At 33.1% G+C, this 72,089-nt stretch overlaps 4 protein-coding genes, 1 long non-coding RNA gene and 1 pseudogene across 8 annotated transcripts; 1 reads left to right on the top strand and 5 right to left on the bottom strand.

Annotated features, from left to right (window-relative positions):
* Nucleotides 1-18,614: 18,614 nt before the first annotated feature.
* Nucleotides 18,615-22,646, bottom strand: LOC120074451 (F-box protein SKIP19-like). Its single transcript, XM_039027578.2, has 3 exons — nt 22,126-22,646; nt 20,165-20,979; nt 18,615-19,448 (listed from the first exon to the last, which is right to left on the bottom strand). Exons 1-2 carry the CDS (start codon nt 22,452-22,454, stop codon nt 20,313-20,315), a joined length of 996 nt encoding a protein of 331 aa, XP_038883506.1. The 5' UTR covers nt 22,455-22,646; the 3' UTR covers nt 18,615-19,448; nt 20,165-20,312.
* A 1,564-nt stretch (nt 22,647-24,210) lies between these two features.
* Nucleotides 24,211-27,626, top strand: LOC120072578 (uncharacterized). 4 transcript variants are annotated; one of them, XR_005480540.2, is made up of 5 exons: nt 24,211-24,478; nt 25,213-25,690; nt 25,834-25,898; nt 26,682-26,836; nt 27,019-27,626. It is a non-coding gene; the product is annotated as an uncharacterized LOC120072578 (long non-coding RNA). The 4 variants fall into 4 exon arrangements; XR_005480539.2 differs by lacking the exon at nt 25,834-25,898; XR_005480542.2 differs by lacking the exon at nt 26,682-26,836 and having other exon boundaries at nt 24,241-24,478; nt 27,019-27,260.
* Nucleotides 27,627-28,702: 1,076 nt separating this feature from the next.
* Nucleotides 28,703-29,122, bottom strand: LOC120073051 (protein ASYMMETRIC LEAVES 2 pseudogene; annotated as a pseudogene).
* Nucleotides 29,123-31,273: 2,151 nt separating this feature from the next.
* LOC120074035 (nucleoporin protein Ndc1-Nup protein) lies at nt 31,274-37,198 on the bottom strand. The gene is made up of 4 exons (XM_039027014.2): nt 36,313-37,198; nt 34,937-35,161; nt 32,657-33,037; nt 31,274-31,951 (listed from the first exon to the last, which is right to left on the bottom strand). The coding sequence occupies exons 1-4, from the start codon at nt 36,913-36,915 to the stop codon at nt 31,487-31,489; spliced, it is 1,674 nt and encodes a 557-aa protein (XP_038882942.1). The 5' UTR covers nt 36,916-37,198; the 3' UTR covers nt 31,274-31,486.
* A 19,058-nt stretch (nt 37,199-56,256) lies between these two features.
* Nucleotides 56,257-60,264, bottom strand: ERD4 (Early-responsive to dehydration stress protein (ERD4)). Its single transcript, XM_039025935.2, has 6 exons — nt 59,561-60,264; nt 59,311-59,465; nt 58,839-59,114; nt 57,427-58,271; nt 57,035-57,290; nt 56,257-56,924 (listed from the first exon to the last, which is right to left on the bottom strand). Exons 1-6 carry the CDS (start codon nt 59,826-59,828, stop codon nt 56,547-56,549), a joined length of 2,178 nt encoding a protein of 725 aa, XP_038881863.1. The 5' UTR covers nt 59,829-60,264; the 3' UTR covers nt 56,257-56,546.
* An 11,212-nt stretch (nt 60,265-71,476) lies between these two features.
* LOC120073050 (uncharacterized) lies at nt 71,477-71,971 on the bottom strand. The gene is made up of 2 exons (XM_090311714.1): nt 71,728-71,971; nt 71,477-71,598 (listed from the first exon to the last, which is right to left on the bottom strand). The coding sequence occupies exons 1-2, from the start codon at nt 71,969-71,971 to the stop codon at nt 71,477-71,479; spliced, it is 366 nt and encodes a 121-aa protein (XP_090167840.1).
* Nucleotides 71,972-72,089: the final 118 nt, after the last annotated feature.

A 72,089-nucleotide genomic window follows, 5' to 3' on the forward strand; every position in this document is an offset into this window, starting at 1 on the left:
TTATGCATTTATAAAATATTTGATATTTTATTCATTGTCTATACAATATATGATATTTTAGTTGCATTAACCACGGACCAATAAACTAACATCCAGGGTTATCTTTGTAACTTAAACATGTATGTAGAGACATACTGGTGGATCATGTTTAAGTGATAACCTAAATGATCTGTAGTAGATGGATAAGGCTGAGTACCTTATCCTGGTGACACTACGAGTATGACCCGCTTTGTAGGTGTTACAATTGTTGTAAAGTGCTACAAATGATCTGATATTGATCATTCATGTATAGACATGCGAGCAGGGATATTCTATATAAAGAAGTTTATACAAGACTGGACCACGAAATCTTTAGTCTCACTATATAACACCGTTCATAATAGATACTGACATTTCACTAGGATGACCATGGGTAACATGACCTGAATCTTGAATGAGTTGTGAACTTCACTCCTACCATTTCACCGGTCCTTTGATCTGTATGGGTGAGAGTGACCAGATCATCGACTCAACAAGCCTATCATTTTAGGGATTTGTTTGATTGGGGAGCTGGGAACACAGCTACACAAGATAAAATTCACTCATTCCACGAGACAGGGGTAAGTAGATAAATTGGTCCCTTAAAAGCTGATTCCGAGTCTTGAATAATGTGGTGCCACACCCTCTCCTGGCCCGAGAGAGGTTTAGTCATAGTTGGACTATGATTTATTGTTCATTAGAGGGATCAGTGGTACTCAAAGAGTTACATATAACTATATGGGAAAACGGTAATTTGGCCCAGTTGTACTTACAAGCAATTTGTTACGAGTCATCATACTATCGATTGGTTATATCCAATTGATACAAAATATATTTGTAGTGCGAAGAGTGCAACTGTTGGTCTTTAGTGGAGTGTCCGACAGTTAACGAATGGTGAATAATGTAATTAAAGAGTTTAATTAATTATTCATGTACTATTGGAGCTTTAAACTACAAGTCCATGAGGTCCCCTTGGTAGCTAAATAGGATTTAGTTGAGAATCGGTTTTTGGATTATTTTGAATTGTTTAAATTAATAGAAGGATTTAATTGTATATGATATGATTAAGTTGTTTCAATTATATGTGATATAATTGTCGTAATGTATTTGATGCATTATAGCTTAATGGGAGGAAATAAATATTTATATGAGATTCAAATATAGTTTCTATGAATTGGATTCATAGTTATTAAATTTAATATAAATATGATTTATATTAAATGTCATAAAAAAAAGAAAATAAACTATAGTTTATATTGTATGTGATACAATATTAAAACTACAGATTATATGTTATATTTGATATAACATATTATTTCTCATATATATATATATATATATAATATGATCAATTAGTTATCATATTTATATTTATTTTATTATTTTAATAATAAGGAATGGAGTTATAACTCCCTTCCCATTCTTTTCTCTCAACCCATGTAAAAGGATGATAGTTATTTTTGGCAAGAAGAATAAAAGAAAAATGTTTTTTTCTTCTTTTGGTTGGTTGGTCAATCGAGATTGAGAAAGTGTATACAATAGAAGTGCTCTGTGTCTTTGATTTTTTTTTTTTAAAAAAAAATTCTCAATCCCTTATCTACATTAAGTTTTTCCTAAAAATCCAAAATAGCTAGAGCCCACCTTTCCTGAGTTCTCACCCTGAGAATACAATGGTGACATTCTTGATAGTGTTTCTTCTTGTTCGAGGCTAATTTTTAAGAAGGTCTTCAAGTTGTTCGTGATTTGTTTGAGGGAAAACGTGAGTAAAAGGTCTTCAAATGTGAGGTTTCTTAAAATCCTTTCTAAAACATGTTGTAATTTAGAATTAAATGCATATCTTGCTTATTGTTTACTGTAAACTTTATATTAAATGAAAATTGAATTTGGTCGATCCGCTTCCGCTCAAAGTTCTCTCCCATTAGAGTTCCTTCATTCCCAACATTTATCAATTATGTTATCAGTGAAAGAAACTATCACTGATAACCACGATATGAGTGATACTAGTGATATTAGTGATATCAATGATAGAAGTTAGGTGAAATCTAGATATCGAGTTTATATGAAAGTTTATAACTAGTTTTAGAAGTCTATCAGTGATAGACTTTCATCAATAGAAGATTATGATTCGCTCAACCACAATGGTGGTTATCAGTGATAGTGACGGTATCACTAATAGCAACTACTAGTCGCTATTACTGATAGACTTTTATCAATTAGAATCAACCTTAAAATATTAACACTTAAGGCTAGTAATGATAGACTTCTATAACTAACTATAAACTTTCAAAGAAACTCGATATATAGATTTCACCTAACTTCTATCACCGATATCACTAATATCACTCATATCTTGATTATTAGTGAAAACTTTTTTCCACTGATAATATAACTGATAAGTATTAGGAATGTCTTAAAACTCACAGTTCGTATTGTTTAAACATATTCTACATTGCAATAAAAGTATTGTTGAGATTTCATTCAATAAAAGTGTTATTGAAATTGCATACTGTTATAAAATCCAATAAATGAACTGATGGTAGTCTATCGCGGTTTATCGCAGATAACCGATGATATTTTGCTATATTTGTAAATATTTTCAGTTACTTTGTCATTTAAAATAAGTTCTCATTTTTTTAATACTATAATCTTTTAGAAAATTTAATATTTAATATTTTTATGTTAATGTCTTTTCCATAAGAGCTCTTTAAAATGGTGCAATGTAAATGATTGGTGCTATTAATTCAATTATCAAATATATAAGTTAATATTTTTGTAGCATAATAAATATAATGCAACAATTTTTATTTTAATGTTTTATATATTTTCTACATGAAATAATGTATGGCTTCATTGTATGATAACTTTCATTAGAATTTAATTATCTCAGCAAACACATAATTACCTGGAATAGTTGTCATTGTGGGAGAGAGAGAAACAAAATAGATTTAAAAAAAAAAAAACGCAAATTCTCATTAGGAAATTATCAAAAATAACACGTTCAAACTTTCATCTTATGAAATGAGTACTCTTTTTTTAAATCCATTATAATAGTTTTTCTTGATATATCTAAGATCAACCACCAAGATTTACTAAAAAATTTAATCTTTTCAATGTTATCGATTCTTTTGGCTTTTTTTAGTGAAATTTCAACCAGTATTAACACCAAGATTTTACCAATTTTTTAAACTTTATATAATCCTTACAAATTTTATACCAAATCTTTATTTTTTTCCTCCAAATTTGATCTATCAAATTTTATATCAAATGTTTACGTATTAGACGTTTGAAAATATTCTAACCAATATATGAAATATACTGGTAAATATGTTTGAAATGTAATCAAATACAACTAGTTTCACGACAACTTGTTGGTTTTTCTAGCAGATTCATGATTATTTTTAAATATTCCTTTTTTTGTGTGTGTTTTTACTCATTGTTAGCAGAAACATCCATTTGTTTATATTGAATGTAATATTTATCCCAGGTATTTTGATTTTGTATATTATATTCCATTGTTTATTTTACATATATTTATATTTCGCATTGGTATCACATATATATCAGTATATCTCATATAAACCTTTTAAACATACCTCTGTATATAGTATAATCCCCTCTTCTATATCCCATTATATTCATATAAACTTTCTACGTCCAATATGTTTCATACAAACCTTTTACATCAACGGGAAATCCAACACATTCATTAGACATATACATGATAAACCCTCAAACATATCATATGATAGAGTATGTAGCATAAAAACTAAAATCCCAAGTCTCATACCATATATCCACATCATATATCGTATACGAATAAATCCTTTTAAAAATAAACCATCTATTAAAGAGTATATATGCCAAAATCTCACCTTCACAATTATAAACCTAAATTTTATCATAAATATCGATACTTTAAAAAAATAGACTTGAGTGCATATCCAGTTCCGGATCGAGACGACACTCACCAAAAGAAAGAGGGAAAAACCTATTTGGTTTTGAGAGAGTGTGTAAAAAGAAGAATTAATTTGGTTCCATATTTTTCTTAAAAAAGTGTGTGCTCATTCAAACCCCATTTCATTTCTCTTTCCTATTTTAAAAAGTGTGTAATTAATTGATGGCTAGGGACTAAATGGTAATTGGACTTTTTTTAAAAAAAAAAAATTTTAAACAACTTAGACATTTTTTTGTTTTGTTAATGAAAAAGTTGAACAGTGTTTTATGTGTTGTTATCATTTGATATTCTGAATTGGTGGAGAATTTGGATGTTGAGAAATTGGGCTGAACATGCTATTCGTTGAAATATCTCATACATCAATATTTTGTGAGGGAATGCAAAAGGATATTTGGAATAGATAGTAAAATGAAGGAAAAAATCTAGAAATATATAACCTCTTTAAGATAATTTTAAATATAGAAGCATTGGCTGGTCAATTTTTTATTTTTTTTTCTAATTTCTAATTTTACCCTCCATTATCTTGTCTTATTGTACATCATCTTCTTCCCTTTCTTTATTTTATTTTATTTTTTTTCATTTATTCAGTTTTTGCTTTTTTTTTTTTTTTTTTTTAATTTTCTTTCATTTCTCCGATTTTTTATTCACTTTTTTTTAAAAAAAATTTATTTTTTCCTCCAGTTTTTGCTTCTTCCCTTTTGTTCTTTTTTATTTTATTTTCTTTCTCCGATTTTGGCTTCCTTTTCTTTTAATTTTCTTTCATTTTTCAAGTTTTTGCTTATTCTTTTTTTTAACAAAAAAAATCTTTTCTTATCCGACTTTTGCTTCTTCCCTTTTTTTCACAAGAATTATGAGGCTGAGTTTCATACCCAAGACTTGAAAGTACCCAATTTATAAGTGACTAACACTAACAAATCAATTATCAATTTTGATTATTATAACGAAACATTAAATATAAATAGCAAATGAAACGAATTTGAAAGAAACTATTTTTTTAGTCCCCAAATTTGTACCATTTTTAGAAAAATTTCTTAAAAATTTGAAATTAAGAAACGAGAATAGTTATTAAACAAGTTTATTTCTCAAAAAATGAAAAATGCGAACAATATCAGACAGATCAATAATTTTTTTTTAATATATATATAGGATTTTAAGAGTACGATGTCTATCAAAAATAAATTTGAAAAAATGGCATAGATGGCCCAAAATGAAGTGTACAAATTGAAATATTTGTGTCTTTATGTGTTGTAATATTTTTTACAAAATCAAAGGAAGAATAAGGGTTTGGTTTGGTTGTTCGTTGTTTTACGGGAGTGCCTTTGAGAGGTATCAAAAAGAAAAGGAACTGTACGAATGTTTGGAAAGGACAAGGAAAGAGACAATAAGGTGGTCAGTAGTTATCATTGATAGAAGCTACCACTTATAGCATGTTATCGGTGATAGTAGCTAACACTGATGACACGTTATTGATGATAAAAACTACCAATAATAGCACATGAACCATGGTAGAAGCTATCACTGATAGCATGTTATCGGTGATAGAGAGCTATCACAAATAGCATGATATCATTGAGATTATTGGTAGCATGATATCAGGAGATCATTGATAGCATCTTATTGTTAGAGTAAACATGCAATAAACAGAAACTAACATAATCATTATGTACTCTAGTTACATTTAATTTGAGTGATAAGCATACTATAAAAACAAAGTTTTACATAGAGGGTTTCAGAAATACAACCTTTGTAGATTTCCTCCAAATCCTTGCTAATCTCCCCGAATTTGACCTTCAAATCTTCAGTAGACCACCAAGATAATCTTCTCTACTATTCTCAATCTTGGATTTGAGTGGCGAAACTCAGAATTGAGAGGGATTTGGAATGGGAAGGAAAGGATTTTTTAGAGCAACTCAAGAATTGTATAATTTTCATAAAATTTGAAAATTATGAATGCATGAACTTCAATTTCAAAAAATTGAAGTTTTTATTCAGTTCATTCATACAAGCACTAAACCTCTCAGCAATTTGACACTTCAAATTGCACTTAGGTAATGAGGTAGGTGTTAAATCTGGCATGAATCTACTAAAAGAGCAAAAACTTGGATTAATCCACTATAACTCAATTTCAAATTTAATTAGGGACAATAAGGTGGTCAGTAGCTATCATTGATAGAAGCTACCACTGAGAGCATGTTATTGGTGATAGTAGCCAACACTGATAGCACATTATCGATAATAGACGCTATCAATAATAGCACGTGACCGGTGATAGAAGCTACCACTGATAGTATGTTATCAGTGATAGAGAGTTATTACTAATAGCATGACATCATTGAGATCATTGGTAGCATGATATCAAGAGATCATTGATAGCATCTTATTGTTAGAGTAAACATGCAATAAATGAAAGCTAACAGAATCATTAAGCACTCTAATTATATTTAATTTGTGTGATAAGCATGCTATAAAAACAAAGTTCTACATAGAGGGTTTCAGAAATACAACCTTTGTAGATTTCCTCCAAAACCTTGCTAATTTCTACGAATTTGACCTTCAAATCTTCATTAGACCACCAAGAGAATCTTCTCTACTATTCCCAGACTTGGATTTAAGTGGTGAAACTCAGAATTGAAAGGGATTTGGAGTGGGAAGGATAGGGTTTTTTAGAGTAACTCAAGAATTGCATGATTTTCATAAAATTTGAAAATTTTGAATGCATGAACTTCAATCATAGAAAATTGAAGTTTTTATTCAGTTCATTCATGCAAGCACTAAGCCTCTCAACAATTTGTCACTTCAAATTGCACTTAGGTAGTGACCTATGTGTTAAATTTGGGATGAATCCACTAAAAGAGCAAAAACTTGGATTAATCCACTATAATTCAATTTCAAATTTAATTTAATTTTCAACTTAATTAAATTAAACTAAAATTCAATTTATGAAAATGAATTTCTTAATTTGAAATTGATTTAATTTAACTAATTGATTAAATAAATTTAATTAACTAATTAATTAATAATTTAATATCAAATATTAAATTAATAAAACACCTAATTCAAATATGAATCCTATTCATGTAATCAATATTTAAAACACTATTTAAATATTTTGAACTTTTCAATTACATTTAATTTTAACAAATTTAAACGTTAATTATATCGAATATAATTATCCAAAACCTAAATTTAAAGTTGAACGATTCAAATTCACTCAATATTCTAATCCAAAGTTTAATCTTTTACAAGCTAGTAGAGGGACCTTATGGACCTACAGATCATGGGCTCCAACGATTTGAAATAATCGGCTAAACTTTTTAATCGAATTAATCAATATTCGTTAATTATCGAGACATCTCACTATACCTTAGTAGTTGCACTTTCCTCACTATAGATATATTTCTGTTCACTTGATTTAACCATAATTAATAGGTCGATCCTTCAAAGATCGTTCGTATTTACAACTAGATCAAAATTATCGTTTTTAAATTTGCCAACATAACCTTTAGGCCCAAACTAATTGTAGATATAACATTAACCAAAAAATATAACAATAATGGCCAAATTTGAGTCCAACCCATACAGAAAGATTAAAAAGCCCATCAAAATCTAATAAGCCCAAACCAAATTGATTCCACGATCAAATTGTACTTCCATCCATCGATGATTCCACGATCATAATCGATCAATGATTCAGATTCAACTTTCCAAAATCTAACGATGATTCGCCTTTCCATCCATCAACGATTCACATCCATCCTGCTTCCATTGTCGATTCGCCATTTCAATGCTAAACTATTGCTTCCATCATTGTTTAATTTCTTCCTTTTTTTTGTTGGAAAAAAATATAACCCATGGGATCTTTGTTTACAACATCTACCAATCGAAAAAACCCTATATTTCCATTTAACATCCATCATCAACGATGATATTCTTCAAGGATATTCTTCAAGTGCACTCGTTGTTGATCGTTTGTCAACCACTTTTGGCTTAGTGAGCTATGGTATATAATCCTGCTTATTATTTCTTCCCTCTGTTTTTGAATTTTAAAAGTGTAGTATAAGTTGGATGGGTACCAGCATGCAGCAAAAGCGATGAGGATCAATAAGCACTCTAATTGATTAATTTTGGCAGAAACGAAAAATGCTCAAACAGAATTTAATGGGTTTCAAGACATACCTTTGAAGAACCTTTGAAATCTCGATTTTCAGCTGCAAATTCCTCCAAATCTTGGTGTAGAGCACCAAAAGATCCTCCCTACTATTCTCTTGGCATTCTAGATTGAGTTGTGGGACTCAAAATAAGCTGGAATCAAAGGGAACTTGGAGAATGCTCACAACAACAACCCAATGAAGAACACCTTCTTTTACCCGGATTTTCAGCTAAAATTCTATCGGTTTCCATCACTCTAAAATCACTCAAATCTCTTCAATATATTATAGACTATCATGCAAAGAGATTTGCTGCATGGGATGCAACTCATGCTTAGAGTTATTGAAGCTTAATGATGGTGGGTTCTTTGTGAGCTAGTTGAAGATAAAGTTGGAAAAATCCAATTTTTCCTTTGGTGTAATTTCTATTTCCAAAATCCAATTTTGATTTTAAAACCATAATTGATTTCTAAAATCAAAATTTATTAATTTTACAAATTAATTTTCTAATAAAATTAATAAATAATTATTTAAACAATTTAAATAATTCTAATTAATTTAATATCCGATATTAAATTAATTTTGCACAAATCCATCTTCATATATTTCAATCATATTTAAATATATATTCTTCAATTCCGTTTTATTTAATTTGAACGTTCAAATTAACTTATCACACTACTCTAGAGCTAATCCATTTTCGAGTTAGTAGAGAGACCTCGTGAACCTACAGATCATGGGCTCCAACAATCCGAGATTAATCGACTAAACTCATTAGACCGATCTAACCCCCATTCGTTAACTAATGGATCACTCCACTAAAGCCCATAGTTGAACTCCTTTCCCTGTAGATACATTATGTCCACTCGATATACCCATGATTAGTAAGTTAACCCTTCACAGGTTGTTCGTAATAACAGTTGGGTCGAATCTCTATTTTACTCCCGAAATTACCTCTTGTTCTTTAAGTCCCCACTGATCCCCTAATGAACAATTTTTTTGTGATCCAATCAATAAAATCAAGTCCCTCTCAGACCAGTGAGAGGATGAGGCCCCTTGTTCAAGACCCAGAATCTGCAATTAAGGGAACAACCTCTCTACTATCCCTAAAAGTGGGTAGGAGTGAATTTCGTCTTGCACCCTATGTCCCCAGCTATCTATCTAGTCTTACCCCTAAAATGGGAGGTTTATTGAGTCGGTGCTGTTGAGCCAATCCTCACCTATGCAAATCTAAGGATAATTCTAAATAAATAGGAGTTCATAGTTAGCCCATAATTAAGGTTAAGTTACTTAAGTCATCGCTTTGAAATAGTCAGTCTTAAACAGTAAATAGCGTTATAAAGTAAGAGTGACTAATTTCGTGGTCCGATATTGTACAAACCCTTTTGTACAAGGGCACCCCCACTTCTCATGTCCCAACATGAACAAATTAGGATCATTTCGTTTGTAGCACGTTACAACTCTTTGTAACAACTATAAAGCAGGCCGCATCCAATAATGTTACCAGAATAAGGTATCCAACTTATTCATATACTATAGATCATTTTGACTATTTATTCGAACCTGATCCACTTTTATGTCTCCACATAAAGTTCAAGTACTCATCTAATAGTCAAGGGACTTTCAGGTTTATTAGATTTCTATCAAGCAAAACATCTATTCAATAACACCTTATTGAATTTTCAGAATAAGTTCCATTGTTTACAAACCACGAGTTTTAGGACATAAAACCCAAAAAACTCCCACTTGGACTAAAACTCTAGTGGTAACTTATATATCCGATATATAAGACTGAGTTTCTGAGTTTTATAGAGAAATAAAATAAACTAGGGCATTTCATACCCATCTTTTACCATTCAGCATCTCATACCCGATATTTCTCCCACTTGCCCTGGATTATTAATCTGATATTCCTAGTCCTACTAGGTGATTCTCAAACACTTTAGCCGAGAAAATCACTGTAAACATTGTTTAGTATACAATAGGCTTTTGAATAAAGTATATGGGGATTGCATCTTATTTTCAATAATGGCCATGAAGCATACTTTACTCCCACTACATTGAGGTACTCTCAACTTTTTGAGTAAGATGCATCTAACCTGTCTCAATAACTCGTTGTTAATAGTCAGATCTATAAATCTTTAAACTTTCTATACTTTGGTCTAGCCATTTAAATATCTAAATATTTGCAAATGGCTTTTAACAATTTGATTCTTTAACAGAAGTCGCTAGAACAAACATAATTTCTGAAAATGAACACTTCATTTATCACAAAAATATATACAATTTATTCTTTACAAGGTTTACAAAAGCAGTAAAATCAAGCAACAACTACTCCCACTGGATGAGCTGAGAAAACAATCCCAGGAACTAGTTAGCCTGTTTACCTTTCTCTACTTTCTTCTCAGCAAGATACTGAGGGCAGTTTCTCCTCCAGTGCCCTTCTTCATTGCAGTGGAAATATTTCCCTTTATTTGCAGTGTTATCCTTGCCTTTCATTCCAGCAGGTTTATTCTTTTCTTTCCCTTTACCTTTCTTCACAGGAATACTCTTACTCTTTGAAGAGAAGGTAACATCAGGCTTGGAGGACATTCCTCTCTTCTCGGCAATAGTAACATTTACTTATGACTCCAGACCTTTTGTTCTCAACATTGTCTGGTAAGTCTGCAACTCATTCAGTAGAGTAGTCAAGCTGTATTCAATTTTATTCATCAATGCATTCGTACAGAATTGCAGAAAACTCTTCGAAAGAGATTCTAGAATAAAACCAACTTGACTTCTCTCATTCATGACAACATCGTTTACTTCTGCCACGTTAAAGTGGATCATCATGTCCAAGACATGTTCATGAACATTGGTCCCCTCTTTCATGCGACTATTGTAAACGTACTTAATGGCATCATGCCTCAGGGTGAAGGACGGTTGTCCAAACATCCTCACAGAGATTCCATAATCTCTTTGACAGTACTCATATCCTCATGCTTCTTCGCCAAGACATCAGACAAGCTGGCGAGGATATAAGCACGGGCTTTATCATTTGCCCTGACCCGTCTATCATACCCATCTTGAACATTTTGGTTTATGTTAAAGCTAGGAATGGGAGGACAATCCTCAGATAAGACAAACCGCAAATCGTCCATCACAAGTATCGTGTTCAAATTTGATTTCCAATTCACATAATTATCCCCGATAAGTTTATCCGATGCCAACAATTGTATTATTAAACTCGTCATTCTGAAATTATAAACAAATTCTATAAGTGAATTGCTTTTAAATCCAATCAAGTTTTAGCAATTTTAATAATGTACCCAAGATTATTCTTTTGTAATGATACTACAACAAGATATTCTTTTCTAAATACTATCTCCAGAATAACTCATATTTTGATAGTCATTTAGATACCGCTTTTGGTTAGAAATTATTTACACTTAATAATTCTGTAAGTGTAACCCTCCGTTTTCAAATCTTATAGAACGGTATGAGTATGCCTCTGAAATAGAAGAAAAATACCTAAGACGAAACTATAAGACCTTATTCATTTGGGTTGTTCCGAATCCTATGTTACAACTCTCCATGGGGATCATCGCAGTTAATGACTAGCTAGTGCTGCCTAAAAACGACAATAGACGTAATATACGATCCAAACTAGCAGAAGAGACCGCAGGATATGTTGACACATTTTCTTTACCCACTTACTATGAACTATTTCCTCCGTTCACCTTGGTATTGACTCATACATCCACTTTCCGAATAGAGATCACTTCCAGGGTGACACGAAGCGCCATATGAATCTCACGGTGTGAACTATGTGGCGACGTGGCAGTTGAAATCGTGCACTTGATTTCTGTTCGAACAACTTCCTTTTATTCACCAAAATCTAAATTTAAGCTAAAAAATACTTTCCGAATGGAGGTCACTTCCAGGGTGACACGAAGTACCGCTTAAATTCAGATTGTGAACTCTTAGAGACGTGAGAGCTAAGAATAATGTATCGTATATGTTATTAATCTCTCATTGAAGTTTTCTAATAACTCTATCATATAGAAGTTATTGACTACCACTGAAGTGTTCTAATTTTTTGGGTAAATTTATACTTAGGTTCTTTTCCGGCTAATAAAAATAACCCCAAGTTTATGTGGTTTATCCAAGTATAACACTTATAAATGGATTTAAATCTACTGTCTAGGTGATAAACCCTTTTATAACCTCACATCGCTCATGAATACTCATAAAACTGGTTACCAACGCTCAATTATTCGACTATAATCCCTAGGTAGGAGGTGTTCCGTAGACCGTCAACTTAAATACTCCCAAGCTTTGACAGGATTATTTACCGGTTGAGTTTGTAACCCTAGTTTTACAAGTTTAACAACCTATTTTAACTATTAAAAAAAGTGGTTAACCTACGTGTGCATGCAACTATTCTTTGTTATGGATTTTAAATGTCTAACCCAATTTTATAACAACTTATAAAACTTTAGACATGCTAAACATCCATAACATACATAAAGGCATTCAATATCTAATATAACACTTATATTAAATATAAGAAAGACCAACATGCATACTATATATTATAACAACTTATAACATACTTTCAATGCATGTTGCATACTTCCTACGGTAGGATTTTAAATCTAAATAGCATACTATATGCACATACAAGATTTATTTAATTATAACATACATCCAATGCATAAATAATTAAACACGAACTGATAGGTTTTAGTTTTGGCAAAAAACAAGCAAACAAAAGCCTAACTATTACAAAAATAGCTTCAAAACCGCTCGAACCGCTCCAAACTCGCTTGAACCAGACCCGAACTATATGAACCGAACCAACAGAGTTTGAACCAGACTAGCCAAAAAACATTTGAAGCTGAACAGGACCAGACCTCAAGAGAACCGGTCGAACCGGCAACTCTTGCTCTTGCTCAAAATCTCGCTAAGGCTGATCATTTAGCATTGACGACCATCGTCATGAATTTGCCTCATCGTTTAGTGTTTGCGTGATCGATTAGCAACTATCGCATAGCTCCTGATCAAACTACAGATCGTGTAGTGTTTGCCTTCCATCGCATAGTGTCATCATCTAGTGCCGAAGGACGCTACACGATCACTTAGTGTCCAACACCATCGCACAGCTCCATCGTTTAGCACAGAAAATTTACTACACGATTGCTTAACACCATCGTTTAGCGCCTCGTCTTGATCATTTAGCACGCGCACAAGGTAAACGATCGCTTAGTGCTATCACATAGCTCTCAACGCATCGTTTAGCTGCCGTACATAGGTAAATGATCGCGTAGTGCTATCGCTTAGACCTTGACGCATCGCTTAGCTGCCGATCAAAGGTAAACGATCATTTAGTACTATCGCTTAGCATCTCAACGCATCGTTTAGCTATCACCCGGAGCTACACAATCGTGTAGTGCCATCGTATAGCAATACAACGCATCGCTTAGCTCCTGCAGGTATACGATCGTCTAGCGCACAACACTTGACCAATCAACGCTCGAAGCTACACGATCGTTTAGCTTTTCTTCACATCGTTTAAAGCCGTTTAGCTACTGAAGCCTAAACGATATGAACAGAGGCTGAACGTCTAGAATCTGCAACTCGGCCTCTTCGCTTGATTCTTCGAATTAAAGCTTAATTTCAACTCTAATGACTCCAAATAAATTACAGACTCTTGGGAAGACATATAAGCTCATCAAGCAAGAGTCGATTACAAATTTAAACGAGAAATTAAAGAGAGAAAAAAAAATCTCAGAAAACCATATCAGTACAGCAATTTCATATTTTTCATATAAAACATCCACCAAACCAAAATTAAACCGAATGAATGCTTATATGATGCTCTCATATCAATTGTTGGATGGGTACCAACATACAGCCGAAGCAACAAGGATCGATAAGCACTCTAATTGATTAAATTTGGCATAAATGAAAACATGCTCAAACAGAATTTAATGGGTTTCAAGACATACCTTTGAAGAACCTTTGAAATTTTGATTTTCAGCTGCAAATTCCTCCAGATCTTTGTGTAGACCACTACATGATCTTCCCTACTATTCTCTTGGTGCTCTAGATTGAGTTGTGGGACTCAAAATAAGTTGAAATCAAAGGGAACTTGGAGAATGCTTACAACAGCAACCCAATGAAGAACACCTTCTTCTTCCCGAATTTTCAACTAAAATTCTATCGGTTGCCATGACTCCAAAATCACTCCAATCTCTTCAATATATTGTAGACTATCATGTGGAGAGATTTATTGTATGGGATACAGCTCATGCTTAGAGTTATTGAAGCTTGATGATGGTGAGTTCTTTGTGAGCTAATTGAAGATGAAGTTGGAAAAATCCAATTTTTCCTTTTGTGTAATTTCTATTTCCAAAATCCAATTTTGATTTTAAAATCATAATTGATTTCTAAAATCAAAATTTATTAATTTTACAAATTAATTTTCTAATAAAATTAATAAATAATTATTTAAACAATTTAAATAATTCTAATTAATTTAATATCCAATATTAAATTAATTTTACACAAATTCATCTTCACATATTTAAATCATATTTAAATATATATTCTCCAATTCCGTTTGATTCTAATTTGAACGTTTCAAATTAACTTATCACACTACTCTAGAGCTAATCCATTTCCAAGCTAGTAGAGAGACCTCGTGGACCTACAGATCATGAGCTCCAATGATCTGAGATTAATCGGCTAAACTCATTAGACTGATCTAAACTCCATTTGTTAACTAATGGATCACTCCACTAAAGCCCATAGTTGAACTCTCCCACTGTAGATATATTATGTCCACTCGATATACCCATGATTAGTAAGTCAACCCTTCACAGATTGTTCGTAATAATAGTTGGGTCGAATCTCTGTTTTACTCCCGAAATTATCTCTTGTTCCTTAAATCCCCACTGATCCCCTAATGAACAATTGTTTTGTGATCCAATCAACAAAACCAAGTCCCTCTCGGGCCAGTGAGAGGGTGAGGCCCCTTGTTCAAGACCCAAAGTCAACACTTAAGGGAACAACCTCCCTACTGTCCCTAAAAGCGGGTAGGAGTGAATTTCGTCTTGCACCCTATATCCCCAACTATCTATCTGGTCTTACCCTGAAATGGGAGGTTTATTGAGTCGGTGCTGTTGACCAACCCTCACCTATGCAAATCTAAGGATAATTCCAAATAAACAAGAGTTCATAGTTAGCTCAGGATGAAAGTCAAGTTACCTAGGTCATCGCTTTGAAATAGTTAGTCTTAAACAGTAAACAACGTTATAAAATAAGAATGCTTAATTTCGTGGTTTGATCTTGTACAAACCCTTTTGCACAAGGACACCCCCACTCCTCATGTCCCAATATGAACAAATTAGGATCACTTCGTTTGTAGCACGTTACAACTCTTTGTAACAACTACAGAGCAGGTCGCATCCAATAGTGTTACCAGAATAAGGTACCCAACCTTATTCATATACTATAGATCATTTTGACTATTTACTCGAACCTGGTCCACCTTTATGTCTCCACATAAAGTTCGAGTACTCATCCAATAGTCAAGGGACTTTAAGATTTATTGGATTTCTATCAAGCAAAACATCTATTCAATAACACCTTATTGAATTTTCAGTATAAGTTCCATTGTTTACAAACCACGAGTTTTAGGACATAAAACCCAACATATTGAACTTATTTCTTTTCTTTGCTTATTATTTTAGTTTGATTATTTGTAGATTTTTATGTGTAGGTTGATTAAGGTTTATAAGTGATAGAAAACTACTTCAATATGCTTGGGTACCTTGAAATTAAGTAGGCTTGAAATCGGTGATAGAAATCTATTTGTCGTTTTTTATTGGGGTACTTTAAACTTCAATGGTCTTGAAGAATATTGACAAAAATCTATTTGTTGGTGTGCTTTACTTAAAATGTATTTTTTATTGGGGTCTATCATTGATATATTTCTATCACCAGTAGCCTTGAAGAATGTTGAGGTTGTTTTGTTTGTTTTGTTTTTCATGCAATATAAGTAAATGCATAGATACAATATTCTTTTTTTCTTCTTGATGACTTCAACAAAAAAATAGCAACAATAAGTAACTACTAAGTAACTACTTTAACAATATTTGCTTTTCTAGAACTCAAGGACACAGTTGTACAACCTATACAATCTTTAACAATATTTGTTCTCGAGTATGGAAATGGAACGAAAATATAATAGAACAAACAAGAACAAAACCAGATTTGAACTGGAAATTCAGCCAAAAAATAGAAGAGTTGAAATCATAATAACTAGAAACAAACTAAAAGGGTAATTGTATTAGGTAACAACTTTAGGGATAACAACAAAGTGTATAGCAACATTTAAAAAAATGTAAGTATAGCAAAACCTATCGGTGATAGACTTGTATCGTTGATATACTTTTTATGGTCTATCAATGATAAACCATAAGAGTCTATCAACATCAGAAGTCTATCACGGATAGACTTTGCTATATTTGCAATTTTTTAAAAAAAATATTGTTATATATGCTAATACTAATTTGAATCTGATTGTTAATATTTGCAACTGTCTCAAAATAAAATTTAAACGAGTTTAAGATGCAATGGTCAAAACATGTATTTGTCGGATGGATGACCCAAATCTTGAGGAAAATTTGAGATTTGTCCCACTTTTTGAAAATGAATATTTTTTTTGCCCATCAAATTTAGATGAAATTACCGAAAAGGAACTTCATGCATGTGGAATGAACTTTCACATTCTTTTGCTCTCTTTTCTCTTGCAGATCGCTCTCCTCTCTCCCTTTTTCTCAGTCTTACTTTGTTACTCTCATTTTTGCACTTTCACTCTTTTACTCTCGCTCTTGCACTTTTGCTCCCTTACTTCACTCTAACACTCTCACTCTACAACACAACTTGTATATAGAGAGAGAAGAAGAAGATGGTGCTCATGTAGATTTGTCAGAGCTAATGCGTGGTCTCCTCGAAATTGGAGAAGGAGAAGAAGAGTATCGTAAGAAGGGGACTAAGAAGAAATAAGGATAGTTTTGTAAAATTGCGGTCAAAATCGCTAGTACGTGGTAAAAAATGGTTCAAATATCATTTTAAGTCTTGAGAAGGGGTGTTTTAGGGTTTAGCATCACTTTGAGCAAATTTAGTCTTTTGAGGTTTTAAGAGATGAGCAAAAATCATTTTAATCAATTTTACAGAACATCAAACGACGGGTAGAATTATTTAAACTACAAAGCAACCACATAGATTTTAGATTGAATATTCGATAGAGCTGAAACAAAAGGACCAGAAAGAAGATCAAGACTAACGAAAAATCTAAAAAAAACTGCGACAGACTATAGTGATGTAGTGGAGCAAATAGAATCGATACTTGTGAGTGATGTATTGGAGCAACTCAACAGTGCCAAAGTACTCAATGTTGATGTCGACCAATTGGCCACAACTACGATCAACAGCGTTCCTGCACATCTCTACCTAGATTTACTTTAAATTGTATATTATCACAACATATTTACGTGGCTAAAGGTTATGATGAATCCTTTCTTTCTTTCTTTGTATCGATAAGAATCAGAAAAGACCAATCTAGGATGTCTGTCAAAGCTGTAATCTTTCCTTCGACTACAAAATGAATTCGTGGGTGAAATCCCAGAAAATGGAACTCGCTCACTTGTGGTGAGTTAAATTGAGTTGGGTTGAAGGACTTTCTAGACCAACCCAATTATTCGAGTGGTTACTTTCTTCAACCCAAATAATCTTAGATGAACCCAATTCTTGGACTGGGTTGGATTGATCGGTGTTCTAATAGAAAGTAAGTTGTTAATATATAAAAATTTGATTTAATTATTTTTATATATTAAATTAAGATTAACAAATCAATTTCAATTTATATAATGAATATTTTCTTTTCAAAGTGCTAAAAAAAACTGTTTTTAAGAGTTATTGGAGAATAAATTATCCAAAAAAATAATAAAACTTAAATAAATATATGTATATATGATTATATCATAAGTAAAAAATATACATGATAAAGTTAATAATAAGTTCGAATGGTTTAGGTCATTTTAGGTCAACCCATCAACCAACCCAACCCACAAAAGTTTCATTTATTTGAGCACAACCCAACCCAAATGAGTTGATAACCCAACCTATGATCAGTTTTTTCGAGTCATCGAATTTTTTTTTAACACGGGTCAAATTCCTCAAAATCTAAGCAGGCTGAGCGAGCTACTGAATTATGAGATCCAGCCTTTGCTCATTAAAGAATTGTGACACTTGTATGATTCCTTTTACTTGGACAAGTTTAGTGTAAAAATGATTTTGTATCTCAACCTTTAATATTATATTTTTGGGAGAAAAAATACAAACCAAACTCAACAAATTATATGAACAAATTATGCACTTCAAAAAGTCAAAATAACTTTTCATATCAATACATCATCCATCCAATTAAAGGGAACACTTAAATCTAATTTGAAGCCAATCTTTTGACATGGAAATACATCCATTAGTTCAAGTATAAGAACATTCCAACACATGGTTAGTTAAATTTCTACACTTGTCTTCCAAAAGTAACTCATATATCAAAATGACAAACCCAAAAAACAAAAGGGCAGGTTGAGTTGTTACTCACTCTGAAAAGAGAAACTTCTCATACTAGTCTTGAAGTTCGAAAGAGGTAAAAACACAGGGCTTTCCAACATAACCTCCTAAATCTAACCTATCTAATGTTAATAATATTCTGGGAAGTCATCATTGGTCAAATAAATCGAGTTTTGTGAAGTCCTCATAGTCAGAGTAATTGACATACCCTGGAAAACCAAAGTGGTTGCCAGTACCATCGTCATAATGATCACGATCACTAACAAAGCTAATTTCACTAGAATAACCATCGTCGTGATCATGAGCTAGATGCAAAATTTTGATCTTATCAGCACATTTTTGTCCCAACTATCCCGCCAATAAATCTAAATTAAAACATTGGCATAAATCTAGAGATTCTAAATCAAGACAGCCATCAAGAACGGTCTGCAAGCCCGTGTTAGTTAGGTCATTGCACAATATTTGAAGATGATGCAACTTAGGCATAGTTTCAGCAATTGCAAGGGCCTCATTGTCACAAACCATCCCTCCGGAGAACTGTTTGTTCAGTTTCAGCAATTTCAGAAGAGGGCAACACTGTCCAACAGCTTTCAAAGTTTCCACAAAAAATGAACAATGGATGGTTTGAAACTGCTTCAGACAATCTCTTGTCTGAAATGTCATGGCAAAATGCAATCCGGAGTCTTCTAAGTCGATTTGAACTGCAACAGGGGAATATGTAGAGAAGAAAGAAACATCAAAATAGAAAAAAATATATGAAACATAAAACTTGCATAACGGAAGTTGACACGATAAGAAAATAGTTTCAAACAATCTTCTTACTAGGGGTTGTTCACAATTTGGATTAGTGGAAACTGCTTTTCATTCAAATAGACAACAACGATAAAGGAAAAAATAAATGGAATTGCATATGGAAGAAGGATGAATAGTATTTTCACAAGAAATTGCAGTAATGACTGGCATCCAAACTTCCTCTCTTTCGATGTTCTATTTTGATTCTAAAAAATCCACTTAATCTTCTTGCTTAAAGTCGAATAACATTAAACAGAAATGTTATGTTCCAGCCTACAAACTCATGTTATGTCAATATACTGATCTTGAGTATGGAAATGAAACATCTCCGATATGCATCATGCAAAACAGAAATATAACAGCGAAAAACAAAAGTAGATTTTAACTCAGAACTTCAGACCAAAAACAGAAAAATTGAAATGATAAAAACGGGAAACAAAGTAAAATTTACACCACAAGCTCGAGATGCAATCGCCAGAACATCAAACAACATAAGAATTATTTGAACTATCAAAGCAACTACACAAGATTATAGAAAGAACCATAAAAGTAGATCAAGATAACGAAACAACTCAAAATACTGAGAAAGACTAAAGAGATGCAGTGGAGCAGATAAAATCGATACCTCTGACTGATGTATTGGAGCAATTCATCGAAGCCAAAGTACACAATGTTGATTTCAAGTTTTCAACCAATTGGTTACGACTACGGTCAACATTGTGCTTGCAGATAGCCTCCAAGTTGTACTTCATCTAAATCTAACTTGACAAATGTTAATAATATTCCATGGAGTCATCATCATGGTCAAAGAGACCGAGTTTTGTGAAGTCCTCATAGTCAGAGTAATTGATTCTTGTGGAGTCGTCATAATCTAAGAAATCACTGTCTACTAAGAAATCATAGTAATCGTGATCAATGCCCGAGAAATCAATCGAATCTTCATCTTCAGAATCATGGTCTCCAAAATGTATAGTTTTGTTAGTACACTCGTGACCATTAGTGAGACGATCATGAGGTAGATGCAAAACTTTGAATCTTTCAGCACATTCTTTTCCCAATTGTCCGTTCAAATTTAAATGGAAACATTGGCGCAAGTCAAGAGACTCTAAATCAGGACAGCCATCAAGAATGGCCTGCAATCCCATGTTAGTTAGGCCATTACCAATTATCTGAAGGTGACGTAACTTGGGCATAGTTTCAGCAATAGCAAGAGCCTCCTTGTTAGTCACCATATCTTCTCTCCAATACTGTTCTTCAATCAGTTTCAGCCATTTCAGAAGAGGGCAACACCGTCCAACAGTTTTCAAAGTTTCCACATCAAATGAATAGATGAAGATTTCAAGATGCTCCAACAATGGAAGTCTTGAAATTGCTTCGGTCAATCCCTCATCTGAGATGTCATAGCAATCTGCAAGCCGGAGTCTTCTAAGTTGATTTGAACTGCATCGGGTGAATATTTATCGAAAGAAACATCAAAATCGAGGAAATATGAAACTCATAAAAATAAAACTCCCGCATCAAAAGTTATGTTTCTAAACACACAGGCAGGCCATCAGGAAATACTTGACAAAAAAAAATAATAATAAATAAATAAATAAATCCAAGCAAATCTTAAGTGACTCCCAAGTTACTTACAAGGGGTTGCTCCCCAGTCTCCATTTTGACTAGTGATTTTTTTTTTTTTTCTATCAAATGGAAGACAAGAATAAAGAAAAAATAAATGGGATTGCAGATGCCTCCATTGAGTTCAACTACCAAGGTCAGTGCCAAGGTAGAAATTTTAATGAAATATTTGACAATTCTGATGGAAAAAGAATAAAATAGTATTTCCACAAGAAATTGCAGCAATGATTGGCATTTAGGCATCCTCTCTTATATCAGAGAATACTTCCGAACATCACTTTAAAACTTGTCGCCCACATGAGCAGAACAATACTTTATGAGGCAGCAGGCACACTAGGGAGAAAGAAAATTCATTATAGCAGCTGTTAGAATTTGGAGATGACACGCCAAAATATAAAATATTATTCTAAGTTCGTTTTCGCTGGCCATTACTTAACAATTTTTTTTGGATACAGACTCTGCCTTGTGTTAAAATTTTAAAATGTTTTCTACATGCAATAAATGAAATATATGAACTTCAATCTATTCCACACCACCTTTATAGATGTTTCAAAATTAATTTCATCCTAAACTTCCACACTTCCTTTAAATCCTTATATACTTTCCACATACGTCCTTTGAGAATGGAACTGGACCATCTCTGAATTGTATTACATACATTACAGAAATATAACAGCAAATAACAAAAAGAACAGAACAACAGAAATCATAAAGACTAGAACAAAGACAGGTGGAACAACACATCTGCAAAATAAAATCTATACTGCAAATTCAAGATTCAATGCCAGAACATCGAACTGACAATAGAACTGTTTCAACTACCACAGTAACTACACACGATTTTAGACCGATTTCTCCATAGCCCTAGAACCAAAGAATCTTAAAAGAACGCCAAGATTATAAAAACAGCCCGAAATACTGCGAAAGGCTAAAGTGATGCGGTGGAGCAAAATGAATCGATACCTCTGAGTGATGTATTGGAGCAACTCATCAGTGCCGAAGTACTCAATGTTGATGTCGATCAATTGGCCACAACTACGGTCGACAGCGTGCCTGCACATGATCTCCAAATCGTGATCCATATCATACAAATTACCCGAATTGCGCATATCGATGACACGCCACATGAGAGGATCCTTGCAGATCTTACGCCAGGAAGAGCAGACGTTTTGAGCACTGGTGAGGATTTCAATGGCGCCAAGCTTCAGTAATATCATAGACATTACTTCTGCAGGCAGATCAAGCCAGTTCCTCGCTTCCGCTTCCGACTGAATCACGGAGTTCGACTCCATGAGATGGTAATCGATTGGACCAGGAAACAAGCAAATTGAATGGACACCGTATTGAATTTCTGAGAAAATTGGAGGAATTCGAGGACGTTTCGAAATGGAAACGAGGATAATGTATATTAGGGTTTGCCCGTTAAACCGCAATAATTTAGTTCATCACATTGATATGTAACGATTTGTGTCAATTTACTTCTTGAATTTTGATGAGAAAATTTGAAATCAATTTTTATTATTTATGATGCAGATTTTGTATTTTATAAAATTATTGAACTTCTAATTAATTTATAGGATAATTATAATTTTAATAAAAAAAAATAAAAATTGAGTGCGTGATTTTAAATTTTGTTTTTTTACAAACATGTAAAAAAAAATTTATGCCTAAAAAGTTGATTGCTATCTATTCTATGTGATTGCTATTTGATCGTCAACTATAAAATAAATGAAATCATGACTTTAATTTCTTAAAATATATTTGATATATAATGTAATTTTTTTTAATTTATCGATTTATTTAGGCAAAAAATCTCATTAAATTTTTTTACGGTTAGAAAAAATGGGGATAAAACTTCGATCTCTTATTTCTTAACCCATAAGCCTTATTTTTTATTGGTTGAGTTGAAGGTGAGTAATTGTGAAAAAAAGAAATATTGGACGGTGGTACACTTGTAAAACAAGAAACATGCAGAATTCTTTCTTGATTTATTTTTGCAATGGCCCATTATTAAGGGCAGCAATACACATATATAAATATTTGTTTATGATCTAGTGTTTGTACTATCGATCTCAACATTAGAAATTCGATTCCTCCACCCTACTTTAATTATAATACTGAATTTGTACAGAGGTTTGTCGTAAAGTGTAGAAGGGTCGTGAGCTCCCTCTATCAGTAAAGAATAAAAAGAGAGACATCTTCATCATAGTAGAACCTGCAATTGTAGAAGACTGAACGTAGTGGCGAACCAATCTATTTATCGATGTTGTTCTCCTTTTTTTCTTTATTTTATTATTTATTATTTTACGATCAATTACTTATTTGGTTCTAACCTGTAAAGTAGGAGTTTGAGGTATAACTTAGTTTATTCCACATTTATTTAAATCTAGCATAAATTTCCAACACTAATTTTTACAATAGGCACTGAATCATTGAAAATTTTAAAGTACAAGAATTAAATTGTTACATAGTCAAGTTTATGGATTAAATTGTTACAAAAATAAAAGTTCGGAGACTAAATCATTACAAACCAAAGTTCAAAAACTAAATTTTTACTTTTATTAAAGTTTAGGGACTATAAGTGATTTTTAACCAAATTGAAATATAACTTTTTTGTAATGGTATAAAAAGTTTATTTAATATGTAAAATGAATCATCCTCAGTGTCGGCATTGGCATCGTAGAAAAATAGAAGGAAACTTGTGTAAAAGTTATAATATTAATCTCAACAAATATATAGGCCTATTATTACACTTAAAAAAAACACATACTTTGTAAATTTTCAATTCTATTAAATTGGACCTTAGTTAAATGTCAAATCCTTCATTTAGAGTTTGTTAATTTATCCACTAATTTTAGTATAGAAAAAGTAGAGCGATAATCTTTATAAATGCATCACATTTGGATTGATTTGAAAAAAAAATATGTTTTTTTTATTTGAGAAAAAAAAATGTTTTCAAAAACTCAATTTTATTTATTTATTTTATTTTATTTTGATAAAAATGGTTGAAAATACGCTTTAAAAAGACATTTTAAAATTTTTAAAATCAAGCAATGTAAGCGGCCAAGGGCATCTAATAGGAAGGTTAACATTTGGGAAGTGGGAACTAAGAAGGGCGATGGCTTTCCGGCGCCGCCGGTTTGCCAATCCTTCTCACACACTCACAACGGCTTCTTCTCACAGAACAAACTCTCCATATCAGTTCCGTAGAATCTCCCGACATCGCGAAAGCTTTCCCCTCCACCCATTCAATCGTTCGTTTACAGCGCGCCGTCTGGGATTCTCATTATAAATTCATCTTCTTCATGTTTTACAGGTGATTATCTCTCTTTTTCTTTCAAACTTTAGTTATAATCAAGTGAAATCATCTGAAATTTCGTTCACACACAAATATTTGCTCCAATTTCGTAAACAGCCCGATGTAACATTTTGTTTTTTATTTTTATTTTTGAAAATGGAGCTTATCAGCACTATCTATCCCGCTAAATTTCTTCTTTTGTTATCTATCTTTCATCCATGTTTAAAAAATTAAGTCAAATTTTTAGAACGCATTCAAAAAGTTGTTTATGTTTAAGAATTCAACCATTGAATATGTAAATTATTATAAAAAATGTGGATGAAATAAGTTTAATTTTCAAAAATAAAAATAAAAAACTAAATGAGGTTTTCAATTTTCGTTTCAAATTTATTGGGTCGTGGATGTTTTGGAGTTGGATAGTGATTTTTGGAGATTTTTCATAAACTTATCTTTTTATAAAAGAAATAATTTTATTGATGGTATAAAATTAGAAAAAGAAATAATTTCATTGATGGTATGAAATTAGAGAAGAAGAGGAGACCCAAAGAAGAGTTACAAAGACCTTTCCAATTGGAAAGGAGCATGGTAAAGTTATAGTTGTGAAATAAGGGGAACATTTTTTAACTATAGCATCAAAAAATCTAGAGGGGATTTCTTTATCTTAGAAAATTTTTATATGCATTTATTGCCATAATTCCAGCAGAGGGCTCTCATAAAATTCTCTGAAATCATCTTTTTTCTCCTTTTTGTAGGGGTGTCCACTAAGAGTGTATGAGAGATGAGATTAGGATCTTCCAGGAGGACTGCTTGCCAATGTGGAGACAAAACCATATGGGGACAATGTTCTTTGAAGCTTTTCATGAGTATTAATGGCTGTGTGGTAGCTCCCATAGGAAGAAGTTTACCTTTTTTTGGATAATGCTCTTTCCAAATCAAATCATTGATAGGCAAAGCATAATATGTGTTAGAGGGACTCTATCACGCAAGAGAGATCCGTTGGAGAAGATACCATTCGGTTCGGACGTCCATAATCGTTTGTCAGGACTATGAGACTAGGAGATTGTGGACAAGCATTGCATAAGAGCTCCATATTCATCGATTTCTATATCTGTTTGGTTTCTTCTCAACCTCAAATTCCAGAAGGCAGAATCCACCATTATTTAAGAGAAGAATAAGTTACGAAGGGAAAGTGTGTTTTATGTTTTGGACGATGAAGATTGCATTTAGTAGGTAACTGAATGATTTGTCATGTTCTTAGCCTATTTATAAATCTGGTGTCGTAAAATTCTTATATTCTCTCATTATATTGAGAAAGTACACCACTCTTTACAAAAGTTGTATGTTTATCTGTTTATTTGTCTGTCAATCTGTAGTTTTGAAGATTGCATAAATGACTCTGTTATTATATACTTGTTGCAAGCCCATGATAGCTTACCGGGTAATTCTAATTCAACTAATGTTTGCGTTTTGAATTGATATAATTTTTAGCTCATATTGATGGCTTAGCTAGGGTTCATACTCTTCTAATTTGCAATTATTGATATCTTGCACGTTAATCTGATATTTGATTTAAATTGTCTAGTTGTTGGGTTTCTATTAGTTTTAAATGTTTAACACATAATTCTTAAAAAAAAAAAAAAAAAAAAAACAGGATCATTGTTCGTAACTCTTGCCATATACGTCCTTTTCAGCTGCAAGCTCCGCCCCAACTAGGCTGTCAAATTGTTCATTCTATTCACCCAAGTTAATTGATATGTGTAGTTTATACATGCTGCAGTTTTTGGTTTTGTGCATTTCATTTGTAGTCATAGTTTTACTTCATATAATACAGTTCACTGTGATATTAGAGCTTCACGTTGAGAAGTTTGTCTCGTGAGGTTTAAAAACAGTGGTATATCAATTAGAGCTTCATGAAACCCTTTTGATTATGAGGTGATCACTTGGATGAACTTTGGAAGTCGGTGGCTCTACATAGTACATATGGTCCTTCCTAAGTTTTACGTTTCTCCCTGGACATCGGTGACGATTATTTTGTCTGGAATTGTACGACAGGTCTTATTGTGCTTTACTAGCCTCTTTTTTGTGAACTTGTTCTTTGGATGCATTTCGAGTCTTGTGTTTTTTTTTTTTTTTTTTTTTTAATGAAAGTTTAATTTTTTATAATATACGTTAGGTTTTATCTACTTACTAACATTGCTCTCTTACTGTTGTGAACACATAGCGATCAAAAAGTTTAGAAGAACCCCATTCAGTTTTTGTTTATCTTCTTCTTTTAGCCAAAATATGGAATGTGTGTGCATGCGCATGTTCATATGCCTGAGATAGCTGAAATCTCAATATGACAACACAATACTTCAACGAAGTCTATTCACACAGGTGTTATGCTTGCTTCTGTTTGTTTTTCAAATGTCTCATTCGTATATCTCTTTCTCGCTGTTTATCATTTAACTTCTGATTGACATAGAACATTCGCTGCAACAGTATCGTTGAGTGCATTTTGACCCTTTTCCGACTTAATTTCCAGCTATTTAGCTCATTTGTTTGATTCTTTCTTTCAGATTCCATCACAGGAGGTGTTAAATCTGGTTTGTCGATCAGCCACGATTAGATTGTGTAAACTGTAAACCAAAGCTCTGATAGGTTTTCGGTCTATTGCATCTGTTGACGACATTCAATCTCAAATTCATGTGTTATGTATCTTGTTTACCTTTTCTATTTCCAATTTTGTTGAGGAAGAATGATGTAGAAAAATGTCATTTTCTTTCTAGGCAGCAGAAAAGTAATGAAATTTGATATCTCACATCTACATGTTCGGTTGATTAGGGGTGTTCGAAAAATCCCACAATCCAGATTATCCAATCCAAACTACAAGGGTTGGGTTGTATTAGTTTTTTTCTTAGATTGGGTTGGGTTTAACTTTTTTTTTTGTTTTTGTTAGGTTGGGTTGGTCTCAGGTTGGTTAAGTAAAAAATTCGAATTGACTCAGTTCAACTCGAATTACACGTATGTGCCCGTGCACACATATATTTTTCTCTTGAATTTATGAATTTTTAATATTTTTCTTTTAAAATTGTTATGATGGTTGTATTTGTTTAAAGTTTGTAATAAATATTATGGATATTTGATTTTTAACATTTGAATTATATGAGATCCTAGTTATTAGTAATATGTTGTAGATAATTTTACGTAATATAAAATAATATAAAAAAAAACTATAATCCGACAATCCAACCCAACCTGGATTTTAAGGGTTAGGTTGGGTTTGGTTAGAGATTTTATTCGGATCTTTTGGGTTGTCAATACAATCAACTTGAATTTTTGGTTTGATAAAAAAAAATATCAACGATCCAATCCATATACACCCCTACTCCTGATCCCTTGGTTATATTTCAGACTATTTTTCAGTCTTATTTTTCTTTAAATGAATCTCTTCTACGGAAGTTTCCTACTTGGTATGGTTCATTCAAAAACCTTACTTACGTCTGAAGTTCTGTAAAATACGTCTTCGATTTTGCTGCAAACAATGTTACTCTTGTTCTCAAATGAAGTGCTTGAATCCAAAGTTGAATTATTAAATGAATCAATTTAAATTGTAAGCTTTCTCAAAAGTATATTAATTCATACCTTTTATGGTGTTCGGTTTAGATAAAAAATAGTGTGGAACTTATAATTTTATAAATTAAATTCCTAAATTTTTATAAACAAAATAATTTAAACTTTAAAAATTGTTCGTACATCAATTCTAATTGTCCATTTTATTAATCTTGAAATAATTATATATTTTACATGATATTTTTTAAATAATAAAATAAGTCTAAAGGAATATTAATTAGTATACTTATGAGAAGTTGAAGGTTTAAGCTTATACAATTATAATCAATTATTAGTTTAGAATTTAAATTTATACAATACAATTATTAAAATGTATAAATTAAGATTTTTTCAAGTTGTTATTATCAAGTCACCGTAACATGCTAACAAATGAAGAATAATAAATAACTTTCTGACTAAAAATTTAGGATAAATTGATTTTTGGTTTGATGTTTTTATTGATACCGTCTTCAAAATTAATAGATTTCTATTGATGCTTTTATTTATCCTTAAATTTTAACTAAAATTTTAAAACTACACACATAAAATAATTCAAATGGTATCGATAAAAACCAATCAAAGATTAAAAATTTGAAAATTTGAAAATAAACAAAACACCAAATTTTAAAAGAAAATATACTTTTATAAAAATCAGTTTGATCTCCGGAAAGCATTTGCATCTTGAGGAGCTTCTGATACTATGTAAGTTGAAAGCTCTCTTCGAGCGATGGCGAGTTCAATTTGAAGTTCATTAAGCCTCTTCTGAAGAATTGATATAAAACCAACGCAGCCATGCACGGGATCACGCTGCCAAGCCTCTGCCTCATAGATTAGAGACTTGGCAGCTTTATCTCGCTCATCATAACTCAATTGATTAAGAAGTTTAGACACGTTACTGGCACCGTAAATCGTATGTATAGCTTCGAATTTTTTAGGCTGATCGGCTGGAAAATGCGGAGCGAAAATGCAATCGGGAAGACACTTTCTTCTTAAAAATTTACATGCTGCGCATGGTGAGCCATAATTGATTGAAGGCTTTTGGGATTGAGAATGAGAATTAGAGGAACTCATGTTAGTTAATTCTCTAAGGTTTCTATAAGCACAATAATATACACAGCCAAATGCTATTTATATATAACAATCTCTTTATCCTTTTCCTTTTCCTTTTTATGTTTAATATATTTAAATATAGTTTTAAGTATTTTTATTTAAAAATTTAAGATAACATTTACTTTTCAGAAAACAAAAATTATTTTTAAATTGTATGGAATTTAAACTATTCTAATTTAGAAAATTTTTAAACAAATAAAAACAAAATTTTAAATTGTATTTAACTCTGAAATAGTTCACTTTTAAGAATAACAAAAATAAAAATAAAAATGATTTGCCATTATTAAATTCTCTATTCTTGAAATTTTTTTATTAAGTTTTCTGGGATAAAACAAAGATTTAATTTCTCGTCTAAATTATTTTTTCTACAAAAATCTATTTGTTTTTATTAAAAAAATCTTCAATAAAATGAAGAGATAATATTTACAATACAAAAATATATATATATATATTTAATACCAAATAATATGATTATCTGATTATCCATACATATAGTTCAAATGTTCTATTATTAAGATAAGATTTATTTTTTTTAGAAAACAAAAATTATTGTGAAACATGTGTGATTTAGAATTTTAATTTAGAATTTTTTTAAGTAAATAAAAATAAAATTTAAAATTTCATTTAATTTTGAAATAATATTTTTTTTAAGAATAATAAAAATAAAAGCATCCATTAAGTGGAGGCTTTTTGGGTTGGGATTTGGAGGAACTCATAATAAAGAATGAAACCCATGTTTTTATAATTCTATATTAAGTTTGCAACATAAAAATCAAAATAATAAATATTTCTATAATTCTTACTGTTTCCGTTTTTTTTTTTTTTTTTCTTAAAAATGTTTTGTATATTAGATGAAATAAATAATTTTATCTACGACTCATTAAAAAAAAGAAAAGAAAAAAGCCAGTACTATTTAGGCCGCAACGTGGAACTAAAAGAAAAAAAAACTAATAAAATAAAATAGGTAAAATTGTACAAACCTGAACAACTATAAAGTTTATTACAATCACACTCGATAACTTTTAATTTGTTTAATTATACCCTTTTGTTGATTCATGATATTAAGGAAGAATTATTTTTTTTGGTACAATTGGGATAGAAGATTCAACGGACCTCGTGTTTATTAATACACTCATTTCCATTGTGGTTGGTTTGACACCTAAATGAAAACTGTTAAAATGTATTCGTTTGAGTAAATATTTACAAATTTGTCATAGATGGTTAAATTTTGCATATGTATTTTCTTATTTTGTTATATTATTTTTGTGATTATTTTTTCTTTTATTCTTATATATATATATATAGTTGGAAGATTTCTTTCTAAAATATCAATATACTTTTTTTAATCTGATTTATTTAATAAATAAAAAGTCAGATTATATCTCAAATTATAAGAATTTATATAATTTTTTTTATTTGATTGTAGACTCTAATGTTGTTTTCAAATTTCATTTTTTTTTTTTTTTACAGTTTTGACTTGATTTCAATTGTATTATAATTGGATTAGATTATTTACCTGTTGTATTATAGTATTTTTAAATATACAAAGAAAATAAAAGAAGGAAAAAAAAAAAACAATCTCATTCAACTTGTAGGCCATAGGTATTATATCTACATAACTTTCTAAATTAAATATGGTCAACGATAATTTATTAAAAAAATTAAATAAAGAGGCAAAGATGTTTTTTACAAGAAAATCAACTTTATTTAGTCTTTGGTTTTTAAAATTGTATTCTTACTTACTGATAAATTTTTATTCTTATTTTATTTTAATATTTAAGAAATGATAATTTTTTTTCATACTAGGTTTCTCCTAAGTTAAAATTTTTAAATTTCTATTAGCCACAACTAAAATAAAAGATCAACATCATTGTAAAAATAAAGTTATATTTTGCATTCTAGAGTAAATTTTTAAAATAGGAGAAAAATATAAAAAATACTAACGTGAACAGAATTCAACTGACATAAATTTGCTCTATCAACTTTGAGTTCTGAAGTTCAATACCCACTCAAATTGAAAAAATAAAATAAAAATAAATTATCAACAATTTCTCCACTAAAAATGAAATTGTGTGGAAAAAGAAAGCTAAAAAAGGTATGAAATTCCAAGTATTGTCAAAAAGGCACATTCAACTAATCGATTTCTGTTTATAAAGGGCAATGTATTACAAACTTACAAACTTAGAACTTCATCAGTCTAGCAATCTCTTCATATTTCAACTGTAACTCTTTAAAAAAACAAAGACAACAAAACTGCCTAACAAGTCGGTATAATTCGCTGAACGGGTCGCACACCGACCCGGGAAAATAAACTCGCCATTATATCTAAGCTTGAAAATCCAAGAAAATATGCAGTTTCTGCAAAAGCAACTCACGGGTACCAAAAGGGGGCTTTTCATCAGTGATCCAATCTTTCTCAAGAACACCAGACTTAGCACTGTTCAGCATCTCGTTATGAAATGCAGAAACAATGAGATAGATCGAGGCCCTCAATACATCTGCGGTTGCATATGCCTTCGAGTGCAGTGGACCACTTTTCTTTTTACCAACTGAAGTATCTACTCTTCTAATACTCGATGTTGCCCACTTAATACCAGCCGGGCCGAATAGTTCGTGTGAAGATTGTATATTAATCTTCTTCCCCATCAGTACTTCAACAGCAAGCAGGCAAGACAACAGTGTGGACATAACAGTAGCATTACTACCAGAGAGCTGCGCAACCCCAAATCGATCTTCCACATGTGAGCGTGCAGTCAACGTAGAAACCGTCCGGGCACACCATGCATATAACTGCAAAGTTTAGCAAGCACAGTCATTATATCCAATAACCACACAGATGTTCTCATTCATTTACAAAGTTCAACGACATTAAAGCTCTAAAAATAGAGGACCTTACGCCTCCATGTAATAAAATAAAAGGATAATGTAATGGGCTGCTATCTTCTACATTGGGCAAGCATAACAATTTGAAAAAGTGAATGCAATTAGATGAGTTTGTCAATCTTAATATGCTTCCCTTTGCTTTCCAATCCGTCCCGAGAAGGAAGAATAAGGGTACCGGGCCATTGATCTTCCGTTCGCAAAAGTTTTAACAGAAGAATTTGCCATGACAGTGAAGGTTTTCACAAAATGTGTACCAGGTACCATGTATCATAAAATGTGTAGTATAATACTAGCCAGACATGCTCATGTGATGGATGGAGAAGGATTTTCCATGACAATGAAGGTTTTCAAACAGTTATACCTTTCACATTCTTTTCTTCGGAAGATTTTAAAATCTAGGTTAATGCATGATAAGAACAGAGTTGACATTGATTCCAATCCAGAAAAAACTATATGCAAAGATTCTAGGATTGATAAGTAAAATCCACTGCAAAACTCCCATAGAGATGAACAAGAACAAAGGAAAAGAAAAAGACATAAAAATAAAACTAGACGAGCTAAAAGAAGAAATCGAGAAAAATAGTTATAGTCCAATTAAAATTGATCCCCAACCTGAAAGTTTTTAAGAGTTTCCAATTGTTTTATGTCCAAGTGAGAGTCCTTTGGCGGTAATAGCTGTTTGGATAGTTGGGAAGTTATGTCTACAGCACCTTCCAAACCTTCACCTAAGTTCAGGGCAAATTGCTCCAGAGGCCTCAAGGATATGGATATAACTCGCTTGTACGTCTCACCTGTTTCTTCAAAAAATGCAGCTCTCCTCCATATATCGACATTAGTCTCACAAACCATGCAGAGATCGAGAAATGCAAGATATTGCAAAAGAGACCCTGAGTTGCTGTCCTCCAAAGCTGCAAAGAGGTACTCACTAGGATTTGTTTCTGCAGCTGCAGATCCCTTTGGAGGTGCAAAAGCAAACCTCTTGGTATGTAGGACCTAAAATTACAAAATCAATCACACAGTAAATAATCAAAAAGCAGGCTTGACAAAAAATGATGTTACAAACTAGTAAATAACCAGACTTAATGGCAGAACAAAAGAGATTAAATCCATGGAGGGCAGCAACATTTTTATCGGAAAACTAACTTACGAATAAATTGTTGCTTTAAGATAGTGACTAAAACTGGAGTGGAGGATCTATCTCTTTGTGAAAACTCTTTATAAGAATCTAGTCCATCTAAAGCATAAAAGCTTCCCATTTTCTTCCCTAATAATATGGACGGGATATTTAAATTTAAGTTAAATTATACAGAACACCCCTGTGACTTCGAAAAAAGTTTGAATTATGTCCCTAGACTTTGAAAACTTTTAAACCCTTAAACTTTACAATTGTTTCAAAACACACCCTCAGATTTTTTCCTTTAAATGAAAGCTGGAAATTGATGTGACAATGAGTAAAATTTGGAAGGCATAATAGACATCATTTACAAATCAATTTTAGCTGCATAGTTTATTAAAAATCATTATGACCATTCAATTACAACTGAAAAAATATCAGTAGCATCATTTACAATATCATTTATATTATGAATTTTTATACCTCAACTATCAAGCTAATTTACATGAATGATGTAAATAATGTGTGTTTTCTAATTTTACAAATCAACAAGCACTTCAAATTTAGGGCTAAAGTTTAGGGACATACTAAAATGGCCCAGATAACAGGGGTGTTTTCTTAAATTTATGTGGAATGCTTCCTTTTCTGCGAGGAAGTCCCTTTGTAGAATTTATAACAAGATGGCAAAAGTCAGGTCACAGAGTTTCAATTAAATGGTCTTTTAGAATAGTGCTTCCATAACCATATAGCCTGGTAAAGCTCTAAAAATTCTTGTTCAAACCAGTATCGAGTTCAGCAATAATTGCCTAAAAATTAAGTCTATCAGATTGTCTCCAAGAGGGGGTATATTCATCAAACTCAAAAGTCACAAAAAATCAGAATATCTGCTGCAAGCCACAAAGTACTCAACAAAATGTTCTCGATGTGTAAATCACAGTCATAATGGGGTAGTTCAAGTTAGTTTAATTTAAAGTCTCAATATGTCATCAGGGAATGTTTGAATTGCCATTGAGGTTACATGAAGTGGGGGCATCATTGAACAGTTCCCACTGTGTGAGATGAATCATGAAGAAGGAAAGAGAACAACATAGATAATAAATAACTTGGTAGATTAGAATAATAATATGAACTTTTCACAAAGCCATCAATTCCACTTCAAAAACCTAATAGGGACTACCGACATGGCTCACTTAATGACATTAATGTGAAAAGAGAGAGCATGAAAAGCCAAGGGACATTAAAGTGGTGATCTATAGGTAAGGATTGTTGGAGCACCGACATAATTTTGAGGAAAGATATATAACCAGTGGACCCACTTAGTTAAGAGTACACATGGTTAATGGAACAATTTTTTCAAATGAACGATTTGAAGACCTCTATTCTTTTAGTAATAATGGAACAATTCTATTCTATTCGTAGGAACGAATCCATTTTCCTTTTTCTACGTAATCAAAGTCGTACATACAGTCTGAACCTTTGAGTTGAGTCCAATATTGAAATTCTTCTATAGCTGTGATAAATAATAATAATAAAAAATTATATTAAAATAAGAGAAAAGAATTCAAAAAACTACGGACTTGGATTGGATTGGCACTATAGAGATAATCAACATACAGATCATAATTTGGCAATCAATTTCTTATGTCACTCTGGTTGTAATGAAAGTTATTCTCCAAGACATTGCAGAACATAAAAATCTCAGCAAAATAAGGCATGAGATTATGATGTGACAAACATAGTTGATATTGGTTATCAAACCTAAAGCACAATGTACTAACCCGATGTAAGTGGTGAGTCAATTCCCAAGAAAGAAATACTGCAAAGCTTCCAATGAATAGAATGGCCTGGTTAGCAATGAATTTCCTGACTGTAACATTTCTCTTAAGTTGATCCGGCAGAAGGATTATTAGTACCGCTGAAAATAGGAAAGTTGCAGCAGAAAGTTTGGAAGCCAACGTGGTAGCTGATGGAAAACCCATCTTGAAGCTGAAAAAGGGGGGACGCTGTTGATAAAAGTATTTGCAATCAGTAAACCAGAAACTTAAAATTTTGACCATGAAACATGCAAGAGCACAAATAAAGATAAGTTGTGAAGTAAATATGGTAGCTAAGCTTAAAGTTCGAACCGACCGAAGGGACTTGACTTATTCGAACCGAACGATAGCGGCTTCTTTCATTTGTTTTCTGGTAATAAGCCTATCTACAGAAGCAACTGAACTACGGCATATCAAAAGAAAACAACACTGGATTTCATATTCTAATGGTGAGTTAATGATTGTATAGAGAAGTCTTCAAAATGAACAAATAGGCAAAAAATTGTGTATAAACAATCAACAACAGATATCTAGCATCAGTCTCTAACTAAAGCAGAAATTCAACCACTATAACAAAATCACTGATTGGAAATTGAAGAATGTATTTTATTAATAACAAGCATTACGTAACAGAAAGTATCCTCCCAAATTTAATCCTAAATGTACCCAAAGAAGCAGTAAGGCGTACAGCATTCAAAATCTCCCAAGTTATTTTCTTATGCATCCTAAGAAATACTCCATATTCAACATAGTTCTCAAAGCTGTTGTCATAACTACTAAGATCCAAAGACATTTTCTTCTGGACAGAACATCTGACAAGTATAATCTGTTTTCAATAAGAAAGTATCAAACTAATCTCACATCTTCTAAGTTGAAATCAATAAATACCAACAGACAAACTAAGCCGGTAGTTCCCTCTCAAGTACTCCAAACTCCCAATAGAAAGTACAAACATATAAACAACTAACAGCTAACACAGACTTAAAAAATCAAAATGTATGTAATGCAGCATTGCCGTGATATTCAACAATGAGTCCCAGTAGAAACTAAGGCCCCTGTAAATTTTGGAAATAAAGTATATACTAATTCAGTGTCTTCTCTTTGCACTCAAGCCCTAATATATCAGATGTAAGACGATCAGAACACCGATTAGGCAATTACCAATTCAAAAAATCCCACAACAACTCCATTCTGAAGGGTTCACACAACTAGCTATTTCTTCATACTCAAAACCAGCCGAGTAAATTATAATTACTCATTATAACATCCCAAGTTCCACTCTTCTAACAACCAGACAGAAGATAAACAATAAAACTACGAACGGAGGACCGAAAACTAACCTGTATGATTGGGAACGTTAGAACCCATCTTTTCTTGTAAACATAGAAAACGCCATAAATCAGACCCATCAAGAGACCCGTATGCCACGCACTTCTAAGACCATCTGATTTCCCCCAACATATGGAAACTGCCGCCAAGGAACCCGAAACTGCAGTTGCCACTACAAACAGAACCAAAGAGAACGAAACCATAGCCCGACGGCGAAAATCCGCCGAAGCCGAAGCCGATGCCGATGAAACATTATCACCGCCTGAGACTACAAGAAACCGAACAAGCCCAAAAGCGAGCTCAAGCGGCGCGGCAGGTCGCTCAAGCTGGGGGGAAGCAAGAAGAGAAAGGGAAGCAGAGAAGAGAAGCTGAGAGAGATGAAATGTAAGAAAAGTAAGGAACCCAGTGAGCAATGAAGCAAAAGGGGGAGATGGGTTTGTAGTCCCACTTGAGGAATTGGTAAAAGAAACAGAAGAAACAGCTGAAACGAAGATTTTGAAGAGGAAAAAGACGATGGTTGAAGGAATAGACTGCCAAATAAGGAAACCCAGAAAGCGATTCTTGACAACCATTTCTGGGGGTCCGAAAAACGGAGAAGACGAAGACATCTTCATGTGGGTTTTTCTTTACAGAATCAAAATCGAAGCCTGTGGCTATGGCGATCTACGTCCTTGAGAGTTGAAATTAATCAACTGGGTTTGCTTGCAAGGAAATTTAGAAGCGAGTTAAATTGTGGGATGCTTCAAAGGGGATTCCAATTTTCATCTCCCAATTCAATTTGTTTGAAGCGCACAAACCTCAACTACAACTACAAAGCTCCTTTTAGGGGGGAAAACGCTGAATGCACTCACACCACAGTACCTCTCCCATTTTTTTCCATTACAAAAATTGAAATTTGAAGGAAAAAAAAACACTTATTTTTGTTTTAACATTTTTATTTTTAAAAATAATATATTTTCTTTTATGGTAGATGTCCACGAGATGGGACAAGTTGAGATGTCATTCCCATCTCCATCTCCGCTCCCTATTTCATTCTCCATCCCCGTAAAATTTCGTACGGGGATCGGATTTCCTATAGGAAATTTTTCCCTGTTATTTTTTATTTTTATTTTTATTTTTTTAAAAAAATCAATTAACTTAAATCACTGTGAACAAATTTTAATTAAATAATTAACTTTATCATTAAATTGTTTATTAGAGTTAAGTTTGACAATTTAAATTTAAAGATAAATTACTCAAATCTTAGCTTAAAAATACTAATTAATTTTTAGTAGATATAAATAAATATAAATCAAATTATTCACATATATAATCTAAATTTAAATATTCAATTTGAACCTACTCATTATCTTTCCCAATAAAAAATCAAAATTTAAATTTAAATATAATATTTATATAATAATAATAATAACATAACATTATATAACTATATGAAATAAATAGGTATAAGCTAATTGGGGCGAGGGCGGCATTCCCTAACTCCGTTTAAGAATTTTTTCTCTATTCCTTCCTCCATTCCCTACCTAATCAGAGAATCTCCGCCCCATTCGGGGACGGGTCCCGTCCCCGTAAAATATTGGACATCTCTAATCTCCATTCGATAACCATTTACCTTTTAACATATAAGAATCAATCTTACAAACACCATTCTCTTATAATTTTCTATATTTTATTATCCACTTATTTTGAAAGTTAAAAGAAGTAGAATTCAAATTTCGAATTTGATTAAGAATTAAAGTGTAATCTTGAGAAAGATGAAAATACAATTTGAAAAATTGAAAGAAAACGATAATAAATTACAAAAACAAAAAATGGAATCTATCATTAAAAGAGGCTAAAATTATTTTTCTTTTTCTTTTCTTTTCTTTTTTTTAAAAAAAAAACTGCATCTTGCTCGGTAAAATTATAAAAAATGTCCCGAAATCTATACTTTGTATAAAAAATATTCCCAAAGTTTCAAAAGTTTCAAGAATACCCTTAAACTTTCAAAAAAAAGTTTAAAAAATACTCTTGTTGTTAGTTTTGGATAGAAATTATTAAAGTTTTGTTTCAAAAATAGCCATGAACTTTCAAAACGTTTGAAAAATTATCCTTAACTTAATAAAAATTCAAAATAACTCCACAGTTAGTATTTGAACAAAAATTGTTAATTCCCCATGACAAAAATGACTTTAAAAATAAAAAATTAAAAAAATTAAAAATTGCTCCTACTAATCAATTTGTTTGAAGTTTTCTTAAGTTCGAAAAGAACCAATTTTAAAACAAATTATATAGATATCCTCATTTTTTTCATATATGTACTCTCATATTTCTCTTAATTTTTCAATTCTTAGCTTACACCAATTTTCTAAACAACCAAAATGTTAAAGTTAAAACATAAAATACTGCAAAATTTCAAAAAATTCCAATATCAAAATCTCTTCTTGAAACATACCAAAACGATAAATAGTCAAATAAAAAAAGTATTTGACTATTATCGTACATATAAGTACTTTCATATTTCTCTTAATTTTCCAATTCTTAGCTTACACCAATTTTCTCAACAACCAAAACATACCAAAATGTTGCGACACTGAAGGCCCCCTCACAAAGCGCCTTGGAGAGTAAATTGTAAGGAGTGTTTCTTCATGCGTGTATATCAAATGGAGAGCGTTGCGGCGCCGCAAGGCAACATTGCAACGCTTGCCTAGTGGCGTGGGAGACAAGTGTCGTAACACTTGCACAATGTCGTGTCTCCCCTTGCTCGATTTTGCCGTTTTGTCTTATATTATCAATTGCTCCATTGAAGCCTGAATTGTATCCGGAATGTCCCGACGACTTCTTTTGTTTGATAACCTATCTAAGAACTAAAACAAAAATTAAATTCCTAAGAACCAACATGATTTAGGTTGATACTTTTTTTATTTGATTATTTATCATTTTAGTATGTTTTAAGAGAAGATTTTGATTTTGAAATTTTTTGGTATTTTATGTTTTAATTTAAAATTTTGGTTTTTATTTTTGTTGTTGAGAAAGTTGGTGTAAGCTAAGAATTGAAAAATTAAGAGAAATATGAGAGTATCTATATGAAAAAAAATATATATCTATATAATTTATTTTAAAATGGGTTCTTTTCGAATTTAAGAAAACTTCAAACAAATTTATCGGTAAGAACATTTTTTAATTTTTTTTTTTTTTTTAAAGTCATTTTTGTCACGAGGAATTAATAATTTTTGTTCCGATACTAACGGTTGAGGTATTTTTGAACTTTTATTAAGGGTATTTTTGAAACATTTTGAAAGTTTAGGGATATTTTTTAAACAAAACTTTAACGGTTTCCCTCCAAAACTAACGGCAATGGTACTTTTTGAACTTTTTTTTAAAGTTTAAGGGGTATTTTTGAAACTTTTGAAACTTCAGGGTCATTTTTGACACAAAGTGTTAAGTTGAAAGGCATTTTTTTATAAATCAACCCACATTTTTTTTCTTTTATTAAAAAATGTTAAATTATACAAAATACCCTTAAACTTTGTACTTTATATCAAAAATATTCTTGAACTTTTAAAAGTTTAAAAAATACCATTGAACTTTTAAAAGTTTCAAAAATACCCTTAAACCTTCAATGCGAGTTCAAAATTACCCTTATCTTTAGTTTTGGATGGGAACCGTTAGTATTTTTTCAAAAATATCCCTAAACTTACAAAATTTTCATAAATACCATTAAACTTTAAAAAAGTTAAAAATACCCTTACTTTTGTATGAATAGAAATCCTTAATACCATCTTACTTCTCTAATTTTCATCTTTTTTCTCCCCTCCTTTCTTCGATATCCTCTTACTCCCCCTTTTGTTAATTGTCTGATATTAATTATCTAAAATAAATACAACTACACACTTCAATTAAGGCATATGAACTATAATAAGAAGAAAGAGAAAATTGGTTCTTTTCGAACTTAAGAAAACTTCATACAATTTGATCACTACATTAACTGTAAGAGCTTTTTTAATTTTTTTAATTATAAGATTATTTTTGCAATAAGGTATTAACAAGTTCTGTTTATATAATAACGGTGAAGATATTTTTAAAATTTTTCTCGAGTTAAGGGTATTTCAATTTTTGAAACTTTTAAAAGTTTAGAGGTATTTTTAAAACACAACTTTAACAATTTTCATTTAAAACTAATGACAAGGGCTTTTTTTTTTTTTTTTTTTACTCTTTTGAAAGTTTAAGAATATTTTTGAAAATTTTGAAAATTTAAGAATATTTTTGACACAACGTATAAAGTTTAGGAATATGTTTTGTAATTTAGCCTTAAAAAATAATAACTATAAAAAATTTTAGTAGTAGCAAATGTGTAAGCAAGTTTTTTAGGGAATTTGTACGGATAGCCCCTATTCAAGGGCCCATTCGAAATTTGGCTTCACTTCTAAACAAACAAAATTTGGCCTTTTGTTGATGTCATCACGCTGTGAATTTACCACTTTAACCCTTCCTCTTCTTCCTCCTTCCTCTTATCTTTTGCAATACTTTATTTCTTTTTTTTTTCCTTCTTTTTTTCTTTTATTTATGTCTCCCTCTAGGTGATTTTCCTTTTTTCTTCTTCGGTGATTTATATTTATATCGCCCTTTTTTGTTTTTCTCTTTTTATTCTTTGTTTTGCAGTTTTTTCCTAAAGATAAAAGTTGCAAGTGCGTTTGATGAAGAACAAGACAAATGAGAGAGGAGTGAGAGCGAGAAAATGAGAGGAAGAATTTGAACAAATGAAAAGAAAAATTGAAGAAAAAATTGCAGTTATATCTTATGAGGATCAAGACAAAGGATAGAGAAGTGGAATCGGGAAACAAGGAGCGGGAACAGAAGTGATGAGCTAGAAACAGACCCTCACACATATTTTGAGGTCAAATGGGTACTTCCATATATGGATGACGTTAGTAAAAGGCCAAATTTCGAGTCGGCTCCTACATCTGTACAAATTCTCCAAGTTTTTGCATAGTTAAAATTTGATGAAAAAAAACTTAACAACAATTTGGTAAAAGTATTTCGATTGACCACTACTAAAATTTTGACACTTATTTAATTTGTTGAAAAATAAAAAATGGTTGTTTGTTTTCCTTGTTTTGCATTTACTTAGGTCATAAAAAATTTAATAGTTGTAGGGGGTGAAATTAAACCTAATTAATTAAATTAAAGCCAAGATTATGGCATAAGTAATTGAGAGCCCATTTTGAGCAATGTATTTCATTTAGGCCCAAATTAAAGAAAATGACCTTAGCTAGCTGGACCCACTTAAAGCCAAGAGTTTGAGCTAAGAAAGCAAGTCGAGCTAAGAAAACAACCCAAGTTAAGAGGTTGAGCCAAGAGACTTTTTGGTGGCTTTTAGCCATTTAGGAGCAATACTGTGGTGTATGCCTTTAGCCATGCAAAATAATGTGTATATATACACACTAGAATATATTAAAAAAAATTAAAAAAAGAAAAAAAGAAAAATTGGGGGGGGGGGGGGGGGGGGGGGGGGAGGACAATTAAGAAGCAAAACCCCATGAAGGAATCAACTTGGCTCCAAGATGAAAAGGTTGGCCATTTGTCGACCCCATAAACCAAAGGCTGACCTCAAATGCGATTAGCATCAGCGGCGAAGCCAGAAATTTTATATAGGGGGCGCTATATGCAAAAAAAATATCTATAAATGAATGTAAAAATGTATTCATAACTTCATAAATTAACTAATTTAGTACATTACAATTGCCCTCTACGAGTTTTCATGTTTTGAAATCGATCCATGATAACTTCAGTATCTAACTTATCAAATAAATCTTTTTCAATATAGGCTATAAGACAATCATTCATCCATTGATCTCCTATTCGATTACGCAATCGAGTCTTCACAATATGCATAGCAGAAAATGTTCTCTCTACAGTAATTGTGGCGATAGGTAAAATCAATGCCAAGGTGAGTAATCTATAAAATAATGGATAGACCTTGTCTTTATTCATCAGGATCATATTTACTACAAGATCACATATACTTTTTAGCTCAACAAACTTAATATTTGAACGCATATCAATAATGTAATTTTGAAGTTGATCCTCAAGCATAGATAGTTCAATAGCTGAAAAGTCTCTTAGGTAAAATTGAGCAAGTTGACTAAGCTTTTTTCTATCAGAAGAAACAAATGAATTAATCAAAATTAGACATGTTACATAGAGAAAAAATCAAGTATTTTTTTTCAGTAAAACGATCATTCAGCTCTTGAAGTTGCATATCAATGACGACATAGAAAACTTCAACACGATAATGATGTAAATTTGTAAGTGGTTGAGATTTTCACCTTTGTCTTCCTCAAATTAGAAATAGGTCATCCATTTTACAGACTTCGATATCATGACTAAGACATAAATAAAAAACCATACTCAACAACGAATCCCAATCAGACTATCTTGTTTTTTGCAGTTGATAATTTGTAGAAATACAAGTTATTTTGCCTACTTCTCTGAAACAATTAGAAAAAAAAGCTCTGAAAATGCGACGAATTGCTAAGAAAATTCATAGAAATAATTGCAGCATTTGATGGCATGCACGCAACGGTTCATCTATCTATTTTAAAGCTAAATCATTTTGTTTAAGTGCAAAATGACTGATGATATGATCAAATGAGAAATATCAACACTTACATATGATCGCATAGCAAGGCAAGTCGGTAACACTAGGTGATGAGACATGGCACGACACTTGGACGTGAAGGAAATCAGACTCGAGATTTCTATGAGCAGCGAAAATAAGAACATTCCAAATTACAATCATGAATGAACAATACAAATTACATTCGTACATAAACAAGCGGTTATACAATTAATATAGAAATTACAGTATGAAAACTCAAATGAACAAAGAGAAAACTCTATGAACATTTGAAGATGTGTCTCCACGCTCCTTTGCGCACGACCGCTCGAACAACAGCAACCTCGAACGCTCGATCTACACGACTGCAACACAGCACAAACACTTCGCGCTCATCCTCAATGATCGCCTCGGCCACGAACTCCTCAGCAATAGCATGAACGACCTCCACAGCACTTCGACGTGTCAAATTGAGTATGACACCACCAAGAAGGCTACTTTGGTATTCTTGGTGTAAGAATCGAGAGAGTGGGTTCTGTTTGAACTTGGAATGAGGCAAACAAAGGAGGAAACACCGATCGTGTACACGACTGGGCAAGTGGGAGATGACGGAGACCTATCATATAGGTTGATGCCCCATCGTTTAGCTAAAGCTATACAATCGTCTAGCAAAAGCTATGCGATCGTTTAGCTCGTGTTTGTCACCTACAAACACTACACGATCGTTTACTTTGGGCAAGCGATCGTCTAGCAAAAACTACACGATCGTTTAATAAATATTGTACGATCATTTAGCTCGCCCAAGCTGTCGTTTAATAAATCTAGATTTACTTGACAATTACCGTGATCCTTTTTGCCAAGAGAAACCTAAAAAAACTTTTTATGAAAACTTACTAAAATTAGGAAAATCATTTTCCTTTTATCTCATGGTTACCATGAATCCAATAACCACCAACTCAATTGGTTATTAAAAAAAATAATTAATATTATTATAAATATAAATGATAACCAACTTATCATACTATATTTATAACCTATAGTTTTAATATTTCATCTCATGAAACATATAAACCATAATTCATTTTCTATTCCATGGTACTTAATGTAAATCTCATTTACATCAATCTTCCACTAGATGTATCTCATACATCATACCGATTATATTATATATAATCAAAATACCTCTAGTCAATTTGAACATTTCAAATCAACACCAAGAACTAATCCTCAACTGAATCCATTGAACTACCAAGGAGACCTTATGGACCTGTAGCTTGAAGCTCCAATGGTACGTGAATAACTGACTAAACTCTTTAGTCAAGAGATCCATCATCCGTTAACGGCCAGGCACTCCACTAAAGACCGGCAGCTGAACTTTCCTTACCACGATATATTATGTGTCCATCTTAACCAATCAGTAGTGCGACAACCTTCCACAGATCGCTCGTAAGTACAGCTAGGCCAATAACCGTTATGCCCCTGTAGTTATATCTGTCTCCTTAAGTACCATTGATCCCTCTAATGAATATAAGTCATAGTCCTATTATGATTGAGTCTCCTCTTCTAAAGATAAGCTGTTGCCACTATGTTCAAGCCCCGAAATCAGCCCTTAAGGGAGCAATCTCTTTACTTATCCTTACTTCCGGAAAGGAGTGAATTCCATTTTGTGGATTGAGTTCCCAGCTCCCAGATCAGACAAGTCCCCAAAAAGGTAGGCATGTTGAGTTGGCAATCTGGCCACTCTCACTCATACTAATCAAAGGACTACCCTCAAAGGCAGGAGTTCCAAAACACTCAGGATTGAGGTCGTGTCATCTATGGTCGTTTAGGTGAGATGAAAATCTCTAGTATCAATGGCATTATATACAAAGTCTAGTCATCTCGTGGTCCAGGTCTTATACAAACTCTTTGTATAGGACACATCCGCTCGCACGTCTCCATATGAATGGTCAGGATCTACCATCTGTAGTAGTTTACAACACTTGCAAACCTCTACAAAGTGGGTCGTATCCGTAGTGTCACCAGAATCAGGTATCCCACCTTAATCCATATACTACAGACCTATTTAGGTTATCACTTAAGGCATGATCCACTTGTATATCACATATACATGCTTAAGTTCACATAAGATAACCAATGAGCTTTGTTTATTGGATATAAATAAATGTCAGAATTAAATAACACTTATTTTATTCATTAAACAATGTGTATCTTTACAAAACAACGAGACTCTGGAAGAATTAGGACACCAATCCCAACAGCACGGTGGAGGTCAAATCAAAGATTAAGTTGATGGCTGATAAGAAAGCTTTGTTGTAGAGTCAATGAACTTCTGACACGCAGTAGGCTACACATCAGGATAAGGAATTTAATGCACCTTATCAACACAATCATAAGTAAGAGAAGAAAAGCTATCCTCTTCGTCTATAAATAGCAATGAAATCACCATGTAAAGAGAGAGAGGACGTGCGAAGAGAAGAGTCAAGAGTACACATTCTGCTAAAGAAGTCTTTTTTCTCTTACATCTATTCAAAAACCTTAATGAGAGTTTCGTTTCCTGTGGGAGCAGAAGAGGATCTCCATCTTTCAATACTTACAGTGAAGCAGTCGCTTAGGAAGCCGAGGGAAACAAGAAATTGTGCACCACGACTTGATTATTCTTTTTCTCTATTTTCTATCTTAAACCGTATTTGTATTATTTAAGCATTGCAAAGACTTACTTCTTTAGTATGAATACATATTCATTTCAATTTTCATCCATACTCTCCTTATTCATTATGAGCAGCCAAAATCTTTCATGGGTTGAGAAACATGAACTAAGTAATATTTAACTCATGTGTTTCACTTGTTTTATGTATGTCTAATGAAATACTTGGATAGATTACTCTAAGTAGCTTAAATTTCAGTTTGAGAAAATTAGAGATTTAGAACTCATAAAATAAGAAAAGAGGTTCCTGAGAAATAACGAACATCTTTTGCATTACACAATCATCGCATGCATCCTAGAGATAGGATAATGTGACTATGTACACTGAAAAGTGTAAGTTCTAATATTATATGCATCGCATGAACGCATGATTTATATATTCACTCAGGAATTGTTAGCGAACATTCTTCTCAACCCTATCACCGCATATACTATTTCACTTAAAGTATAAACCTTCCCATCGCACATAACTTGTTGTTTAAGTTTTACCAAAAATCAATTTGATCTGTAATCAATTGCATCAAGATCAAGGCATTAGATTGTTAGGTTGTATGTCCTGAAACTCGCAGTTTGTAAATTTAAACATATTCTACAATCAATAAAAAGATGTTATTGACATTTATTCCATAAAGTTGTTGAATATGTAAATTGCACTTGTAAAGACTAAATCCAATAAACTAGGATCCATGGTTATTACATAAATACTTGAACTTTATGTGGAGACATAAAGATGGATCAAGTTCGAGTAAATAGCCAAAACGATCTATAGTATATGAATAAGATTGGGTACCTTATTCTGGTAACACTATCGGATGCGGCCCGCTTTGTAGATAGTACAAACGATGTGATCCTGAATTGTTCATGTGTAAGAATATAAGAGTGATACCTTATCCTGGTGACACTACGGATACGATCCGCTTTGTAGAGGTTTACATGTATTGTGAACTACTACGGATGGTTTGATCCTGACTATTCATGTGGAGACATGTGAGTGGAGGTGTCCTATACAAAGAGTTTATATAAGACCGGACCACGAGATGATTACTCTTTTTATATAACGCCGTTGATACTTGAGACTTACATCTCACTTAAACGACCATAGGTGACATAACCCTAATCTTGAGTGTTTTGGGAACTCTTGCCTATGAGGCGATCCTTTAATTAGTATGGGTGAGAGTGGCCAGATTGCCAACTCAACAAGCCTACCTTTTTAGGGATTTGTCTGATTGGGGAGCTGGGAACTCCGTTACACAAGACGAAATTCACTTCTTCTTCAAAATAGGGGTAAGTAGATAGATTGCTCCCTTAAGGGTTGATTCCGAGTCTTAAATATAGTGGCTACATGCTCTCTTTAGAAGAGAGGACCCAGTCATAGTAGGACTATGACTTATTGTTCATTAGAGGAATCAGTGGTACTTAAAGAGTTAGATATAACTATAGGGACAAAACAGTAAATTGGCCTAACTGTACTTACAAGCGATCTGTGAAAGGTTATCGCACTGTTGATTGGTTGATATGGACATAGAAATATATCTGTAGTGAGGAGAGTGCAGCTGTCGATCTTTAGTGGAGTGCCCGACAGTTAACGGATGGTGGATCCCGTGAATAAAGAGTTTAGTTAGTTATTCACGTACCGTTGGAGATTCAAGCTACAGGTCCATAAGGTCCCTTTGGTAGCTCATGGATTCAAGTTGAGAATCAGTTCTTGAGGTTAGTTTGAAGTGTTCAAATTAACAAGAGGAAATTCAATTATATATTATATAATTGGTGTGATGTATGAGATACATCAAGTGGAGGATTAATGTAAATATGATTTACATTAAGTACCATAAACTAGAAAAAGAACTACGGTTTGTATGTTTTATGAGATGAAATATTAAAACTATATGTTATAAACATAATATGGTAAGTTGGTTATCGTACTTATTTATAATATATTAATTATATGATAATTAATTTATTTTTCTCTAATAACCGATTGAGTAGACGGTTATTGGTGGTTTTATGGTAACAGTGAGATAAAAAAGAAAATTGTTTTTCTAAAATGAGAATTTACTTCATTCGGAAAGAATTCACGGATAAGCTATCAAATGAAAGTGTTTCACTAAGCGATAGCTGACACAGACAAAACGATCGTGAAACTTTGACTATACGATAGTTCATCAACCTGATCATAGCTAAACAATCGAGTGGCTAAGTTTATACGTTAAGTTGTCATTTACTAAACGATCGAGCACATCGTCTATATGATAGACAACTTTCTATCTCCCACTTGCTCGATCGTCTACACGATCGTTGTCCTCCAGTATTTTCCTCAAGCCAAGATCATACAGAGCCCACAACTCTTGGATTCTCACACCGAGAATACCAAGGTAACCATTGTGGTGGTGTCCTCACTCACTTTGTGAATCGAGTGTCACTCGATTGGTTTTGATGAGCGGTTGGTCATTCGTTGTGTTCGTGATGTTAATCGTGTTGTTCCGATCATGGCGTTCGTGTATTGCTGTCTTGGACGCTTGTGAAAGAGTTAAATAACATGCAGCGAAAGTATCAATGATCCATATGCATTCAAATCCATTAATTTTGGCAGAAACTAAAGCATGCTTTTCTAAAAAAAAGGTTTTAAGATCATACCTTTGAAGAACTCTCCAAGAATCCGAATGTACAGTAGTAGTCTTCACCAGAGATCACCGTGAACCAACTCAAAGTCTTCTTTACTATCCTCTTGGAGCTTTAGATAGAGTTGTGGGACTCAATAACAGCTTGAATTGGTGAAGAACACACGGTAGCCGAAAGGAAGAACACTTTCTTCTCCAAAGATTTTCTCTCAACTATTTTCCATTGGAGGAGTTTATATTGAGCAAACCCTATGGGACCTTGGAACCAGCATCAATCTTATGCTTTATCAATCTTTAAGCAACTGGGAATGGGAGAACTTGCACCCACCATGTTTACATTGTAACTGGAAGACCGTTCTTTTGTACATCCATAGGGAAAAATAGAAGATGTGCTCGTCAAAGTGGATAAATTCATTCTGCCAGCTTATTTCATTATATTAGACTACGAAGCGGATAAAAATGTACCCATCATTTTGGGAAGAACCTTCATATCCACAGGAAGAACCCAAATTGATGTGCACAAAGGTGAAATCACCATGAAGTTATTGGCCAAAAGATGAAGTTCAACATTCTTAAGGCAATGGAATATCCTGATGAGGTCAACGCATGCAAAACAGTTGACTTGGAAGAAGATTGGCCTTGTAGGCTGGAAATTGAAATCAATAAAAAAAATAGAATTGACGAATGAGGGAACGCAACATTTAAATCCTGTTATGCGATAAAAGAGATACAAAGGAGTTTTGAACCCTTGGGTTCAAAAAATCAAGAAGGCAAAATCAAGCTTTCGCTCAAACAATCGTCGGTTTTAGAATTGAAAGCACTCCTTGTCCACTTGAAATATGCGTTCCTTGGTAAAAATGATACTTTACTTGTCATTATTTTAGCAACACTCTCAGAAGAAAAATAAGATGCTTTCTTGAAGGTCTTGAAGATATACATCAAGGCGATAGAGTGGACCCTAGCTGATATTAAGGGAATTGGTCAATCCTATTGCATAAAATCAGACTCGAGGATGGAAAAGGAGGTTTTATTGAACACCAACGCAGACTTAACCCTACGATGAAAGAAGTTGTCAAAAAAAGAAATTATTAAATGGTTAGACGCAAGGATTATTTTTCCTATCTCAGATAGCACGTGGGTCAGTCCTGTGCATTGTGTTCCAAAAAAGGCAAAATGACTATAGTTTCCAACCAAAAAAACGAACTAATTCCAACGCGTATGATTATAAATTAGATAATATGTATGGATTACAGGCAGCTCAATACAGCTACTAAGAAGGATCACTTTCCCCTACCATTTATTGATCAAATGTTGGACAGATTAACATGGAACGACTTCTTTTGCTTCCTAGATGGCTATGCGGGGTATAATCAAATCATGATCGCACCTGAGGATCAAGAAGAAACAACTTTCACTTGCTCCTATGGGATATTCGCCTTCTATCACATGCCCTTTGAGCTATGTAACGCCCCAAGCACCTCTTTTTTTATTACCTTGAAGAGTCAGTTGATATTTTTATGGATGATCTCTCAGTATATGGAAAGACATATGAAATATGTCTAGTGAATCTTGAGAAAAATTTGAAGAGATACGAAGACACCAACCTGGTTTTAAATTGGGATTGAAGGTGATCATTCATACGGATCCTTCAGCCATTAAATATAGTATGACCAAAAAGGACGTGAAGCCGTGATTAATTAGATGGGTATTACTCTTGCAAGAATTTGATATTGAAATCATTGGCTGCAAGGGATCAGAAAGTAAAGTTGCAGATAATTTGTCGTGGCTTGAAAATGTTGAGTGTGATCGCCGCCAGCCATAAGTGAACACTTGTTTTTCTGATGAAACAATTTTAAAATTGATGAATTCTTGCCTTCATATGTAAACATTGTTAATTTTCTGGTCTGCAAGAAATTCCCAGAGGAATATACTTCACAACAAAAGAAGAACGTTATGCATGAATGTAAATTTTACTACTGGGATGAGCCACATTTTTATAAAAGAGGCCCAGATCATATCCTAAATCAATGTCATGAGGTCACCATTCAGTGGCCATTTTGGAAATCAGCGCACAACAACAAAAGTAGTTAAGAGTGGGTACTATTGGCCCACATTGTTTAAAGATGCCAGAGACTATGTTATGAAGTATGACAACTGTCAACGCATTGGGAACATTTTCGGAAGTAATGAGATGTCGTTGAACATTATCCTAGAAGTTGAATCGTTTGATGTATGGAGAATTGACTTCATGGGCCCATTTCTGCCCTCAAATGGCCACACCTACATTCTGGTAGCCGTTGATTATTTTTCAAAATGGGTCGAAGCAATATCATGTGTTACAAATGATGCGGCAACGTCTCAAAATTCCTATAAAAAATATTTTCACTCGCTTTGGCACCCCACATTCCATCATAAGTGGCGAGGGAACTCATTTCATTAATCACATCCTCAACAAGCTTTTGGTAAAATATAATGTTCATCACAAAATCACAACAAGTTACTATCCTCAAACAAATGGACAAATTGAGGTGTCCAATCGGGAAATCAAATCAATACTTGAAAAGGTTGTCAATTCAACACGAAGAGACTATTATAACACACTAAATGTTTAATTCGGCTTGTAAATGGATCTACAAGAGGAAATGAGGTGCTGATGGGAAGGTGTAAACCTCCAAGACTAGACTGGTGGCAAAAGGTTATATCTAAGTAAAAAGAGTCGACTATGAGGAGACTTTTTCGCCTATTGTCATGCTTCCTCCTATCCATTGCCTCATATTAGGACTACAAAATATGGCAAAAGGATGTCAAGACTGCACTTCTAAATGAAAATCTTGAGGAGACCATTTATATAGTGCATCCCTAGAGATTCATAGCCTAAGGTCAAGAGCAAAAGATTTGCAAGTTGAATCGGTCCATTTATGAACTGAAACAGGCATCTCAATCTTGGAGCATAAGATTTGATACTACGATCAAATATTATGATTTTGACCAAAACGTGGATGAGTCTTATGTCTACAAGAAAATCATCAACAGTTCAGTAGTTTTCCTAGTGTTATATGTAGACGATATCCTACTAATTGGGAATGACGTAGGCTTACCGACTTCAGTTAAGAACTGGCTAGCAACCCAATTCCAAATAAAAGATTTAGGAGAGGCTCAGTTTGTTCTTGGGATTCAGATCTTTCGAGATCGAAAGAACAAAATGCTAGCACTGTCCCAAGCATCGTACATTGACAAAATGTTGATCAAGTACTTAATGCAAAACTCCAAGAGGGACTTATTGCTTTTTCAGCACGGAGTTACATTGTCTAAGGAACAGTATTCTAAGACACCTTAAGAGGTTGAGGAAATGAGAAGGGTCCCCTATGCATTTGCTGTAGGCAGTTTGATGTACATGATGTTATGTACTAAACCTGACATCTGCTATGTTATGGGGATAGTCAGTAGATATCAGTCTAATCTAAGACAGGGTCATTGGACTGCTGTCAAGAACATCCTCAAGCATCTTCGAAAAACGAGGGACTACATGCTTGTATATGGTTCTAAGGATTTGATCCTTACATGATACACAGACTCTAATTTTCAGACTGATAACGATTCTAGGAAATCTACTTTAGGATCAGTGTTCACTCTTAACAGAGGGGCAGTAGTATGGTGAAGTACTAAGCAGGGGTGCATCGCGGATTCCACTATGGATGTCGAGTATATAGCGGCTTGTGAAGCTACTAAGAAGGACGTTTGGCTCAGGAAGTTCCTGACTGATCTGGAAGTTATTCCCGACATGTCTAGGTCCATCACCCTTTATTGTTATAATAGTGGTGTTGTGGTGAATTCGAGTGAGACTCAAAGTCATAAGCATGGCAAGCACATTGAGCGAAAATACCATCTCATCCGAGAAATTGTGCATCGAGGGGATGTGATTATCAAGAAGATAGCTTCGGCACACAACGTTGCTGATTCATTTACGAAAGCCCTAACGACTACAATGTTTGAGGGTCACCTGCAGAGTATGGGTCTATGGGACAGACCACGGCTAGACTAAGGCAAGTGGGAGATCTTCTGTTGGACGTTTTTGCCATAGTTTATTATTTTGTGTACTTGTAATTTGATTATCTTGTATACCCCACTAGCTTTAGGACAAGTGAAAGATTGTTAGGATTGATGCCCTAAATCTCTTAGGGTCTTATAGTTTGTAAACACTTGTATGAACAAACATTTTGTGATTTATAATGTAAGATATTTTATTCACTTCAGTATATGAAATATTTGATCTTAGTTGCATTAACCACAAACCTGTTGGATTGATATGGCAACCCTAGAGGGGTGAATAGAGTTTAATTAAACTTTTTTTTCTAAATTAACCCAATTAAACTAATTAATACACTTTTTATAAATAATAAGAAAATTTCAAATTATGCAACAAATAAGATGACAAAAATGTGATAATTTAATTCTATCAAAATTTAGCAAATAAATAAGAACAAACTAAAACATACAATAAATTACTTAAATTAATTGCAAAAATAAAAAGGAAAGAGTTAGAGAAGAAGACACCGTAATTTTTATAGTGGTTCGGTCAAACTCGACCTACTCCACTCCTCAAGCGCCTCTTGGGAATTTGAATAAAATCTTTCCGACTCTTTCCACGGATTAGAGCCCAACCATTATACCACCGCTCCTTTTACGGGTTCAAGAGCAAATTCAATCATTTCCACGATTTAGGATCAAACCGTTACAAATGTTGGAATTTTTGAAGAACACAATACAACTCTCACTATAGTGGATTTACAAGTTTAAGCACTCAGCAAATTTATCCTCACAATACAATAACACTCTCTCAAGAATAAGATAAAAAGAAAAAACATTGGGAACTTAGAGAGAACAATAATAGAACTTTTGAGTTTTGGAGGATTATGAAATGTAAAATTTGTTGGTTTAAAAATTGGAGAGGAAGATAGTTTATATAGAGATGGAAAAATTTTTAGAAACCATAATTAATTTGAACCATTGGATTTTGGAAAAGAAAAATCAATGGTAGAGATTTTAAACTAAACTAGTCGTTAGATACAAACAAAATATAATGTTAAATTCCTTTTCTTTTTAAAATTAATCCAAAAAAAAAAAAAAAATACCATATGTCAAAAACTAGCCATTAGACACAAACATAAAATAATATTAAATTCATTTTCCTTTTAATTCATTTTCTTTTTAAATTCATTCTCTTTAAAGTCAATCCAAAAATAAAAAACATACCATGTGTAAAAAAAAACTAGCCGTTAGACACAAACATAAAATAATATTAAATTTATTTTCCTTTTAAATTTCTTTTTAATTTCAATTTTTTTATTTTAAATTAATCCAAAAATCAAAAGCCCATCATATATTAATCTCTTAATGATCCACCATTCAACCAATATACTGCCACATGTCTACATGCAAATGGTCTGGTTATGTCATGTCATCCACCACTATATTTTCTCTATAAACTTATTTCGGTCATATCGTCTTCGTTTTAGCTTCGATTTGAGTGATTCAAGAGGTGTTGGAATCGTTGTTCCGAGCTCTATGCTATGGACATATTAAAACAATAAGATTTTTAGTAATTAAAAATTGAGTTTGTTATCATCAAAACATTGATTTATTTATTAATTAAAATTAATTAATTTGAGATTAAGGGCCAAAAAGCCAACAAAACCAATAAACTAAGATCCATGGTTATCGTAACTTAAACATGTATGTGGAGACATACAAGTGGATCAAGTGATAACCTAAAGGGTCTGTAGTATATGGGAAGTTCATCCCTAATCTTGCTACTAATTGAATTTTCCCAACTAAGGCAGATTCTTGAAATTAGACTACATTTTCATTATTCTACATTGCTTATTGATATTTTTAATACTATCTGGTTAGGGTCTCTTTTTCTTTTCCATATATAAACATTCTTGTGTTTTTCTATCTAGTTGGTCAATTTTTTTTAAACTTATGTTCTTGTTTGTGGTCTATGTTTTTGTTTGATTTCTAATGTACATTAGTGGTCTATGTATGTCCATTGTAGGTCTATGATTTTCAACTTGTGTGCTTTATTTCACATTACCACAAACTTTTGTGCATCTTTTGGTTTCTAATGCACATTGTTGGTATTTGTATCTCTATTGTTGGTCTCTGCTGTTTTCTGATTTACCATTGTTCATGATATATTCTAAAATTTGAATTATGGTTGGACCCTATTCTCATTCATTGATTTTTTTTATAATAGATTTACATTGGTTGGTCAATCCCCTGTTTTTTAGGTCTGTTTTCTTTATTGTACATTGATTGATAAGAGTACTTTGGTTCTGTTTTTTGGGTTGATTGGATTGTCATATCCCCTTAGAATGGTTTATTGTATAGTGATTGACATTAGTTGTTAGGTACTCTTTATTGAGTAGGTTTATTTCAAAATCATCGATTTATTGGTCTATGTATCTAGGTTGTTGTTTTCTGATTTACCATTATTCATGATATATTCTGAAATTTGAATCTCAATGAATAAAATATAGTACGTTGGTACTGTTTATTTGGTTCATTGGATTGTCATATCTCCTTTTTAGGATGATTCACATTAGTTGTTAGTTACTCTTTATTGGATAGGTTTATTTCAAACTCATTCACTTTGTTCTCAAATGGTGCTCTTAGCCTTTATTTGACATCAATTGTGTTCTTTATATATTGATATCACTTCCCTTCAATTTTAAGGACCCTCCCATTCCATCTACTTTCTAAATGCAATTGGTATGTCATTTTCATCTTCCTCCTTTAGTTTCTTATCATGTGTCTTCACTCCTCCCTATATTGTTTTTAGTTTTATATAATATACTAATGTTTTCCCTTATACCTTGTTTTGGGATTGGACTTATTAAAAAACAATCGCGTCCCCACTCTCTCTTGCTAAGGTTAAACTTTCTTTTTCCCTTTTGCTTTATGTAAATCTTTTGAAGAATGGTTACAAAATTTTCATTTTTACGTGACTAATCTTTACTTTTGTGTGCTCTTGGCAAGATAGACAACTAGCATACAACTTCAGTGGCTTGAGATTTATGCGAGAATATATTTATATATATTTGTTACTATGATAAAATAGAAAATGTATGTGTAATGATGGACTTACTTTAAGAACATATATTTTTTTTTTTCTGTTTTTTGTTCATGATTACACCAGGTGAATACACATTTTTTTTGTTTCTTGTTCATGATTACGTCATGTGGACACATATTACTTATGCTTTTTTACTCATAATTACTGTTTTTTGCTCATGATTACCCATGGACTCTATTCCCATTTATTGGGGTTTTTTGTTCATACTACACATTAGCAACCAACTCGGTCTAATTACCATTGAATTTTACTCAATAATCACATTGAAGCCCGTTACTAAACCAGTTTAAAATGAATACAATAATATATATAAAAAAAATAACAATTTTATAACAAAAATTAGAATTATTAACAAAATCACATTACCATATTTTGACTTCTATAACAAAAATTCAAAGATAATTTCTTCCTCATTTTATGACGGTAAAAAAAACTGTTTTAACAAAAAGTCAACCCAGTTTTACAAATTTAGATATCAAGCCAATTACAGTTGGTTTTTATTCAAGAATCACATTAAAGCCAATTACCAACACAATTTAAAATTAATACAATGATTAACAAAATAACAATTTTATGACAAAAAGTCAAATTTATTAAGAAAAACACATTACCATATTTTGAATTCTATAACAAAATGACAAAAAATTAAATTAAAATCCAATTAATTTTACAAAATTGGTAAAACATATAGTTTAAATTATATTTTCAAAATATGATATTTCATGTAAACTCTAATATAGATTCAAAATTCGAGTACAGTTATAATTCAAACTCTAATAACTTGTACTCTAAATACAGACTATTATAACACACTAAATTAATATGCACCCTAGAGTATTATAAATTAGACTATAATAATCTATACCTCAAATATAAACTATAATAACACACTGTTCATACATGAAAGGATTATCCACATGTAATCTGGAAAGAAAGGAAATAACACTTTGAGTTTCATTAAATACAGAAGACATTGAAGAATTGCTATGGATCATTCATTCTTCTTGTACACACATGATACCTTTCTCATGGCTATTAAACTAAACCAAGGGGGAAAACCATAAACACAAAGTGAGGTGTACATTAATCACAACCTAACTTCTTAATCCCTAATGCAAACTATCAACATTTTTCATCTAACTTTCACACAAGATTCGTGGACAAACCAAGAACGACGTAAATTTCTATCAAACAAATGATCCTGTTCTCGAAACTTGAGACCGTGCATCTTCGAATTGGTCGTCATCAACCTTCTCAGAGCTCAAACTTGGTGGAATGAAACACCTGAACACTTGTTCCATGTTAGGAACTTCCTTCAACTCACTACGAGCAACTTCAAGAGCGGTATCAGCGAAAGATCGGTAGAACTTTTTGTGACAAAGGAAGGCAAATATCAAGGAAATTATGGGAAGTGGAATTAAGATTGGAGCATAGAAAAATTTCTTCACTCCGAAGAAACCGAACATGGTAAGTTGGTACAATAGGAGAGACGCTACGATACGGTTGAATATATGTGGCCATATTCTTCCATAGGTCTCATAGGAAGGAACATAAACTTTCAGGACCTGTAAAAAAAGGTCATACACATTAACACAACAAAAGAAAGATCCAAAAGGCAGAAAATGGGCTTAGTTGTTACATTTTGCCAATCAGATCTACGATTGATTTACGTTACCTGATTGCGAAGAATAAGCCATCCAAGACCAAAATATATGACGCCGAATGGAACAATCAGAGGTGTTATGATGGAGTAGCAGAGGACTATAGTAAAAATGAGCAAGTCACCAGGAATTCTAGTTCCATAACCAAGATCTCCAGGAGTCCAAGCATCCTTCACATCAGCTTCACATTTGCAAAGGAATTTCTTCTTCAAATGAAATATGATAAGAGGAACTATCCTAGATAGTTCAAGACCAAAACCGACGAAGAACCTATGATGCACAATAGAACCATAATCAGTTTGCTAGTAACAATCGCTAGACTTAGATTCTCAATCTACACTCATTAGACATAGAATTTAAATGAAAAACCAAAATGAAGTTGAATGATCTTAGAATCGAAGCTTACTTGAGAGCCACAAAGGTAAGGAAGAAAGTTGCACTGCCTGGAAGACTACTTGCCAACAAGGGAACAAGAGAGTTTGGATCTTTCTGGATGCTCTTGAATGTTCTGAACAATGCACCACTCAAAGTGACTCCAAGGAACACGTTCAACACTGTGAAATAGAAATATTTCCCAGAAGCAGCCCTCTGTGCATGTCCCTCTGAAGGAATGCCCTCAGATTTAGATAGAAAGAGTAGTAACTTAGGCAGCAGAGCCAAGAAGATAATCAGAGCTAACTGAGGTAAGTAAGCTTCTAAAATTGCCTTGACTGCATTTATGTTCACAATTGGCTTCAAAAATGGCAGAAACTTCCTCAAGTTATCGAGCGTGGTAACAGCCGAAACTGCAGTAATTGGAATCATGTAGAAGAAAATCATCAGGGCCACAATGAAATACACAACATACTGCCTGACTTGCCTCTGAATGAAATTGATATAAAGATTAGGCCAGATAAGCTGGCGGGGTTCTGGAGCTGCCAGAACTGTCCATTTATCAACGATTTGTGCATGTAAGTTTTGAGCTGCAGAAGCTGCACTTGTCCGGTTATTAAAGAAGACTAAAGCAGCATTCTTCTGCTTCTCTCTGAGAGTAGCCTTCTGTTCAGATTCCAACTTTGGGACTAGCTCATTGATCTTCTCAGAGTAGAATTCTATGCTGTCAACTTTTTTCCCAATAAGACCAAGAAGGCCAGTTTTATGCGTTGGTCTTACACCTTCTGGCTTGGCTTCTGTTTTTGAAGCTGAAAAGATAGCTTCAGACCGTTCGAGCTTCTTCTTGTATCCTTCCAACTCCTCCCACAATTTATTAACCTGCTTGACATACGAACATTTATAATATGTCACACAGAAATTAAGTGTGGAAGAAATCTCTCTTAAAAAAAGTGTGGAAGAACTCAAAACTGTTTCTCATACAGAGTGGCAAATACGATCTAATCTGTTGCGCATTTTCTTAAATGTGTTTCACACAATCTACATCTTATCTTAGATATCCTAAAAGAGACATCTTATCCTAAATATCCTAGAAGCAAAAGGCTTCAACCGGAAAAACCATACACGACAATGCAAATACAACAACAGACTCTATTCCTAGCAACAGACTATAGTGTGGAAGAACCCAAAACTATCACTCACCCAGAGGAAAAATTTGATCTTGTTTGTTTCTATTTTCCTTAAATTTGTTGAGCAAAATTCAAATTTGTTTTGTTAAACATCCTACAGACAAATATTTCAACAACAAAAAAAACAACACATCACAAGGTAGATACAACTGTACGAGATGAAACAAGAGCAAGAAGATTAAAGAAACTGAACCACTGGGTCACAAGCAATCTTGAGATATTGAACGACTAAGATTCAAAAAGTTCATGTTGAACAAACCTGTTTGTTGTCTGTGACAATCATCGATCGATAAAAGGTATCTGGATAGATATTCCTAAAGAAAGAATCAACCTGTTCCTTCCTAGTTTGACCTTCAGGAACTGGAGGGATATCTCTAACAATAATGGCAAATTGTTCAGCCTTTACTTCTGGAGCCATTAAAGCTTGAGCTCTCAGAGCTGAGACATGATTATAAGCTTTCCATGTCAGGTAATATGCCACAAAGGAAACCCAGTAGGTGGCTAATAAGAAGGCCCAAAGCCGATTACTCCGCAGCTGCAGATGAAAACAAACAAGTCAAAACTCAAATCTGAGAATCAAAAAGGCCAAGCCTCCAGTTCCCTGTTTTCTGAAAGATAAGAACTAACATTTTTTTTTCTCATTTTCTAATCCAAACGCATTTATGTATTAACTAAAGAAAGAAAACACGGTTAACAAAATCCTTATCAAACAGGACATTAATGTTGCTTACATTGATATTCCCCATCGATAAATTGTCAAGTTCACTGAAAGTCCCAACACTTTGGGTATTGTTCATTTTAGCATTCTTAATACCATCATCTGTAACAGCAATTGGAATGAGAACTGGCAGCAGAACAACAGCAGACAACACAAAAATCCCGAGCACTGAAAAAACATTCCAATTGCAGAACAAAATGAGAAACAGAGCAAACACCCAATAACAATAGAAATAGAAACATTCTAAAGAAAGAAAAACAGACCAGTGGCCAAAAACACAAAGTAAACAGCAGAATCAACCCCAGACATAGAGATCACATCCTTCTCAGAAGAAGACAGAGCTTCCACAATCCAAGCAAACGGGCTCCTAGACCTGGACCCGCCGGTCGGATCCAGACCCTTAAGGATCCGATTTGGGTAATAAATGACATGATTGCTAGGCCTTGAAGAAAGCCAAGCGAAAACAAGCATCAAAACCAGAAATATCACAAAAGACGTCCCTAAGGACGTCAAAAAGGAAGAAAAATCCATCTGGGTCTGTTTCTAAAATCCCAATTCCTTGAGCTTCTGAGTGAATCTGGAGAAACCCACCTGGAAAAGAAGCTTAAACACTCTCAGAATGCAAGTAAAGCGGAATTTAATGGGTTTTTTTTCCGTTTCTTCTTTGAGTCATTCAAAGAGGGATTAAAGTAACCGTTGAGAAACGGTGGTTGGAGGTGAGATATTTATGATGAATAGGGAAAGGAAATGGCATACATAATATAAAGAGTGAGCTTAAAAATCAGGGTTGTGTGGGGCTGAGGATGAAATTTTGGATGATTTGTAGTTAGCTGGTTGTGGGGTTGGGTCCGTGTTTCATCGTTTTCTTAATTGCCTTTCTTCAAAATCAGAGAAAAGAGAGAGAGTAGAACTGTTGAATAAGCGGATAAGGAGGGAAAAGAGAGGGATTGAAGACGATGGATGGGACAGTACTTGGGAGAAGTGTAAAAGACCAAAAAACCCTTCTTTTTCTTTTTCCATTTTGGAATCAGGTGCTTTGGCTCCAAACTCACCTTTCCTTCTTCAACTGTGAATTTTCAAAGGTGGAAAATAATTACAATTTTAATTTCAAGTATATATGATTTTGTTTCTAATTTTGTACCTTTAAAATTTAAACTTGTTTTTATAAACTATTTTTAGTTTTAAATTTTGGTTTCAATTTTAGTAACATGCAAATAATTAAAAAAAAAAAACTATAGGTGAAAATAGAAATACTCTTAATTTTATGTAACTATAAATCGAATAATTGTGAAAATGGGATCTGACAATCTTTATATATTTAATTATTATAAGAAAACGATAGGTTTCAACCTCTCATTGTATATATGATATAATATTATATTAAATTTAAGTTAACGTGAGTTTGTGAAGTTCAAGCGAATTAATTTAGACATTTGATAACATTTTCTTTTTCTGTTTTTTAAAAAAATTAAGCTTATAAATCGTATTTCTGAATGTAGTTTCTTACTTTATCACCAACGTTTTAAAAATGTTTTGAAAAGTCATGATAAATTTTGAAATAAAAAAATTAATAATGATAAAACTTAATTTGATTTTTGAAATCTACCTTAGAATCCAAGTGTGTTATCATAAAATGTGGAAAGCTTATCAAACAAATGGTAAGTAAGTATGCATGATTTTCAAAGGAAGCCTTTAACCTTTGGTTTTTTATTTTACATTGCTCCTCTATTTTTAGAAAGAGTCTAGTCTAATTTTAAATTTTTTATTAAAAAAAATATAAATCTTTTTTCCTGTGATTTTGTTTTTAACTATAAAAAAAAAAAAAAAAAAAAATTAGCATATTTATATAAACTTCAACGTTATAAGCCAAAGTGAATTTGACTCGTAATATTGGCATGACCTCTATTCAAAGGGGTTGTACTGGAAAAATATTAATGTTACAGTTTTGAATCTATCCATTACTTAAAAAATAACTATCATGGATTAACTTAGTGGTAAAAGGAAGACATAATATCAATAAATGATTAAGAAGTCAAAGGTTCAATATATGGTGGTCACCTACTTAGAAATTAATTTACTACAAATTTTCTCGCTACCCAAATATTGTAGGGTCAAGTGGGTTATCCCTTCGAAAATTGTATATGAAAAAGATAGGAATTTGGTGACATATAGAGAATTTTGTATAATTTAGATTTTGTTTGGTGACTATTTTGTTTTTTTGTTTTTGTTTTCTAAAATTAAGTCTATGGACACTACTTCCACCTCTAAATTTCTTAATTTCTTTTCTACTTTTCATCAATTGTTTAAAAAATCAAGTCAAATTTTGAGAATTAAAAAAAATAACTTTCAAAAAGTTGTTTTTGTTTTTGTAATTTGGTTAAGAACTCAACCATTGTACTTAACAAATGTGTAAATCATTATAAGAAATATGAATGATATAGGTTTAATTTTAAAAAAAAAAAATTAAAAAAAGAAAAAAAGACAAAAGAGACAAAAAAACCAAATGATTATCAAATGAAGCTTTAATTTTATATATATATATATATATATATATATATATATATATATATATATATATATATATATTCTTGAATTAAGCCATTTAATGGAAAACCCAAAAATTTAGGAATATATATGCACATCAGGTATAAATTCTTTACTTCATTTAATTGAATTTTCCTTTCCTCCCAAACAATTTTTCCTTTCTTCATTCGAAATATTTTTAATTTCATTTATGGGAGATTCTCGAAAATTAAAAAAAAAAAATCTTAAAACTATTTATACAAAATAACAAAATTTAATGATTTTAGATTTCTATCCGTTTCTATCATTTATAAACTTCTATCAGTTTCTATCAATTTCTATCGTTGATTAACATTGATAGAAGTTTATCATTATCTATTAGTATTTTTTTTATTTTTATAAATAGTTTGACATTTTTTCTATCTATGAAAAAAAATTATTTATTTATAATTTTTATTTTTTATTTATTATTGAACTGAAATTGCAATTCTTCCTTAGGAAACGGTTTTGTTAGGTTTCCACATTTGTCTTCCTTTCTCTCACAAGAGGAATCATTATCTTCATGGATTGATTTTTGCATTTTTTTTAAATAATAACAATAAATCTTCATAGAGATTCGAGTCGTAACATTTCGTTAAATAATTTTCATTTTATGTAATGACGATATTTAATTTTAAAGTTGTAATGTATTCCATTTCAACTTTCGTCTCAAAAAACAATAAACTTTATATTTGAACAACATCAATTCAAGTTTTCTTTCTACTATTTTTTTCTCTTTATGATGATTGTCTTAAAAGTGTATCTTAGTTACAATTTAATTAAAATGTGAGGATTTAAGCATACAAAAATATTCTCAATGCTTAATAATTTTAGTTATGATTAGAGATGATTCTTTGTATTTATATTGTAAGAATAAAAGAATGTTGATTTGACAACATTTTCTTTTGGCACGACATAAGGTATATTTCACCAATAAAATTATTCAATTTAGTCAATTTTTATTTTAAACTTTTAGTTTCATTAAATTGTAGTTCAAATTTAGATACGCATTGCAATCTTAATTTTCATTTTAAAATATGCCCAAATTTAACTTCTTTACTAGAAAAAAAAAAAATCTTTGTGCTTTTCATTTAACATTGCTCCTAATAAATTCTACCTCAAATATTGTTAAGAAAATTTAGAGAAAAAACCATGTTAGAGCTATTTTTACTATTAAATTAGGTAATTTTTCCAATAGTATTAAATAGTTAACCAGTGTAAGTTTTTGTTAATTTTTTTTAGGCAAATAATGCAAGCTTATTGTTGTGCAAAAAAAATATTTTTATGAAGGTATTTATTATTATTATTATTTAAAACCTTGGGCCTATGTACTTCATGTGAGGCAAATAATCCATATCAGATATCGATATTTTCAAATACTTCTCAGATATGTTGATGTGTTTCTATAGATGCGATGAGATGATTCTATACTTTGGTCTCCTTAGTTGTGTAAACGCGTTGTTTTATCTAATTAAGCCCAAGGATTGCTCTTTAAAGATGCACTGAAATGCTTGTTTTAGATTTTAACGCAACTTGGTGTCAATAATGTGGATGATTGGTTCTATTTTACTACTATTATTAAAATGCATAAAAAATGGGGATGCAATGAACATCACAGTTCAAGTGGAGTAAAATGCAAAGAGAAATGTAAAATTTCAATGAATGAAATAGGGTTGATAAAATAACTACTAACACTTCTAAAGCAATACATATACCACACATTCAAGCAATTTACCCATGATCACAGGCTACACTTCTCAGTGTATTCGGCCACAATATCATATTTCTAGGACGCATTGCAATGAGTATTTATTGCAAAAGATGTATCTTTACGTCTAAAGGTAATTCTTTCTTTGTTTAATGAGATCTGAAATCCCTTGCTTTTTCAAGCTATGATTAATTCTATTTAGAGCAATCTGTCGACTTGAACAAAATAGTTTACGAAGTACACATCAAACAAGTTGAACGCCAGTCTATGCTTTACTCAGTATATGTTAGTTCCTTTTTCCTCAACCCATTATGAAATTAGTTGTTCATATTTGGTAAAGAGACAATGGATAAACAGGAAAATGTGATGCCACTCATATTGGTAGTGAAAGTTTCTCAACGTTACACAACAAGACAAATGCTAATGAAAATATAAAACGAAAGATAAGGATAGAGAGTCAAGCCGTCATATGAAATTTCTTGCACCTTCTGGCTTTTTTGAATGATTGCTTCATGTTGGTTGTGATGGGGTTGATGTCCTTCTTCCTTTGCTACCAGAAGAAATCTTGAGCTCTAACTCAAGACTTCTCAATTAGAAGCTTGGGAGGAAGTTATCTCGGGGAAGGAATGGAAAATTTTTACAAAGCTTCGCTAGTTCTTTTTCTTTCTTTCTTTCTTTTCTTCTTTTTCTTCTTCTTCTTCTTTTTTTTTTTTTTTTGAATGACTCTTATGGCTATTTATAGGTTTCGATGAGGAGTATTTTCGTCTCTCACTAACAATTATGCTGACACCGGGCATTAATTTCCATACCTTGTCGCATCGACTTCCTCGCGTCAGCAATTCATTGGCTCTGTCGTGAACCTCTCCTGTCTACTACCAACTTTGATTAGACCTCTACTGTCCATGCATCAGTTGTATTTAATGTCATGTCTCCTCTTATCGCATTGAACTTGTGTGATTCCTTTTGGGCGATAGGTTTTTCCATACACTCCAGTAGCAACAATTGCTTCATCACTTTCAGTAGATTTTTGCGTTTAAAAAGCTCAAGTTTTATAATTTACAAGGATCGTGAATTTTTGTATGCTAGCGATCACGTAATGTAATTAATTGCATGATTTTCATGTTAAGCTAACGCATTAATTCCTACTTTTAGATAAAAGGAGTAAAATAATTTACATTTCTACAAGCTATCAAACCCCCAAAATTAAAATAATACTTGTCCTCAAGCATATATTTAAAGTCGTAATATATCTTAACTTGCTTTGATGCATTAGCTAGACCTCTCAAATGCTTTCCTATTCAAGATTCGGTGGACTGGTATTTTTTCTTGGTTTTACTCCTCTACATATGGAATCTTTCCAACCCTTAGATGCGGTAAGCTTATTTCTCAAAAATCTTTTACTCATTTTCAATGCTATCATATATTTCGTTTTCAAAAATGGGCTTTTTTGTTCAATGTTTAAGTCAAAAAAAAAAAAAAAAAAAGTTTTCTCCTCGATGTATTTATTTTAGTATAAGTTATGTACCGATCCAAGCGTCTTACCTTCATTTTGGCTTGCATCCACGGGTACCATGCGGACGTCCAACTACGAGCAAGACACCCTTCTCATACTTAACTCATGCCTTGGCAAATTTTTCTTTGAATCACAGGCAGTGGAGTTGTGGTCATTTCGACGTTGATCATGATTCCCACCATCGTTTTGGCTTGCCCTCACGGGTGCCATGCGGATATCCAACTATAAGTGAGTTCCAATCTCAATGCCTTCTTTATGTGTGCATATATATATATATATATATATATATATATATATATATATATATATAGATATAAATATAAATATAAATATAAATAAGCTATGACAAGGAGCTATTTAAAAATAATACAACTTTGAACGCATTAAGCTCAAATCTCTCCCACCTCTAAATTTAGATAACAACAAGGTCCTCATTGCTAAAAACTGAATTAGGCTATGACTTCAAAAAAACATCGTAAAAGAGGTTTGAGAAAAATCTTACTCGCATACTATTTCAAAAAATATTTCTTAAGGCAAAGTCCTAGAGCTAAGTACTAAAAACTAGTCTCAACTAATCGTCGCCTATTTTAGCACAAGTATCATCATAGAGGTCATTGTTAAAAACACAAAGCATATAAGAATATTAAGAATGCGGTAAAAATTTATGGGAAACAAACGTAAAGAAAATGCAAATAAAATGGAGAACTTAGCATAAATTTCAATTGTAATTAATTACTATGACTAAAGCATACAAAATGTGAAATTGAAATTCAAAAATTCATAAAAACACCCCCAAATTTAATGTTCGCCCGCATCGTTGTTTGGTTCTGGAGGGGGTATGTCATTGTCCTATGGGAATTGCAAGGGATTTTGAGATGCGGGGAAATGCCTGGTCCGACTATAAGGCGTGCAAGTACGTTCTGAAAGAACTGAATCATGAAGTGGAACTATTCGTGTTGTCGCTATGTCTACTGGCAGATAAAAGTTTGTGCAGTGATCTATTGAACCATTTGAACTTGGTGCTGGATGAATCCTCGAAGCTCGTTTTGTTTGTTAACAAGCTCTTGTTGTTGTCGCCTTAAGTCGTTGAGTTGACTTATGATTTCGTGCTGGTGTCACGATAGCTTGTCGAAGCCTCCCATAGTCGGCTCTCGGAGGTCATCATAGAGGATTTTGTACCATTCATCACAATCTCTATCTTCAGTTGCATTGGGATCATGGTGTTGACTTTTCTCACCAAATGAGCACCCGCTGACCTCACCAATGCCAGATCCACCACCTGTTTCATATCCAGGAAGTGGATGGCTTAGGTCATCAGTAGCGGGCTTTGTTGTGTGGACGCTTGGGACTTAGGCTCCTCAGGAACCAAATATTTGTCTTGTTCATTGGGTGGAGGTGGAGGCGTTGATGGTCTGGGTGCGATCAGAAGATGAGGTAGAGGAGTATCGTCAGGAGGAGGGGGGTGTTTATTCATATCAACGCCTAACTTGGGGGACTCTCTTAATGTTGGAAATAAAAGCGCATCTACATCAGAGTCGACCTAGTGTGGGGGAGTGTTCTATCCAAGCAGAGGCAGGGAGAATTCAATATGGCGAGGAGAAGGTGACCTCTCATCTTGAGGTGTGACCGCCTTTGTTGGCGTGGCAATCATTTTATCAACATCCACAACACCTTTCTTCTTTTAGGTTTTAAGGGCTCGATGGAAGACTGTGGTTTTTTCTATGTTGGGCGCTTAGTTTGGCTACATCGACTGACTTGCCTCAGTTTGAGGTGTTAACAATCTCATCAGGCGACGAAGGGATTGACTGGTAAGAACTCCCTTTACCACCATCTCTTGCTCATCTTCAAAAAGGCCTTGAGCATCGCACAACCTTGTTACAAGTGATAGGAAAAAGAGTTTTCCCCTTGGTTTGGAGAATGAATTTCATATCTGCGGAGTGATTATGTGACCAACATTGATGGGGATGTGTTTCATGATGTAATAAATCACCATCACGTGATCTCTTGACACTGAATGTGATGCATTGTTGGAAACAGCTTCTTTTTTATGAAGTATAGCAACACATTTGCTTCAGGCGTCAGGTTATGTGACAATAATGTCTTCATTCCCTTAGTGGAAGTAATCCACTTCACTCCAGGCTCGGCTACCAACCTTAGAGCTTCCCTTTATTCCTCACCAGTTGGTTCCTCAATGATTTCATTTCCTTCTGCTTCAAGAGCGTTTTCTAACTTATAAATGGTGTTGAGTTTCTTAATGTCAAAACAAACTATCTCTGTGCCAATGTCTACTTGGTATTTTTGTTGGGGTTGATGCCCTAAACTCTTGTTGGGTCCTGTAGTTTGTAAACACTGTATTGAACAAACGCTTGTGATGTAATAATATATGATATTTTCTTCACTGTTGTCTATGAAACATGAGATGTTTTAATTGCTTTACCACGAACCAATAAACTAAGATCCCTGGTTGTCATTGTAACTTAAGCATGTATGTGGAGACATACAGGTAGATCATGCCTTAAGTGATAACCAAAATGGTATGTAGTATATGGATAAAGGATGGAAACCTTATCCTAGTGACACTACAGATGTGGCCCACTTTGTAGATTGTTACAAGTGTTGTGACATGCTACAAATGATTTGATCCTAATCATTCATGTGGAGACATGCGAGCAGAGCGTCCTATACAAAGGAGTTTGTATAAGACCGGACCACGAAGTGTTTAGTCTCGTTATATAATGCCGTTCATGACAAAGACTTCACTTCACTAGGATGACCATAGGTAACATAATCTTAATCTTGAGTAAGTTGAAAACTTCTACCTTTGAGGGTGGTCCTTTGATTTTCATGGGTGCAAGTGACCAAATTTTCGACTCAAACCTACCACTTTGGGGATTCGTCTGATTGGGGAGCTAGAAACTCAACTACACAAGATGGAATTCACTCCTTCCCCGAAGCAGGGGTAAGTAGATAAGTTGCTCCCTTAAGGGCTGATTCTGAGACTTGAACGATGTGGCACCACATACCTTCTCATGACCCTAGAGGTGTCCACACATAGTAGGACTATGTTGTATTGTTCACTAGAGGGATCAGTGGTACTTAAGAAGTTAGATATAACTACAAGGGAAAAATGATAAATTGGCACAATTGTACTTACGAGCATGTGTGGATGGTTATCGTACTGTTGATTGGTTATATCCGATGGACACAGAAATATATATATGGTGAGAAGAGTGCAGTTGTCGGTCTTTAGTGGAGTACCCAAAAGTTGACGAATGATGGATCTCGTGGCTAAAGAGTTTAGTCAGCTATTCACGTACTATTGGAATCAAGCTACAGGTCCATAAAGTCCCCTTGGTAGCTCACTGGATTCAAGTTGAGAATCAGTTTTTGGGTCAGTTTGAAGTGTTCAAATTGACAAGAGGGAGTTTGATTATATATGATATGATTAAACTGGTCAATTATATATGATATAGTTGACATGACGTATGAGATACATTAATTGGAGGAAAATGATATAAATATGATTTATATCTAATAGAGAAGAAAAGAACTATGGTTTAAATATTGCATATGATGTGATATTAAAACTATAGATTATAAATATAACATGATAAGTTAGTTATTATATTTATTTATAATTAGACAATTATGAGATAATTGTTGGTGGTTTTCTCCATAATCGTGCGTGAAAGTGGGAAGTTGCATTCAGTTTTCATAACTAAAAGGATAAAATGAAAATTGTTTTCATTTTGTAAAGAATCAGATAATCACTTCATAAAATTGTACACTGTCTATCATTTAGCTAACAAGAGCCTACACGACAGCTCAAGTTTTCCTAAACGATCGTGTACACGCTCAGTCGACCTAAACGATCGTATAGCTTTTACTAAACGATTGCGTGCAAAAGCGAGATTACCTAAACGATCGTCTAAACAATCTTACCTATTTACCTAAATGATCGTGCACCTTTTACTAAACGATCGAGCACCAGTCTATACGATAGACTCTAAACTCTCCCACTTGCTTGGTCGTTGAATACGATCGTTCTTTCCTCCTGCCCTCTACCAAATCCAACAGAATCCCACACCTCCTGGATTCTCACTTCGAGAATACCAAGGCCACTGGGTGGTGGTGTTCAACTTGCTGCTTGTTTGTGTATAAGACCGTTCGATGTTAAGTGACAGTGAGATTTGGTAGACAATTGGCTTGGCGTTGCAGCGACAACGAAAGGGGTTGTTCTTGACGAGAGCGAGAGATTAAGAGAAGAAAAGTTCTTCAAAGGTGAGTCTCTTGTTCTTTTGTATTTAAGTTGTTGATAGCATGCCGTAATTTATTCTGAATTGTATAACTTGTATGTATATTTGTGAATGCTTGTTTTTCTGTCACACTGAATTCGGAACGATCTTGCTTTCGCTCATAGGTACTCTTTGATAAGAGTTCCTTTAATTTTGTGGCATGCGACTCTGTCATAAAATGCCCTCACCATGCTAGGTTTTACCACTTTGAGATCTTCGTAAAGTCCCTCCACCTCATCGCGTCGACTGCTTTAGTGATGAACTTGGGTAAGGGTGCGCTCTCGAGGAAGAATCCCATTTTGAGGAAAATTGGTCTTCTATTTGGTGTCTTCTCCTCGTTTTCATCATGGGTGTTTTCCCTTTATTTTCTTTTCTCGATGCCTCCTTTTTGGGCATCATGTCCTTTTTTTGGTCTTTGCCACTTCTTTTTCTAATTGTTTTCTTTTTCTCTCCATTTTTTTTCGTCTTTCCTCCTCTTCTCTCAACTTCTTCTTTTCTTCTTTTTTTTTTTTTTTCCATTTTTTTGCTAATGCATTGAGCCTTCTCTTTTTCTTTCCTCTTCTCTGCATCACTGTCTTCTTTCCTCTCTTCCCCAAATGCTAATACGGTGCGATTCGCACTGTCCATTGATTCTTCTCTATTGCACGTCGCAACACCAGCATCTGCAAGCTATTCATCGCGTGTATCATGATGGAATTCTGTTGCTGCAATGAGTAATTCAACTTCTTTCCTTGTCTCCCTGAAGTCTTCTCTAATTTTCTTTGTTTTTGCGGCCACCTTGGCTGCCAAGCGCTCTCCAGATGAGGCGAGCATAACCACTTCTTCCCCTAGATCTATGCATAGTGTCACCATCCTTTCTTTGACACCTTCCTTTAGCCTTCTCGTCGCCTGCACATCTTTTTTAAAAGAGTCATTCTTTGACGTTGGTCGGGCTTGGCACATAGAAGTCAATGCCTTAGGACCACTTCCAACCATTGCCTTGCTGGGCTGGTTCACTTCTTCTTCATCCAGGGATTCAAGCAGCTTAAGACTCATCAAAATTTCCCCGTAAACGTTTCACTCGTCTCTCCTTCTTGCCTCACAAGTGCCCTCAATCTTGCTAGTGCATGAAGCTGATTGTTGCCTCCTTTATTTTGGATAAAATGATTGAGACAATGTCTGCTCTTGGTAGGGTTCTATGTCAGTCGTGAGAAGGTTAGGGTTAAATGGTGAAATTGCTCCAATTGTGAGGGGTGGTGCATATACACTGCCACAAACGAAATTTCGATAAAGTTGAAACCTATCGACTGCATTACAACTTCGTATGAAGACGATGAAGCTACCACAAGGTTGGATGCAGCAGGGTTGAATTGGTGGGCCATTTTGAAGATTTTGGGAAGAAAGGGTAGATGTTTGAAGGTTTGGAAGGATGAAGGTCGCCAGAAATTTTGTTGAAAATCGAAGGGTTTGGGGTTCCTTTGAAAGCATGAAAGGATGAAAGGGGGGAAATAAGGTTTAAATAAATATGTGGAAGGCACACGTTTTGAAGTTGATGTCACCCTCATGATGGATCATTTAATGAAAGCATGGTGTGACGGAATGTCAAACAGCTCGTGTGATGGATGTCATTTCACCAATTTTGTCGAAAATCAAAGGGTTTAGGGTTCTTTTGAAAGTGTGAAAGGATGAAAGGGGGAAATGGGGTTTAAATAAGTATGGGGAAGGCACACTTTTTGAAGCTGATGTTAACCTCATGATGGATCATTTAATGAAAGTGTGATGTGATGGAATGTCAAACGGCGCACGTGATGGATGTCCTTTCACCTACCATTAATGGTAGGATTTAGACGTTTTAGGTACCATTTCATGCGATGAGCATATAAGAGCATAGAACTATGCATCCCATACTCGTCGCAGTACTCATTCATTTTTCGACCCTAATTCTAATCGATTCCAAAGGTAATCAAAATCATGTGAAGCAATCATATTTCAAAAAAAAATTCAAGAAAAAATAATTAAATAAATAGAAATTAAAATTCAAACTAAGAAAAGAAAATACAAAAGGATGTGACACGTCCCTGAAAAGATGTCAGCTTTGTCATCCAAGGACTTGTTCACCGCATCATTCAGGTTTGCCTAATTCGATGGAGGCTTTCTGGCGATCAATGTTGCCTCTATAGTATGGCTTGAGTCTTTGACCATTAACCTTCAATGGGTCTGATCCGTCCTCCTGTGTTAGTTCCACTGATCCGTGAGGGTAGATCTCCTTAATTACAAATAGTTCTGATCGTCGTGATTTCAATTTTCATAGGAATAATCGAAGATGTGAGTTAAATAAAAGAATTTTTTGTCCAATCTCAAAATCTTTCTTACTTATGTGTTGGTCGTGCCAATGCTTCATGCGCTCTTTATAGATTTTGGCGTTCTTGTACGCCTGCAATCTCCATTCATCTAACTCATGCAGCTGCAATTTTCTTGCTTCCCCTACTGCATCGATATTGAAGTAGAGTTTCTTGGTTGCCCAGAATGCTTTGTACTCAAGTTCCAAAGGTAAATGGCAAGCTTTGCCAAATACAAGCACGTAAGGGGACATTCCAATGGGCGTTTTATACGCCATTTGGTAGGCCTACAATGCCTCGTCTAACTTATGCATCCAATCCTTCCGTGTTGTGTTGACAACCTTCTCAAGTATGTACTTGATTTCTCTATTGGACACTTCAGCTTGTCCAGTGGTT

This window comes from Benincasa hispida, chromosome 3 (genome assembly GCF_027475165.1).
Source record: "Benincasa hispida cultivar pf3 chromosome 3, pf3_genome.v1.1, whole genome shotgun sequence".
NCBI classification, from domain to species: domain Eukaryota; kingdom Viridiplantae; phylum Streptophyta; class Magnoliopsida; order Cucurbitales; family Cucurbitaceae; genus Benincasa; species Benincasa hispida.

What these genes read in the sequence shown, in the direction of transcription:
- LOC120074451 (XM_039027578.2), bottom strand. Translation starts at nt 22,454, where the DNA reads ATGGAGTCGAACTCCGTGATTCAGTCGGAAGCGGAAGCGAGGAACTGG. An exon ending in CTCCAATACATCACTCAGAG is followed by an intron (nt 20,980 to 22,125) that starts GTATCGATTCAT and finishes CACCCGATGCAG; the next exon opens with TTCAAATCAACTTAGAAGAC.
- LOC120074035 (XM_039027014.2), bottom strand. Translation starts at nt 36,915, where the DNA reads ATGAAGATGTCTTCGTCTTCTCCGTTTTTCGGACCCCCAGAAATGGTT. An exon ending in TAACGTTCCCAATCATACAG is followed by an intron (nt 35,162 to 36,312) that starts GTTAGTTTTCGG and finishes TTTTATCAACAG; the next exon opens with CGTCCCCCCTTTTTCAGCTT. An exon ending in TGACTCACCACTTACATCGG is followed by an intron (nt 33,038 to 34,936) that starts GTTAGTACATTG and finishes TTGTAATTTTAG; the next exon opens with GTCCTACATACCAAGAGGTT.
- ERD4 (XM_039025935.2), bottom strand. Translation starts at nt 59,828, where the DNA reads ATGGATTTTTCTTCCTTTTTGACGTCCTTAGGGACGTCTTTTGTGATA. An exon ending in CTTTGTGTTTTTGGCCACTG is followed by an intron (nt 59,466 to 59,560) that starts GTCTGTTTTTCT and finishes ATGTTTTTTCAG; the next exon opens with TGCTCGGGATTTTTGTGTTG. An exon ending in TTGTCACAGACAACAAACAG is followed by an intron (nt 58,272 to 58,838) that starts GTTTGTTCAACA and finishes TATGTCAAGCAG; the next exon opens with GTTAATAAATTGTGGGAGGA.
- LOC120073050 (XM_090311714.1), bottom strand. Translation starts at nt 71,971, where the DNA reads ATGGCGTATAAAACGCCCATTGGAATGTCCCCTTACGTGCTTGTATTT. An exon ending in TTGGCACGACCAACACATAA is followed by an intron (nt 71,599 to 71,727) that starts GTAAGAAAGATT and finishes CTCACGGATCAG; the next exon opens with TGGAACTAACACAGGAGGAC.